Below are 58,585 nucleotides of genomic sequence, written 5' to 3'. Positions count from 1 at the left end.
GCATGGCCAGCCAGGCAAGGGAGGGGATTGTCCTGCTGTGCTCTGCACTGGGGCAGCCTCACCTCGAGTGCTGGGGGCAGCTCTGGGTGCCACAGTGTAAGGGAGACATTCTGCTATTTGAGAGCATCCAAAGGAGGGCAGTGAGGATGGTGAAGGGCCTTGAGGGGAAGCTGTATGAGTGACTGAGGTCACTTTGCTTTGTCACTTGTGATGAAGGAACCTTTTGAGTTTTGGAAGACCAGAGAGTAGTTTCAGTGATAAGTAGAGAGCTAGATCCACTTGATTGCATGTAAGGGGCATGATCTTAGAAAACTGAAAACAGAACTCGGGGCGGTGGTCTTAAGTTATTGAACAACAATTTTTAGAACTTCTGGTTGCAAGCACACATATAATTCCTATAATGCTAGATAGTTGGTTCTTTGTGGTCTTCATAAATGCACGCACATCTTTGAATAGATCCACAATTTGAGAAACCGTGTAGGAATGCATATGAAATTGAAGTTGACTTTTTAGGATTGCAGAAGTGTTTTTTGGTATTGAAAGACTTTATCAGCTAGAAGAAGGTAGAGTGCTAGTATAGAGCTGTTTCCTTATGTAGAGAGGCTAAAACCAAGGATATATATAAGGAATAACTCATGTGAGAGAGGAAAGGAGAAAATTATCAGACCAGGAGGCAATGAAAAAAGTGGAGCTGATGAAGGTAGTATTTCTTCTGTTATCTACTCCTAGATGTACAGGAATAAAAAGTACAAAGTAAACCTTCATTGGACTCCATTTTTATACTTTAAAAATGTGGTTGGTATATGAGGGTTCAGAAGGAAGTAGGAAGATGGTGATCATGTCCTTTGAACCTTGAGCTACAGGAAATCCCAGCATTTGAAACTAACTTTATATTGTTTTTAAACATCCATCATCAGCACAGAAATGAGCTTGTCATTCTGAAAGGTGTAAAAATATCCATGGCAGAGAGACCTTTTGTGGTGCAGGAAGAATCAGTGTATAGAACAGCTCAAAGAGCAAAAGGATAATTTATTTCTATCTGTATTCCTATATAGAGAACTGTGTGGGGGGTTTGATGCTTTGAGAAACATTGATGGTTTTTAAGTAGGATATTCCCACCAGTTTTATGACGGTACAACTTTCTGTCAGAAAATGCATCTGTTTAAAAAACAAGAATATTATAATTGACAGTTGTAAAGATCTCTCTAAAAATAATTTTTCCTTGCAAGTTGTTTGCTACACTGTACAATCAGTCAGTTCCTCTGGTTATTTATGGTGGTATGCCTTCTCTCCTGACAACTCCTTAGTCAATGTGTCTAATTGTCTTTCGTGTGCATCAGGCACCTATATCACTCTGCCATTCATTCATTAAAAAACTCACCCTGCTTTATACTCAGTTTCCTCTCATTTTGTAATTCATCTTTCCCTCCTCTGCCATATTCGTTAGAGTCCTTTTCCCTTTATTCTGTCAAATCTTATCACAAGAGCTTCAGTTCTTCACTGAAAGACCTATATGAGGCTGTATTAGATTAAAAGATACGTATATCTTTCACAAGGTCTTCAAGCTTATTATCAATTCTTCAACATTGCCTGCTTCCCAAATATGCAAAGAATGCCTCACTGTCTTGCTAAGAAATTGCTGGAATGATTGATATTTATTGAACCCAAGGTGTTACTTGTCCTTCCATAGCTGTTCATGTTCCTGGGCCTGAAACTCAAAATGGTGATGGGAGACTGATGTTGACCAGTGAGATCCAGGGTATCGAAGCGAAGTGTGAAGGACTGTTCAGGGCACTGTCTTATCTTGGGCTGTGGCTGAGGTAACATAGTGGGTGGGCACAGTGTAGCTTATACATTCTTACGTTGCTCTGTAGGAATTTTATACTGAAACAGCCTGATAAGCTAAAAGGCAATACAGTGTGAATAAAAATGACACAGGAGTATATCTGTAACTGCAACAACTGACATTGTTGCTTTGGGGTCTTTCCTTGTTTTCTTATAAGTTAGTGAAAATATTTACATTATATTGAGTATGGTTTGGGTCAGAGCATTTCCAGCATTATATAATGAGACTATTCAATCAGTTTAGTGCACAGAATGGGCATTGATCCAGTTGTAACAGCAGGATCTGTTTCTGGGGAAAATATAAATAAATTCTTGGTGAATATATATTTATGTACTGAAACTGAAAAATGAAGTTCAGCTTCTACTGTTTTATAGACTTACTTTGTGCAGAATGTCATCTGATGAGGAGAAAGGAACAAGTCCAGTTTTCCCAAATGACTTTGTTCAGGACAGTTCTGTTTCTTCAGATCCTCAGGTAGGACAGAGGCAATATAATTTGATTTACTGTCATGGCATTTTATTTGGTAGAGGATAACTGTGAGGAAATCTAACTAAATGTTCATCTTTTTTCTATTTTACGTACATAGGAAAATAATAAAAATATTAGTGAAAAGAAACAAAGTAGAGTGCAAAAAATACTGATACTAAAATATGTTCAGTTAGATTCCATTTCTGTGCATTTCACAAGAACTTTATGTAAAAATTCTTACCTAAACTTTAGACTTCAATCTGCTGCAAGTAAAATAGGTAATTTTCTCAGCTTTTTTTCCTAGTGTTATTCTTTATTTGTGTTAAGTCTTATCAAGAAGCCAGAATTTGACACAGTGGGATAGAAACCCATGACTTTTGAGAGATGAAGAGTAACTATATTTTAGGCTTTCCCCATGATTCAGTTTTGTAAAAACTGAATTTTTTAAAATGGATTTATTTTCCTTGGAGTAGTATTATGGCCCAGTTAATCACAGAAAGTAAATTATTGCTTTTTGGTTTGTTTTTTTTTACTTGCTGCATCAAGTACATTAGGACATTCTGTAACTATAATACTGGGGGTTGCCTTTTCTGTGCTCGTCATGCTTTCAAGAGGATGCAATGATACTGGATAAAGTCGTTGTACCATTCTTTTGAAAGCAGCAGATTTTCATAATTTAATAATTGTTTATTCCTATTAGCATAGTAGATTGTGTGATTTTTTTACCTTCGGTAGGATACAGTCCAAACCAGGACGGTTTTGGCAAGAACATATTTTGCTAGTTGCCCTGTAGAAGTGCATCTCCACATTTTTCACGTAGTGAAATGGGCATATACAGTAGCAACACTGTTTAATTAAGGGGTTTTCTTCTTTCTTTTTTTACAATTTGGATTGACTTGTACCTTTAAAACAACTTTCTATGGGGCAATTAATTTCTGCAGTTCATGTACATCTCTATTTGTGCTTGTATCTCATGGATAAGTTTTCATAATCTTTGTTTAGGAATAGTAATGCATGAGTGTTTCCAATGTTTTTTGTAGTCAGAGAACAAGATAAAAGCATCATGCTACAAATTTTGAAGGACCAGAAATTTCTGTTATGACCTGGTTATGATTATCAAGGAGGCTCTAAGGCCACCTGGTAGATAACAATAAACTTATACTGATGAGTGACTGTTTTGTGAATGAGAATATGTCTAGAGAAGAATAGCACAGCTGGAAGTGTTCCATATCAATTGTTGGCCAAACTGCCTGACCATTTTGTGGCTGAGCAAAAGTTAATGCATGTCATTATAGGGCATTGTGCAAATGCCTCTTAAACAGCGACAGGCTCCTGGCATCCAACACTCTCCCTTGAGGGGAAGCCCATTCCAGTGTTTGATTGCCCTCTCTGTAAAGAAATGCTTCCTAATGTCAAATCTGATCCTCCCCAACACAATTTTGAACTATTCCCACTCATTCCATCACTGGGTCCTAGGGAGATGAGATGGGATCGTCTCCCAGGGAATCTCTTCTCACTTCCCCTGCTCAGGAAGCTGAACAGAGCAACAAGGCCCCTTAGCCTCCTTTTCTCCAAACTAGACAAGCCCAAAGATACCCCTGGTAGGAGTTGGTTACTGTTGGAAAAGAACAGCACTGAGGTCACAGCTGATGAATAGGAATGTTGACAGGGAACTACAATACTCCATTTAGATAATTTTGGAAGGTCTGTTCTGTTTTGCTTGTTTGGGCCTTTTTGATAACATGTTGCTTTTAAATAGAGGCCAGCTTATTACTTTTTCATGACAAAGAAATCCACTGGCTCTTAGAGAATGTCCATTACTTATAATTGTTATGCAAGACTTTATCCATTCAATCTGTTCTTGTCATATTGTCTAGTAACCTTGACTCCAATCCTTTGCAGTATCTGTAGATTTTAATTTACAAAATAGAAAAAAATTATCAAAAAACATCTGGTTGGGTTTTTTGTGCCATTTGTTCATTGCATCACTACATCTTCTACAAAATCAAGGCATTAAATAGTCGAAACTCCACAGACCTTCAGTCATAGAATTACATTCCTGTAGTTTTATACATTAACAGAATTACTTGCAGTTGACAGAACGGCTTGAAAGTTCTGTTAAAAGCAGAACCACAATAATAAACCAAAGATATGTTTTTAAGTTTATTATGGTTTTATTTTAAATGTACTGGTCAATATTGCATTCCAGTTGCAGCATACTTGTTATGGAGCATTTAAGACTGAGGTAATACACTTAATCACTCAGTGTTTCCATACATATTCCCACTGCTGTCTCCAGGATTCTTTTTTGTGTGTCATAAGTTTCTGATTACAACTGGGATACTGTGCTTTCTTTAATATTTGCCTTTCAGCTTCATTTCAATAGTGTTGTAATATTGTAATTTATAAACATTTATTTCCAGATTTGTCACTGGATGCTGTTTATTGACACTTTCTGTTGGCGCGTAAGAGTGCGTATTCCTGTACAGATTGGATTCTTTGAGTATTAATAAAAGAATTAGAACTTGAAAAAAATCTCCTGACATAACTTGATACCCATATTTTGAATGCTAAGCATGTCTATAGTAGGACATATTGTGTGACAGTGAATAAATTGGGTGACTCAACATGAGACACCCACTTGCATCTGACATCTACTAGGTCCTTTGAATTGATCATGGAAGCAGCTGGATCAGCTCTGTCTGAGAACTATCTTGTTTGTTGGGAAGAATTAGTTTTATGTTGCTATTTGGTTGCATGATCTCTTAGAAGAAGACAGAGGTGTGATCTAACATCTGCAGAATCATTTCATTTTTATTAGTTAAGTCTTTATTGTCTTTTTTACTCAGATGAGATTTTGCTGCAGGGAGTTTTGTATGGTTCCATGCAGTTCCTGATTGAGTAACAGATCTAAAGATATCTGTTTTCTTCTTTTGATATCTTATAAAATTTAAACTGTACACATTTAGAAAGATGTCTGTAGAAAAATTAGTAACTTGTTGATTTGCAGCTAATTATACCTTTTACATAGATTGTGACACACTTACGTGTCCAAAAGATATATCATGTATTTGTAATTCTGTAGCTTTGTATACATTTATTTAGGCTTCTACTTTGAACGTGATAGATTAGAAGATGGGAAATGGACATTTAAATGGAAACTAGAATGCAGATTAAATGTACCAACCCTAGCTTCTTAAATTCTCTAATTAGTTGAAACAGAAAAATATAGAAGTTACACTGAGAGTTTTGAAGTATTATCCTTTTCAGTTGTTAGATTCAAAAACATATTGCATGTAATTGACACCTTTCATTGATTGTTTTCCCTCTAACTTCCCCCACGTTTAAGAGGAAATTAATTTTTGAATTCACACTTGGTTTTTGAGGTTTGACCTCATTAGGAGTCTAATGTGATATAACAGAACTAATAACAGAACTAATGTGATAATACTAAGTGAAGTAAAAATAACTGCTAGTGACCTGGTAAAGTGTTTTCCAATGGGTATTGTTTTCCAAAGCTTTAATTAGTAGATTTATTGTAGTAAGTAACTAGTAGTGGTACTTGTTTAATTAATTACTAGATTGCATGTTTAAGTTATAATACAGATTGTTTACAGTTTCACAATGAACACCGAATACCATCATCCTGAAAATCTCTTTCATTAGGAGGTTTCAAAAAAATATTAATTGGCTTACTTAGGTGTATAGCATAATGCCACATACCAGTTAGATAGGTTTTTAGCTTCTTAATAGGAAAGCTTCTTTCTAAGTTATATATACACATTCCATATACCTGTATAATTTTAAAAATAAATAAGGTGAGAATAATTATATCCTCTCTAAAAAAACTTGTGTATAATCAAATCACTTTTGATGATTGGCTTTACAACTTCCACCAGAGAAATTGCAATGTTACAGAGTGTGAAGTGTGACTGTGTTCAGTAGCATCTTTGTCATGGCTATAAAAATACATGTTTTTCTTTGAAGCACTACTAGTAGTCATTAGAAATAATAAGGGCCAATTAATAACTTAGATGATCTGGGACTGGAGTTTTTTTCCAGTTCTTGTTTTAGATGCCTATTGTAGTATCCAATGCTGGAATCTCATAGAGTCTTTCTGTGCAGCTATTGCAGTGCATTTAGTTGTAATCAGAAGGAATGTGAACATTAAACAAATGAAAGTTAAATTATTATAGTCATTGTGGGAAAACAACTCACTTTTGCAGCTTTAGGGGAAATCCTCTCTGTTTACACCATAGTAATTAAAAAGAAACCTCTCAAAATTATAGAAAACAATATGGACTTCTTTTTACATATGCCTAATTTTTAAAAATGTAATTATAGTTTTATAATTCTTTGTCACCACTTTGCAACAGGATGAATATGAAGAGCTGTTTCGTTATACTGTAGTGACTCCGAAGTTTGAGCAGTGTGTCTCAAAGTTCCCTGAACCTGCCTCAGAAAAGAGACCATCTGAAAGAATTTACAGGTTAACAGGTTATGCCATTCACCATAATACTCCAGGTAGTATGCCCAAGGCTATGTGTTGAGCTTACAAGAACAATGATACAACTTTGGTGACTTATATTTTTTAATAGCTTTAGTTTGAAAAATACATGTATGTCATTTGTAGTACATTTGCATTTTGCACAACAAGAAATGTAGGAAGGCATATTCCCTGAAGGGTTCTCTCTCTGGCATCACTTTCAGATGACAGTGTTGATGTGTTGGCAGTTCTTTGTGTTTTGTGGGGCTGATGTTTAAAGATGGTTGGTGTAATAAGAGAAAAAGGATACCCTTACTTACAGTATACTTGATTGACATTTGATGTGTCACAGCTGGTTTTGCTCAAGCTGGTAGGGCTGTGATAGAGAAATTTAGAAACATATAGAAACAACGATTCAATGAAAGCGAGGATTACCTTAAAAGGGCTTTGTGTAATGACTAATCATGTCACTGCATGAATGTCATTCTTACTTTTTTAATTCAATCCTGTTATTCTAATTCAATTCAATTTATTCTAATTCAATTCAATTTATTTCTTGGTATTTTATTTATCCATGTTACTAATGCATCACAAGACACTAAACTTGGGGTATTGTGATGCATTAATAACATGGATATTTTTAATTGTCTTGTTTGCTTCTGTCACTAGCATTTAGATTGAGAATTTTGCTTTGCTGTTAATTTTGCTTCAGAAGAAATTGTAAACAAATACACCTGCATTATTTATTTTCTTGGAAGCTAAGCATAATCAGGCAAAACTGACTTTAAACTAACTTCTATTCTTTATCATTCTATTTAATTTTTAAAATATTTAGCTATCTTTTTGTTTTCACTTTGATAACCCTTGTGGATGGCTTTGTCTGCTGTTTAGAGGAACAAGTGACATACTTGTACCTTCCAACTTGGAAGTTTGGTCAATACTATTTCTTTAGGTTTTTAGATTCTAAAGCAGCTGCTAGACAATCTGTGTGGAAGGATTAAGGCTGCAGGAGATAGAGAGTGGTAGGTGATGACAGCTGCATAATGACCTTTAGCCCTTCTGTCCAGCATATCTTGCCTAGACCTCATGGCACACTCCTAGGATACACCAGGCCTTAGCATGAGCTGTGAGTTAGCCAAAGTCTGAGCAGGACTTAGGTGAACATTACAGCAAAATGTCAAACCACAGAATGTCTGCAGTACACAGATCGCAGTGCAGCTGTGACTCCTGCTGCCAGTCTCTGTTTAGGAACTGTCATGAACTATCACGGCACAACCTGTCCCCACCTGCTGCGACAGTGTGTGTGGGTTAAGGCCAGCTCAAGTCTGTTGCTATGTTGAAAGTTCATTTTGCTGTTTGCTTTTTTTAATGCTGTGTGCTGGGTCAAGCCATGCTTCTCTGGGTAGCACAGAAATGCCTTCCGCGTTCACGCTTAGCTAAGGCCACTTATACAACCAGTTGATTCCCTCAAATGGTGCAGCCTTTTGTGAGAAACAAAGGCCACCCAGAGCCCCTTCCTGTGCTGAGATTACTTCAGCTTCCTTTAAAGCAGCTGTGGTCATTCCCTGTATTCTTTCCAGAGCTCCATGAGCAGTGTACTTATCTCCTCTGGATGTTCTTCCATTGTTGATCAGTCACATTATAAGTCACAGATTGTCAGGATTCGAGTACACTTGCAAAACTCTTGATTTGTAGAGCAGTTAATGTCAGCTGCTGGAACTGTTTCTCAGCCTGAGTTGATGCTCTTAAAACAGTAGAAAATTTCAAACCCAGCTATGTGGAACTATAATATGGAGCAAATTTTAATTTGGATATTGTCCTCAGTGCTCTCTGCTTAGAGTTTTGTCTCCCAGTTTGAGTGGAATATTGTCTTGTAAGGGATTTTTTTGTGATGTGTAATACTGCTGTTCATAAGAAAGAATATCAGAATCAAAGACTCTTGCGCTTTTTTGGTACATGACTTTATACTCTATCTTTTATCGTATTTGTCTGAAAATTGTAGCCAGCCACCCAAAAGAGTCTCCTGTCTCCCTGTAACTCTGCTCTTACTTTTTATTTTTTTTTTCTGGGCTGCATTGGGTTTGCATGGCCAAACTTTAGTAGTGGGGGTTCTACAGGGGTGGCTTCTGTGAGAAGCTGCCAGAAGCCTCCTCCATGTCCACCAGAGCTCTGGAAGCTCCAAAGGATGGGAGTGCAGCTGGCCAAGGCTGAGGCAATTTGAAATGGTGGTAATGCCTCTGTGATAAGAGATTTGAGAAGAAAAAGAAGTTTTGCATCATTGTAATAGTGACCACAGAAGAGTGAGTGAGAATATGTGAGAGGAACAGCTCTGTACACACCAAGGTCACTGGAGAAGCTGGGACAGGGGGTGCTCCAGGCCCTGCAGCCCATGGTGAGACAGCTGTGCCTCTGCAGCCCATGGAGGTCAGGGGGTGCAGGGATGCACCTGCAGCCCATGGAGGAAACAGACCTGTGCTGGAGCAGGTGGATGTCTGAGAGGGGCCTGTGACCTCATGGGAGGCCCACACTGGAGCAGGGAGCTGCAGACCTGTGGAGAGAGGAGCCCATGCTGCAGCAGGTTTCCTGGTAGGACTTGTGACACCGTGGGGGACCCACACTGGAGCAGCCTGTCCTTGCAGGACTGCACCCCATGGAAGAGTGACACACACTGCAGCAGTTCACAGATCTGTTTCCATTCACAGAATGGAAAAAAGTGATTAAAGACAGTAAAAAAGATGCTTCTGAACTTCCCAGAGAACACAAGAGACAGGAATAATATTTACACAGATTCATCCTGCTTCTATCAATTAAAATGCTATAAACAAGTTTCCTTTGCTTTGCTACTTTATCAAAATATGTGTTTGCTGTTCAAAATATCACTGTGTCTTCTCGTCTGTTAGAGAGATGGGTCATACCTCCTAGAGAAAGAGCTGGAAACAATCTAGTTGTAAAAAGGTTATTTCAGCTTTGAGGAGAAGATCTGATCAAAATCTTGAACTCTTCTATATAATCACTACTATTGATTGATGGTGATTATGTATTGAAGTAATGCTGGCCACAGTGTTAATGCCCTCAGAATATCTTCTTTTTTTCATGATGGTAATAACGTGACTTTGAATGAACAATGAGAAAACTTTAAGTTTAATAGTATACCTCTAATGCTTAAATTCAAGCTTAATACTCTACCTCTAATGCTGATCAGGTGGGATTGTTTACCAGGTTTTTTTCTGAAGGATAGTTAATTTTTTTGTTAAACTTCATTCTTTTGGCACTGCTTGCTTGTTCATACTAAAAATCAGGCTTTTTGACATTTGGCTCTAATGCTGCTACTGTGTTTAAATAACAAAATCATAAATTAATAGGTTAGTGTTCTATAACTGTGAAACAAAATGAATTAATGTGTTGAGGATGGAGTTAAAATCTGAAAGTTTGCCCTTCTGCAGAGCTCCTCAAGTTTACAATGTATTTTACCCTTCTCCATGTGATGGTATTGGAACCGACAGAGTTTCCAATGCCATGTGATGCCTTCTGAAATGAAGTTCTGGTTATAAAGTATTCTTTGGTCTGGATGCTACCATTATGGTGGTAGAACTCTGATTACTGGTAATCTCTATTTGTTGCAGAAAATTTAAGTATACATGGTATCTTCCCTAACAGCTTTCAGTCAGATAAGAGAAGTAATTGGAATAAACATGCTGTACTATTCAATTCAGTTCAATGTCCAAATGTTTTTAAACTTTGAAACATAAAACTTCATTTCCTGTTCTTGTTATCAGTTTAGTTGATTAAATTTGAAAATTACTAAGACTGGAACAGTAAATTATTTGTTGCAGAGATGTGCAATGATGACTCATACCCAAAGAGTGGAAAAAATCATTCTCTTCAAGCCTTCTAGTCCTCAGTATATATCCATTAAACTTCTTAGAACATTTTAGCAAATTGCTGTGCTCAGCTTATGCCACTAATAGCATCTAATGTGTGAGAACAGTGTCAGAGCTTATTTACTTAATAAAAGCAGAAAAACTCAGATACTAGAACAACACAGAAAAGCTCAACTGTAGTAACAGACATCTGGATAAACAGCTAATTTCATTACCTCTGTCTAGAGATTTGTTGCAGTAAATGGGTGTGGAGATTATTAAATAAAGTGCATTTCTATACTTATCATATCCAAATGGTTCCAGTATCCTTGGTACCTTAGTGCGCTGTAACTGAGTGACATCATATAACTCTATGGAGGGAGAAGAGGTGACAGAAGGAGAGCATTAGAAATAAGAATTAAATTAATGTGTGTACAACTGTAGAAAATTATGGCAATGCTGGAAGGCTAAGATGAATTTCATAAGATGATGTTATAAACATGTAACAGATACATTTGGTGGATTCAGTGAAGATATTATACATCCTATGGTAAATGAGAGAAATGAAAGCTGTGTTAGGATAATCTGTTCCTAGGGAGAATTAAGGGGGAAGGTAGTGATGAACTAGTAATATTGTGATTCTCAGACTGTGGCAGTTCTTAGCCTATTTTAATATCCTGTTTTGATTGGTTACATTTTATTCTGTTGGGTTTTTTAAGGTATCTTACAAACTGTTCTGTGTAATCTAACCAAGTAGTAGAAGTTTAAAAATAAAAACAAAGCTTCATGCATTTCATGTTACAGCTGAAGGAAGGAGTGACATACAGGAATGGGGAAAAGTGGTGAAGGACAGAACTGTGAATGTTTGACAATGGTAACAGTGCCAGATAATTTTATTGTCATATGCCAGCCAGATTCTTCATCACAGAAATTAGATGTATTTCAAGTAATCTGGATCATCTGTCTGGCATGTCATGTACTTTGGGCATTTTTAAAAGCAACAAGTATTCAAATTCTGCCACTACTTTAGCAATACTTCTGTCATTTTCAGGAGAAACAATGACAAAAAGCTAAAGCCTGATTTTAATTTACTCTGTCACGGGGAATAGTCTCTTTATGGTCTTTTGCTTTTGCCATAGGGGAGAACATTTAATCTATAGAAATGGTGTGTTAGATGGCACTCCTTTAGCTCAAGCTGGTGTTAATTTTATGATGTGTGGTTGTGTATTGGGAGAAATATCAAAAAGCAGTTGTAACTGCTTCTGCATCTCAGTTCTTCCTTGTTTCCCTTTTGTTTTGGAGCATGAGTGTAGTCGTTTTGTGGCAGAGTATTAGCTCTTCTCATTTCCTTAGGAAAGGAGACCTAACAGTAAAAATAACTGTAAAAGAATATCAGCCATCAGGCTCTGCCTTAAATAAATTCAAAACACACTTTTCTAATGTTCACTGAAGATACTGCTTTGTGACAGATAAGCTTAATTCTTCTTGATTGAATCAAAAAATAGTACCCATCAGACATTACTTGTTTTCAGAAGTGAAGACTAAAATGTTGGAGGTTTTCTGTTTATGAAAAAAGAGAGTATTTTTTTGAAGTTGTTGTGTTTGTTGTTATTAGCAGGAATCTGCTAATATCTCTTCTAATTTTCTTTTATTCAGTTGTCAACTCTAATAACAAATTTTCTGTAAGGAATAACTAAATATAAAACAATATTTTACTTCCCAAGTTTACTTAAATATTAACTTTATTATCAGCTCAAATGCATGCAAACTAGCTTTAGTGGTACCACAGCTCCTTAAAGTGAGGAATTGTTGTATAAGGCATTATATAAATTAATGGTAGATATGTCCTTTCTCAAATTGCTTGAATGCTAATTAGATGAACAAATTTAAGGGTTTAAGAAAAATGCATGCAGGTATGTATTAACATCAAAATATATCCACAGGCTACTTTGTGAATTTGTAAAGGAACAGCACAGACCTCAGGTGTTTACAGGCTCATTGAGAAAGAAGGCAGAAGTTAGTAGATTGTTTACCTGAGATGTTAATTGCCAAGAAGCCTTCACTTAGAGATGGTATTTCTGGCTGTATTTTTAGTGGTTGCTGTGATCATTCTCTTTCAAATTAACGTGTATTAAGGTACTGTATTTTAAGGGAGCTCTACTTTTGAATTTACTTATGTTACAATTGGATTGTCAGCTTAAATATATGTGTCCAGAAAGCATGTATTAGAATTGGATTGGTTTTTCTTATGTGGGTAAAGGACATTTCTGGTGTTATAAATATTTTATTTCCTTTTTGCAATTGTCTGTCTTCTGACTTCCATCCAAAGTGTGGACCAGTCAGCCTTTCCAGAGTGTCAGTTCTTACTTTCTTGTTTCATTTTTAGTCTCAACATCAGTGAAGCAGGCCGATATGGAACAACCTGCTCTTCCAGAAACAACTTCTTCCACACATGGTCCAGGAGAAGTCAGCAAAACCACAACAACTGAATTAACTTCACCAGATGGAAAAGTCACTCAAATAGAAAATATAGTTGATCTCTGGAGTGGAAGTCTTAAGGTATTTATATTGTATGGAATCCTTAAAAATCATTCACAGATATCATTGTATTGTAGAGTTAATGCAGGAGAAGTTTCAGTGTGATTGCTGAGAGAATGGTATTTTTTGTTGTTGCATATTGCACATAAGCATGTGTAGCACAGAATATCTTTTTTCAAAAAACTTTGGAATAACAGTCTCCATTAGGGATGTTCTGATATCATGATTCAATAGCTCATTTTATCTCATAATACAGCTGTACACAGCCTGTGTAATGAAAGTATCACTGCAAATATTTGTGTCTTCTTAATTGCTAAGTGTTTTAATATGAAAATTGTAGAGAGGAAATAAACTCATTGCATTACTGTCATCCTTTTAACTTTTCAGACCAATATTCTGACTGAACTGAAAACTTGGGAACTTAATTTGATTCAACAACACAAGCTTCAAATGAGACAAGAGAAAGAGAAACATGACACACAAGTGAAACAACTGCAGAATGAGATGGAAAACCTGAAAGAGTTACTTCGTACTTATGAAATCTCTATTAGCAGGAAAGATGAGGTAGTAACTCAATTTCATATTTTAACAGTTCCTCTCTGTTTAAAAATATCTACACTAAATTTTTTGGTCCATCTCTTTGAACAGCATTTTTTTTTAAGTAAATAACATAGAGAAGTAAATAATACATTCAGACTGTATAGTAGAAAAATAATCATGGTTGCTAATAGAGTTGTCTATACTAACAATGAAAGCACATCATATGTGTTATGTTTTGCACTGTTTGTTTCTTAAATCTAGAGTCTAGTCGTGTTTCTCATGTATTTCATGAAGAAGTCACACAGGTGTAGGTGAGTTTATTAGCTCTTATATTTCAAAAGCCTCTAAATTTTCAATTATTAGATTGGTTTTCCTCAGTTTTAAATGTTGAGGAGCCTCTATTTTAAGATTCTTAGGAATTCGACATTTGTACATATTCTTAAGATTGGACATTTGGAGTCTCTGGTTTACACTTTCCTGCTGGCAACAGTGCAAACAACTTGAAAATTAACTAGAAGCGTGAAAATGGATATAAAATCTTGGCAGTTTTGCAATCACCCAACATAAATGAGTTTTCTTTCTGCTACCCTGAACATATTACCTAGTACTTGAGAACACTTAATAGAGTTTGGGTTTCTAATTCCTACTTAAATTTTCAAAAAACATACATTACAAGAGTTAAAATGTGAATGAAGATAGTGTTCTATGTTCGTCTAGAAAACACACTAATCTTAAAGACCAAGCAAATATAAATGTTGTAACATTGCAATAACTGGATTAGTCTTATACCATGTAACTAGTACCTTGTGCATGGCTATTTCAGCCTATACCTTTCAAACATCTAATTCTATTGGCTGTCATTGTATGTCAGTCATATTTAATGTGCCATAATTCTCAGTGATACTTTGAAAGCTCTATTTCATTATCTGCTGCCAAAGAAATTGTTTCTTCAGCCAGTTTTAAAGTTCTGATTCTAAGGAAAAAACCCCAAACATTTGAATAGAAAATTACTATTGCTACCACCTGAATGGAAGGTGGCAGTGCTTCCATGCTTCTGCATATCATTCCATAATTATGAAATCTCCTGTATCCTCATATGGACATAAACCAGAGTCCATCAGCCCCACAAACAAGTATTAGATTCTTATTACACATTGTAAAGCATTTAAGATTTACAATGTGTAATAAGAATCTAATTTATTTGCAAAAATATGCTGATTAACAAAAATAGACTTAGGCTAAGACTTCTAATGTGTAGCAGTATGTATGCAGCATTGAAAATTGATTTTTATGATACTTTTTCAACAAAAGTAATTAATATATCAATTTAATTTGTTTTCTATTTTAATTTTAGTTATCATTCATTTAATTAGTGTATATTCAATAATTATTACTTGTAACAAATGGAATATAATGTTAACATATGCTAGCATGTATTGTCATAAAATCTTGTTCTCAACAATGTTTATGCAGTAGTTAAAATAACTTTGCATTATTCCCCTGAGTCCCACTGTTGACCATTAGAGTTGCTCATATATGACTGATGGCAGAATCTAGCTTAAGAAGTTCAGCAGAAGTAGGGAGTAATATTCAGATTTGGTCTACCAAATTTGCATCATACCTGGCTTAATTTTTAGTTGGGGAACCTCAGCTCTTCATGTGTAGTCATTAAATTTAGAGATTGCTGGGTTGCAGTCTCTGTCCAGTATGACATCTTGCCTCTCAAACATTTTAATTGCTTGAAGCTTATATAGTATCTTTCATGAGATCTTCTAAAGAGAGTAACAATTTCTAATAAGGTTTTTCTGGTTTATAGCAACAACTTAGCTTGTTTATTCTGTTCAGACAAGTGAAACAAACTTCTAATATAAATGTTTCTGATTTATTAAAAGTCTGTTTGAAATAAGACATTCTTCTGATGTTATGCTGTGGTAACATTTAATTAGGAGAAAGTAGTTCAGAAACAACCAAATGTAGGAGGAAATAACTCAGTTGAACTTTTCCTAAAACTACAACATGGAAGTACCACAATCTGAGTGTCAAAGCCACAGGAATTTTACTTCTCATTTGAACTTTGATCCTTGTTTCTTATTTGATTAGAGTAAGGGGAAATTTCAGTAGAAAGCATCTGTTAAAAGCAAGTGCTTTAAGTGAAAAATAAGTGAGACATAAAGTACATTATCTTTGATCTTACGGTGATCATAGATAATGAAATAGTGTTAATGAATATTTTTGCAGGTAATTACTAACTTGACTCAAGCATTAGAAAAGCAAAAGGAGAGAGTAGCATTGATGAGAAAGTTTGCACTGTGGCGGATTCAGCATGTTAAAGCCAAACAAGAGGTATGTGCACAAAATCAAAATGCTGTGAAAATTAAACCTCTGAACTCAAAAGAGTCAGAGCTGCTGCACTTCTTTTTACAGTTTGAAGAAATCATGGTGTTTCTATTTTGATGTGTTTGACAAATAACAGTTTGAAAAGATCAGTTCTAAAAGGAATGTTGCTGTCAGAATACTCTCTGGAATGGGAAAAAATCTGTTGCCTGCTGACTATTTTGAAATAGAGTAGAATAATAGAGTTGTTTTAAAGTAGTTTTTAAACAATCCTGAAGTTTAAATTTATTCAAAATGTAAGTTTTATGATAACTACCTGCAGTCTTTGTGACTGCAGGTTTTATATGATTCCTACAGTGAATCCAAATGTGCCACATACCCAACAAATGGCTTCATATGTCTGTTTACACAGTGTATGTGAGGTTGTTGTTTGGGTGTCATTAAACTAAGAGTAAGACCACTGTTGTGTGTAGCCTAGGAGCTCACAAACACGGTTTCTCATGGTGAGGAGAGTAACATGCATTGGCACATGTGCAGAGGCAACACTGAGCAGCTGATGCTGCTTGTGTAACACTTCACTGCAGGACCTGTAACTCAGTTAAGGGGCTCCTACTGTGGTCTGTGTAATAAGCTGTAAAACAAGCATCCACAGTAATATACTGAGCTTTTTATCAACCCAGAACTTTTTTATTATGTGTTTGTATTTACTTCCTAAGGAATATGCAATTAGAATGGCAGATAAACATTTCCAGACAGCTTTGATGAAGAAAGTGTGGGCTGCATGGCGCTCTGTTAGTGAAGAAAAATGGAAAGACAAAGTAGCAAGAGCCTGTCAGTTAAAGGCAGAAGATGTATGTGTTCAGCTAACCAATGATTTTGAAGCAAAAATTGCAGAGGTAAAATCAATTTTTTTTTCTTCTTTTGCTCCTTGACTCCCAACCCCTGTTCCTCCAAAGGATGTCTTTCTCAGCAAACCTAACAAACATGAGTATTTTCCAGTAGAACAGAGCTCCCAAGTATGCAAGAAGATATGAATGGATTTAAGATCTTTGTAATGTTTTTAGACGTGCCTTTTTTTCCTGCATCCGATATAAAATGTTGCCAATCTGCATACAGAGATTAAATAAGTTGTGCCTTCCTGAAATAAGGCAAATCTCTGTTTGCCTACTAATGGGAATGCCATTTGTTTTCTAACAGCATTCTGTTAGTATGAGCTATGCATTTTGAGGTCTTAATGAAGGAGACAATGCAAATAGAAGACCATTATTACTTTGAATGATCATGATGAGTACAATATTTTTTTTCTGTAATAGCTATTCTGTTAAAGGCTGAAATTAAGTTTGATTTTTCTTTAGCTTGCTGATTAAGTTGTTAAGGAATTTTCAGAGCTTAAGGTGAAATTTTCAACCTGTGCATTGGTGCACGCTAAATAATCAGTTTTAAAATGTCACTTTCAAGAAGTTTGTATTTCAGCAAGAAATTAAACCTAGAATTTTAAGAACAGGCTTACCAAATGTGTCTTAACAGGACAAAAACTGTAAGTAGCAACTTGATCTGATCTTTTCTCAGTATTTTAGTTTTTTACAGTATGTAGAGAAGAGACACTGGTGATGAAAATTTACCCTTATACTTAAATCATTGTCAGAGAAGACATGCTCTTCTGTTGAATGAACCCATATTTAATCTGCAGAGATCTGGGTTGTGCCAGATGCCAACTTCTAAAAGACAAAAGCTTGCAAAGATATATTTCTGCTTAGGTAGAGTCTGACAGTCCTATATCTTTTGAATAGTCTTCTCCTTAATATGCTATATTATTAATATTGTGCTGTACTACAAAGAAATTACAGTGAGCTGTTAATCTCTGGTGAAGCAGAGGTTTTCAAGTGAAAACCTCTGTCTTTGTAAATATAGTAAATTATTTTTAAAATTAATTGATTAATATGTTTGTAGTTTGCATTCAGAAGTAAGAGAGACTTGTTTCCTTAATCTGTTTTGTAGTTAACTGCTGCTTTGGAACTGACAAGATCTGAGCTTCTGCAACTGCATAGTGAAAGAGATCAGTATGAGGACACGATGAAGAAGGCCTTTATGCGTGGTGTATGTGCTTTGAATCTGGAAGCAATGACCATGTTTCAAAGCAAGGACAGTAGGCCAGATCCTGGTTAGTATGACTAGCAGGTTTAATCTGGTAGCATGTGTGCATTTTTGTTGGATTTGTTTGGGATTTTTGGTTTGTTTGTTTTAATGGAGTTCCTTTTCTCTTTTTTTTTTTTAATTTGAGAATTTTTGGCAATACAGAGTTTAATTAACTTTTATTGCTTTAAAATGTCCTGTTGAATATTTTGAGAAGTACTCTGAGGCTGGACTTCATACAGGTGTAGCTGAAAGAAGGAACATGTTCTCTCCATCTCACATTGCTGGGAAAGTGGTAAATTCCAGCTGAAGGCAGGAAAGGAAGTCAAAGGTGGCAAACTTCTTAAAATGCGAGGTTATGGAGCATTTAGACAAAATCCTGAAAATTCCTTTTTACTCTGGAATCTCAGTGTGCTATGAATCAGCTTTTCCCAGACAGCTCTCCCTTCTTTCTTAATCCTGCTTTTGAGTGTAAAAAGGGCAAGCAAATCTCTTGGGTTCTGTATTTAGATGTAACTCCATGCCAGAACAGGAAACACCAGTCTGTTTTTATCAGCAGCATACCTGTAAAACCTGTGCAGCTACACAGGAAAGTGCTGCACATGCTTACAGGTACAATGAAATCACTCTCTCAGACTGAGACAACCCATAGCAGTGGGAACCAAATTGTGCTGGTGGAGCCTTAGGTTAAAGAGAAAATAGCTGTGCCAGCAGGAGTGCCACAGCTATATGAGTGGCTCAACAGCTATCTGTACTGGCAGTGGTTAATAGCCTTAGACAAGTAACTTCAGTTGCTAAATTTAACAATCTTATACAGAAGTTTCTGAACTACTTTAGAGAAATTCTTCACCAAAATTATAGATAGAGAAAATAACCTGAAGAGGATGTAAGAAGATACTTAACCTGAGCAGCTGTCTAAGCCTGTTAACTATAAATGGTATTTGTGCAGTTGCTTAAGAAATTAACATGCCGTTAGCAAAGTGTAGCTGTGTGCTAGTAAAAGTTTAGGATCAGTATAGGTAGAAGGTTAAGAATGAATGATTTATTGAAGATACTGGGTTTGGGAATAAAATTACAGGGCATTTCCCAAGTACTTTGTTTTTCACGGTGTTATTAATTAAGAATTATTCTATCTTGAAGCATTATCTTTTATTTGTTTGTCTGTTGTTTTAAAAAAACATGCAACAGACACCAGGTCTCCCTAATAATGAAGGTTTATTGACTGGTGTGAAAGCATTGTTTCTGTAGACCTATAAAAATGAGAGTAAGTAGTAAGGAAATAAAGAAAACTGAGCTCTATAATAGTTGTGACCAATCCTTTATTTTCATGGACCCAAAATTTTGCTTGATTTTTCCTAAGAAGCTGGAACTGATACTCTACACCAGCGCAACACCTAAAGATTTTGTTGTGCTGCATGTTAGGGTACCCATAACTCATTTATTTGTGTATCCACTATTATGCTTTTTAATCAGGCTTCATAACATTTCACAGACTCTTTTGTCCTCGGTCCTGAGCAGATCATCAGCTTCCACCACCTCTGGTACCACCTTCTCTCCTGCCCCAGGCATCATACTATGTTTTGCTTACAGCCAGATGGTGGTTTTAATGTAGTTAGTTACATAATTATTTAATATGGTTGAACAACTGTTGATCTGCATTCTTAATCAGGTAGAACAGTGATCAGGACACTGGAGGACTGCAAACATCAGAGAAGATTATTGTGATTTGTTTCTAGTCTTTTGATCTGTGGACATCAAAACTTCCATGTGCCAGAACCAGTCAGCAATTATAAATGTATATGAACACTGCAGTGCCACCTACTGTCACTGGACATAAAATGCAGAATTTCACCCCTTTACAAATTTATTATTTGGTTATTTTAATATACATTTAATATACACAAAATCTACAGATAAAATACACATCATATATCATTACAGTGTGTTTGTTAATAGTGTGCATGTGTCACAAACTTGATGGCTTCATAATATTTAGTGTCAGTGTTGATGGTGTTAAAGTTACCTGCCTAATTACTTAGTAGTATATTAAGATTATTTTAAACTCTTCATGAATTTAAAGGAACACTGACACCACAGGAATTCATAAGTTTTTGCTTATAAAAGTCCTAATACTGTTTTCCTCCAGTAAAATAGATCAGATCTTACTGATCTATAACTGTGCATTTGTCCTGTCTGTGCTTAAGCTTAAAGTGTGTGTACACACATGGATATGTACAAAATGCACAGTCTAGTACCCTTTTACTCTTGACATCTACAAGTATTGCACAGATTTGAAGCACCTTCCTTTTATTTTTCCTTCTTATTTCAGCTAATTTAAAAAACCAAACACAACTACCACATGGTGTCACTCTAGTTCCTGGAATGAGCAAATGACCTTTGTGTTTTACTACCTAGACTGGATTTTCTCTCTTGGGGATAAGAGCACCACTTGCACACTGATACTAGTTTTGGCAAGCAGTAGGATGAACCTCAGTTCTTTGCACTACAAGTAGGTGACATGTGCCACAGAGATGTTGAGACATAGAGAAACAAGCCCCTTGAAAAACATTTATAAGCATCTCAAAAGAGGGCAAAATACAGGAATGTTTGTTTATATCTGTCTACCGACCTCTATAAAGAACAGCCTGCTCTTTTTTATTAGATTATACAGAAATCCCAAAGAAATATTAAAATTTTCGTTCTAACTTATCTTCCCCCATATCTCCACCTCTTAGGGTTAGCTAGATTATGTGCTTATCCCATTACTTTGTGTTTCTAATAATAGATACAGGAAGCAGGAGAAATGATCATGCAACCACTGGTGCAGGAAGGCCACCTCCTTCACAATATAATCAACCCTCACCACCACCTCCACCAGCAGCTGCTGTTCAGGTGGAAAACATGGTAAGCATGTTGCTGGAACAGAACTGTATTTCCTAGTGACAAAAGAGAAATACCTTGATTGGCGCTTTTTTGAAGAGAGTTCACATGTGTTCAGACTGCACTGTGAATCGGGCACAGCTGCTGTGGCTTGCTGTACTTTCATTCAGCTCTTTTTTATTTTAGTGAAAATGCATTAAACTAACAAAGACAAGGTCACTACAATAAGTATAATTTGCTCTCTAAGGTTCTCTCTGGAAAAAAAGCTGTTAAGAGGCATTTTTTTTATAAACTTGAATTTAGTATATTCTCAAAACATGAAAAGCTGGCTTGACTTCAGACTCCTTTTTTAGGAGGGTAACACCTACAGACATTAAGGGAACTCAGCTTATTGTCCTGTCATACCAACTTAGCCTGATCATCATCTAGTAGCATGGTTGGTTTGGACCTGCCCTGGAGTCATCCTCAAAACTTTGCCACTGTAAAACAGCATCATGCTAGAGAGTAGGTTAGAACAGAGATGATGTGCATGCCTGTCTCCTTACTTTTCATTCTAATAGTGACAAATGTTATTCACACCATTTCTATAAATTTTAGACAAGTAATTTTATATTAGACAATAAACAGTAACACTAGAGGTAAAATATCTGCGAAGACATTGCAATTGAAAGGGTAATTGCGATGGTGAGAAAACTGGCTATCTAAGGAGTAAAACCGTATTTTCTAGAAAGCAGTACTCATTCTGTATAAACTGGTTTCTTTTCAGTTTTGTTGCCACCTGGCTCATGCAAGCACTCCTGAGACCAGGCTAGATTCTGATTCTCCAGTTATCATCACTAGCACAACATCAGGATCTGGTGTGACATCAACGCAAAAACTGGTAACATGCTAAAGTTAACTTTTTTTCTTCTTTTAGGATATAATCATAACAAATATTAGTTTGGGTATTGTTATTTGTGCATTTCTCAGAGCAACACAGGTATGTAATTGAGGACACTGCCATAGAGTTTATATGGCAGTATGAAGACACTAGGTTGAAAATGCTCATTTATGTTACATAAACTCATTTATGCTAGGAGCAGTTTTAAATTCTGTTTTTAGGTAGGGCAGTGTGGGAAAGTGAAGAATAGAAGAGTGCACTCAGGTATAGTGCAACAGCAAAAATTGGTGTTTGACTTTTGTCATGGAAAGTGCTCATATCCTTGTCTCATTATCCTGCACTTTGAAATTTCTCCCTCATTCCCTTTTCTGTGCTTTGCGCTAAACTGCCCTCCTTTCTTTTCCATATTTGACAGAGTTTGCTATCAGCTGTCAGAGAAAGATGCATTTTTGTATGCATGGGAGCTTTTTTTGTTATCTGCTCTGTCATTGCTAGAAAGGTTTTCCACAATGATGGAAGTACCTTCAGCTGTCACTCAAGCATGCAGTCAGCCAGCAAAGCTAAACTATCCATGCTTCTTGATTTTTGTCAAATTAGTCTTATTTCCCTCAGAACAGAAGTCATTTACTTGAAATGCTATCGCACAAGTAGAAAAAATGGAGTAATCCTGGTTGCAGCCAGGTGGAGCAAATTCAGTCCTGTGTAATGTAATTGGACTACCTGCAACATCACATGTTCCATTTAGGCATGTGGTAGATAAAACTGAGCAGAAACACCTAGCATTGTAAATATTATGTTTAGAATTTTTTTACTAATTAATATTTAATTTTTTTTATAGTCCATGCCAAAAGTAATAACATCTGCACAACAGAAAGCAGGACGAACAATCACTGCTCGAATCACAGGCCGAGCTGATATGGGACAAAAATCCAGAGCTTCTGGGAGTTTAGCAGTGATGGGAGTTGCTCCACCCATGAGTTCAGTTATTGTTGAGAAGCATCATCCAGTCACTCAGGTAAATCAGATTGTGTATTTATGTTCTTAAAGTATTTTTATTACAACACATCTGGTAATAGTTTGAAGAAAATTACCTTGTGAAGAGGTATTAGACAAAGCTAGACAAATTAGACTTTAGGCCTGTTGAAAACAGCAAACAGTACTTTGTGTCTTTGTGTAGAAGGCACTGGTGAGGAGATGTCATGGTTTAACCCCAGGCAGCAGCCAAGCCCCACACAGCCACTCAATCACTCCCCCACCAGAGAGTTTGGGAAGAGAATCAGAAGGGTGAAAGCAGGACAACTCATGGGCTGAGAAAAAGACAGTGTAATAGGGAAAGCAAAGGCTGTGCACACAAGCAAAGCAAACCAGGGAATTAATTCAGTGCTTCCCATGCACTGGCAGGTGTTCACCCATCTACAGGAGAGCCAGGCCCCATCATGCAAAATGGCTACTTGGGAAGACAAATGACATCACCACAAATGTCCCTCCCTTTTCTGCTTCTTTCCCCCACTTTGTACACTGAGCTTGGTGCCACATGGTCTGGAATATCCCTTTGGTCAGTTTGGGTCACCTGTCCTGGCTCTGTCTCCTCCCAACTCCCCAAACACCCTCAATCTCCTCACCATCGCGGTAGTACCAAAAGCAGAAAAGGCCCCCATCTCCTCCTGTGACTCACAGCCATGTGGCTTGCTGCACACAGAAGAATTCAAGAATTTGGGTTCCTAAGCAGAAATTAATGTTTAAATTTTATGTTCTTAGGAGTTTAGAGATTCAGTGTGGTAATTATTTCATTAAGAACAATTTCTGGATTCAGATTTTGTGACTAGTGTGACAAGGAAAGCACCTGAACTACTGTTTGCAAAAGCTAACCTGCAAAAATGTAATAACTGTGACAGGCCTGCAGAAACATTCTGTGTACCAGTTCTGCAATTAAAAATCTTAAGTGTTGGTCTTGAGTTAATTTGAGAAGGAAGAGAATTTACCTTCATAAAAAGCAGAATGAATATGGTTTATTACACTAAGGTAGCTAGTTTTATAGGCAGAAAATTACTTCTTGATAAAATTGCAAACCTTTTATTTTCAAAGATCTTTCAGGGACTGCCTTTTGAAGTAACAAATACTTCAAAAGGAAAATTGGCGCTACAGGGGAAAATTGTGAACAGTATGGTAAAATACTAAAACAAGCCAACCTTGAAATAAGACTGAGATGATAAAAGCTTAAAATACTTAGTTAACTGGAAGTTTAGCACTTTGTATTCTAAAAAGTGTTTTACAGATAAGAAAGGAAAAAATCTTACTCTTTCTATTAAATGACCATTTATTTTTTTCTTTCATGAAAAGTGTATTTCAGTTTGTTAGGTTGCAGGTCTTTCTTTTTAAACTACAGCTCGCCTAGAGCTATTTTAATGTGAATTTTTTGTGTCATTAAGTGTTTTGATGTATCTTATTACTTTTCAGCAAACCATATCACAAGCCACGGCTGCTAAGTATCCTCGAACTGTGCTTCACTCTTCTGGCTCTACCTTTGCGAGACCTGCAGGACAAGCTGGGCGAGTGCTTCAGAGCCAAACTCATACCAGTGTTCAGTCAATAAAAGTTGTTGACTGACTAACTATCTTTCTCACCAGTAGGGCTTTTTAATCAAGGTACCACTTCCCCGTCCTTTCAGATTTGATGCAGTAAGGCCTAAAGTACATATCATCTTTTTTCCCTTCTCTAAAAAAGGAAGGTTTTTAAAGTGAAAGTGCTTTTATAATAAAACCTGGAGGAGGGGAAAAAGAGCTTGAGCTTGTTGTTCTACCTCTAAACTTTTTATTATTAAGAAAAACACTTTTTATTTAAGGAATCTTTAGCACACTTTTTAAATAAAGGATACAATGTCATTTTTGTCTGAATCTCTTGTTTAATCCCAATGATACCAACATCTATGTTCAAGAGAAAATGATTTTTTTTTTTCTTACAAACATTTTACTTGCTTATGCATGTAAGTATAGCTGACCTGCGCTTTAATTATATCCTGCAACAGTGTATATAAATGGAGAACAGCAGGGTGGCATCCTCCACAGCCAGGGTCCAGTTTAGGCTAGGTGAGCTACAGTCCATCAAATTCTTAAACATTTTCATTTTGCAAGCTAATGTTTCAGAACTTGATGAATCCAAGCATCTGTACTTTAGGTCCCTAATTCCAAAACTTTATGATTTACTGGTCTCTTCTTCATATTCCTGGGACACTCTGCAGCAGAGTCAAAGAAGATTGCAAACAGGAGGACAGTTTGGACTAAGACTTCAGGCTAAGATCAGATCACTTTTTTAGTACAAACAATAGGATTCAGCACAAAATAATGCTAGCTATATGCAAACAGACAAGGCAATTCAATTCCTCCATTACCTGATAAAACTATTGCTATGTTATAAAGAAGATCACTAAAATAGACATTTACATAGTTTTTCAGATATTAAATGTATTCAGTAATAAGAAAACCTTTAAACACAGTCAGCAAATATTAATTCAAGATATAAACAAGAAATAACTAAATAATTGCTAGATGTGTGAAGTATTAAGTATCAAATGCTCTTTTGAGGGTATGTATGCAGTGTTATGCCATGATAGAAAATTCTGCAGCCACATGTGGTGTTTACACATAACATTTTTGTGTTTCTTCACTACATAAATCAAACGACGCAGTAGAAAGATTTTTCATAATCCTAGCAAGAATTTATAAAAACCTGAATCCCAAATGAGGCCAGATGCCAAGTTATTTGCCAGTGTTAATTGATTTGTACACATAACTTTCACTTACTAAATTTAATTTTTTTCATGTAGAAAACCTCTTATTTACATTTCACATCAAACACAAAGTAGCTTAATTTGCATTTCCAATACAGAATTACTTTATCAGTGTTAGGTCAGATGTAGAAATTGTAAGTGGTGAATCTTGCTTAGCAATTATAAGCTACCAGTCAGCCATTCATTCTTAAATGTTTTACATTTCTATTTAGCAAGCATTTGAGAAAAAAGTAACAACTTCAGGAGTGCAAGTTCTTCTAGGGTGGAAAAATTTGTGCAACTTCAAAATATATTTTTTGTTTCCCTAAAAGATATTTGAAAGCCACTTTCCTTCTGGCATGTAATTCCATCATATATGCCATGTTTTGTTGATGAACTCATGAAATGATACATTTTCTGGAGTCCATGCCAATGCTAACTGAAGCTCTGATCTTCTCTGTAAAGTAAGAGAAAACACTTGATTGGTGTGCTCTGCTTTGCACAAGTTCAGGCTAACTGAAGGATGGCCAGTCACAATTTAACTGTGTGTGCAGGAGATGAGGCAAGCAAGGTTTGCACATGTCTGCCTTTAGAAACCTTAAGTCTGACGTAAATGCTTTTTCTCAAACAGCCTCAGCCCTCAGGAAGGGCAGTCCCAACAAGAAGAAAGTGTCCTCCACCCCTGCCCTGGCCACAGCTCCCAGCCCCAGCAGGGAGTTCAGCATGGCACTGCACTCTCACAGAGGACACTGTAATGTGCTCTGTATCAACTTACCAGCTAAAGGCTGAAGTCCTGCTTCCACCAGATCTTCATACAGATGTTTAACAGGATTCTGATGAGCCAGCAATGTACCGTGTAACCAGATGAGCAACACTCTGTTCCCATGTTCCTTGTAACTTTTTTTCCCTATACGATACACAAAATATTTGTTCAATATGCTGGAAAGAGTGTATTTTGTGCTTTTGCACTTTAAAAGTTCCAAGAGGTTTTAAACTTACTCCCTTACTCTTATTACATTTCTCATCCAGCACAAAAATGCAGAGTGAAGCTTACAAAAGTTAAAAAAAAATCTTAGTTTTTATGTCTTCACAGTAGCAATAAGATAAAACAAGATTTAATACATCTTAAAATGGAATTTTACTTTAATTTTTCCCCAAGCTGTGGAAATATACCCTGGAGTAGTAGCAACAAGTACAATATGTGCTGCAGAAGCACTGTCTCCCCAGCACTTGAGAGGCCCGAAGCCAGAAACTCCTGTTTAATGGCAGCTGTGCAGACAGAATGTGAGCAAAATTGCTCTGTGTCATGAGGTTCCCCAGTCCTCACTTGCAGCATGACCCCCAAGAATCTTCCACGATGCTCATGGCTCCTAGTTTTGATCTCCAAAGAGGAAGGTTCCTTCAGGCCAAGAGGGAGAGCAGAGTGTGCTGTACTGCTACAGCACTGCTTCCCAGGAACGAGGGACAAGGCTGGTACCCCTTCACTATGGGATACTCACATAGTTTAGAAAGCAACACTGCCTTGTGGGGTTTTTTTATCCTATATATGGTCTGGCCATTCAGATATTGTTACCTGTCCATTGTTCTTCAATAGCTTTAATTTGTTCATCTGTGAACTTCCAGAACACAGCCAGTTTTTTCCATTCACGGGGCTTTAACTGGTTGTATGCTAGATTCCAAAGGGAGGAGCGGATTTGCTTGGTCTGTATGCTGTGATCCTGTTTGAAGGACACGCTGAAGTCTGACCCATTACCACTATGAGCTAGATGTGTCTGAAAAGAAAGCAGGTGATAAATTGTGTAACAGAGCTGGGAATCTTTGCTCAGTGAGGCCCTGTACAGATGTAGTTGCTGACAGATTATTTACTCTGTGCCTGAAAAGGAACTCTATATTGCTCATAGAAACAGAACTGAAACAAAGAGTTTCAGTGTTTGTTGCTATGTATTTGTAAGTTAATTGCCAAATAAGCCCCGTTGGTACTTGATACACAAAAGCAAAGTAACAGCAACTGTTGTGTCAGCAGTGCTGTGTTGATTGGTTCTGTCTATGTCATGTTTAGAACACAGCTGGGTTTCAGGCACACTTCTTAAATTTTCCTCTTGCTTCTCAAAGCACTAATCTTTCCCTGGGGAGAGGGTAGGCACCATGGGCACAGTGCCTCTCAACCTGTTCCTGCCTCTGCCCTGTCAGCTTCACTGGGCTGCTGTGTGGACTTCCAGATCCTTTGCTGGTACCATCAGCCATTAGGTTTATCACAGGGACTCCTAAACACCAATGTGCACCTGTGTGTTGAGCATGGATCTAGTTTCATTCCTGCAAAAGTAAAATCAGACAGAAATCAAAACCACATGGATTTTACCCTCTCAATTAAAAGTGATGCTCTTACTGTATGCATGGCTCACCTGGAACAGGAGTGATGGAGTTACCTCTTGTTTGGGCACCTTTTGGGCAAAAACCACGTCAATCAGTGATTTCAGTCCTAGCTAAGCTGTGTCCAGGAACATTCCTAGGTAGGTATGCTCCAGCTATTTCTGTATTTCATTACGTTTATGTACTAGTCCCATTTCAAGTAAATCTTCAAGGGGAAAAATTCTTTATGAATTTGATAGAGGATGACAAAGCAGATACTAAGCAAAAAAGGAAATGGCAAATGGAAATACTAAGCATAAAATGCTTCATTCCAAATTAAATTCAGAAAACTACAGCAGGGTTATTTCCTAACCTCACAAGAGACTTACAGAGAAAAAAAGTCACCGTTCAGTAACCAAGCATTGTCATGTATTTTTGGTTCCATTCATCTGATGCAGACTTTATTTCATGCTTCTTAACATATGCAAGGTAAAGTTTAGGACATTCTACAGGACAGCTTCAGGGTCTCTCTGGTTAGATCATTTGCTTATGATGTTTAATTTAAAAAAAAAAAAGCCACAGGAAAAAAATCTCAAGCAAACAAAGAAAACCCCTTTGCAGCGGCACAGCTTCCCTTTGCTGCTAAGGGTGTTTTGAGGCAACAGCAAGGTGGAATAGTAACAGCTGCCCTCAAATCCAGTTAAACCCAGCCTAGACAACGACTGGGAAGGGTTGTGTAGAAGTGATAAATAGAGAAAAGGGCAAACAGAGAGATGACAGTCACACTTTAGTATCATGTGCCCTTCCTCTCAGCTACATGACACTTCCTTTTGTAACTAACGCTTTGTCACAAATGACAAGTCAGCTGAATGTAACAAAAATGCAGTCCTTAAAATAATGGTTCTAAATGCCGTAGTTCCAGTATGGTAACTCCACCAGCATCACATTCCATAGCCATAAGATTTAAGCTGTTCCAAAGGCTGTGTTCTCAGCTTCAGGCAACAGGATACAAACACTTACATTTGTATTTCCCAACATCACTGGTGCTTCTGCAGAAAAGCATCTGCTTAACACCTTTTCTTCTCTTCAGAAAATTCAGTGAACAATGCTAAAAGGTTGAGAATATTATGGGCTTACTGCTGTCAGACTTGTCATGTCTTCTGTGGCAACAGACTACTTCTAATTTCTCTTTAGACCGAAAGAAACAATTAATGTACCTGACAATTCCAGCTGAACTGGTGCAAATCAAATGCACAATACAGAGTGTTCATGGAGGCTTTTTTTGCAGTAATGAATCTAGATCTGTGATTTACCAGCCCTGTAACATTAGTGTCATGGATCTGGCCATTCAGGGCAGGAGTGGGGTGGTAAGACCAGCTAATCCCTGTATCTGCTCTGGGACAGGATCAGTATGCTTATACACTTGGCTAACTCAGCAGGAAGCAGGAGTGAGAATGAAATCACAAATTGATATGGCAGTTACTTGTAGCCCTTTAGAGAAGCCCATCACTATGCAGTGTTCATTTAATTAACAACTAGGGAAAGAAGGTGAGAAGTTCAGACAACCTAAGCCATGTCATTCACACTTGTTGTGAAATTCTTTTCCTTCTCATTGATTTAATCTTATAATTAACACACAAGGGAAAGGAGGGAGCTTCTGTTGAAGTAGCTGAGCTCTTGCTAGCAAAGGAATCACAGACATCTCCACTCTGCTATTTTTCAAGCATAGATTTTACTGTACCAAAGGATCCAGAAATCAACATGGATCCATGATATCCCAGCCATGGTACTGATGGCACAGTTTGGATTTGGCCTAGAATCTCTCTCCATCCCTTTATGTGTAGAGCACAAGGCAGGAAAGTGCTAAGATCTGCTTACAGTTTTACAGCTAGTCAGCAATAAAGCCTGGATGGGCTACAGACTTTCCCATTCCCAATCCTAACTTTTGTTTATCAAGGCCAGTCTTACTGCCTGCCAAAAGGAACCACCTCAGCTGAAAGACACCTCAAAATCAGAACTGGCTTTTCCCTTAGCTTAGGTATATTGTGTTTAATGAAAGGTGCCTCTTACCTGTTTCATGGCAAAATACCTTTCTGCTTTAATGATCATATCTACAATGAGGGCATGATGGCTCCTTGATGCTGTGGCTAGTGCAGTTTTCCCATGCTGAAAGCAGGACAGTGAGTCAGAACATAATCTTGGGTAAGTGTGTCATAGAAGAAAAACACAGGGACTGTTTACAGACCCCATCCCTTTTTTATGGCTTTTGGGTAGCTACAATCAAAGCCCTATGCTCTGCATAAGCTTTATCACCTCAGCCCAGAGGTGGTCAGTTTTCTCACACACTAAACACCCCAGTAAAAATTCTGGTGAGGCACTGCTGCTTTCAGAAACCTGCACTCAGACCTGCATACTTCATACCGGCTTGCACGCTCCAGTCACTGCATCCACATTCAAACTACCACAAATACAGCTGATTCCCATGCTATGGTTAAACTGGCATTTCAGATGGATAGGCTGGCAAAGTTGGAAATATCCAGCTTAAAGGGCAAATCTGTCCCTTGTTTTAGATGGTAAGAGAAGGTGACTCACAGAATAAAAAGAAAATTACTTTCTTATTAGAGCTGGAAGGAGCACAACTGCAGGCTGATGCTTCATGGGTATAGAAGGAGTCACAGTTATTCAAAGCCATTGCTGCAACACCAGCTGCAGAGGTTTGCTCAGTCTACCTGAACCCATCTCTCCTATCAGCACTTCACTGTGATGCAGACATCACGGTGGCTCTAAAGGGATTTCTCTGGAATTGTCTATTTTCAGCAGATCTGCACTGAGTGCAACTGCCTGGGATTTAAATATTATGATTAATCTCCACATAACAAGTGCTAGGCATTTCTAGAAAAATAGATCTAAAAGAAGCCAATCCCTTAATTAGGAGGTTCATTAATTAAATTATAAGTTATTTCAGTTCCCCACATAGATTAAAGTTCCCTAATATGCACCTTTTGAGTTCTAGCTCCTGGTGGTGCTCAAGATCATTCTAATTAACCTGTTTTTAGAAGAGCATCACATTGGAAGCCAATGAACATACATTTCATTAAATCTTTTAGGCATAGGCATATTTTATATGTGAAGAGTCCAAAGACCACAAGAACTCCTTGGGCTTAGCTCTGGAGAGGTGCTTTGCATTTCACAGAGGGAGGCAGTGGATAAGGGGGGTATTTCTGCACCCCTGTGCTGGTGTGGACACTGCTGGCATCCTGCACGCACATGCAGCACAGCACTGCACATGGGGAGCTCTCTGCCCTCACAACCAAAGACAGAGTGCATTTCCTGACCTCTGACAGGAGCAGATGCATGGCATTCTCTGGAGAATGAGTACTGCTGCCAGGGCGCGGAGGCCAGAAAAATACTGTGCAATCAAAGCAGGCTCCCCATCTTCCTGACTACTGTTCAGAAAGCACAGTAACATTTTTGGCATCTCAGCACCAATTCAGTTCAAAGGGCACTGTACTTGCATATGTTCCCAGCAGTGGCATGGTCTCAGGGGTCATCCAGCAAACAGGCAAGGAAAAAGCTACTCCAAGAAATGAAACAGAATCCAGAAAGGTGACTTGTACCAGAACTTGTAGTGGCTCAGAGCCAAATTCTCACAACAACCTCTAACAGTGTTGCTGTAATACAAGAGCGCTGCCTTGCTCAAAGTCTTGCAGGTGCTAAAGGTCGTAGGCAATAAGTAATTTTTGTGTCTGCCTTTGGAATACAAATACGTTGAAAAAAATTCCCAATGGCTAAGGTGCTGTTGAAAGTGGACAAGATTTCATTCTGGATTGATCCCTACAAGAACTGCAGCCCTTTGGCAAGTGTAGGCATGATTCTAAATGGAAAGGCTTAACCACAATGCAGCACCTTACCTCAGCATCCCAAAACATACCAACCATGCAACCCCCACACAAAGCCCCAGGCCTCGTATCAGCCCAGGGCAAAACAAGACAATTCTAATCCATAAAGATTCATTTCTCATCAGGACACTTTTCTGCAGGGAAGCTACTTTTTCAGGTTACAAAAGGGCAAGATTTTTCTCATAATAAACATCAAATCCTTCAACTCAGTCGTAGAGAATTTTAAGAAAAGCGGTAACAGTGTAAAAGGGAACACTTAATCTTGCAGTGATTTATTTAAAATATTTAAATACTGGGTTTGGTACTCTGTCCTTTCAAAAGCACTTCTCCAGCAACTTTTCTTTGGTACTTCTTCCAGCCATTACCATTTTTGTTTCTATCTTTCAGGCAGAACATCATCTCAGGGTTTAAGTACCCATCTGAATGGATCTGGAATGTCACCATGATTCTCAGATGACCTGGAGTGCTAAAGGGCAAACTCTCCATCGCTGCCCCTGGTAAAGCTATGTTTCTCCTGGCACTGGGCCCAGCTGCAGAAGCACAGTTACAAGGAGCCACAGGCCATTTGCCCCTCTGCAAGCCTAGACCATATTTTCCTTGAAAGGTTTCTGGAAGCAGTGTTTATCCTTCAAACCACAGAATTTGGGAGCTTTACAGCTCTTCACCAAAACCATCAGATCTCTGAGTTATAACAATATTAAAAGTAGACTTCCTTTGTAGTTAGCTTTACTTAGCAAACACAACCGACAACATGTGCTTTATGCATCTCTGTAAGGAAGATTATAGAACAAAAAATCATGTAATCCTTACATGTGTGAGGAATGCAATTTACCTTATCCATGGTCTTGAGATTGCAGCCTGACTTCAGCAGCACTTCCACCAACTCCACATTGCCAAGATCAGCTGCCAGATGTAGAGGGGTTTCCTGCCTCTGGAATTGAAGACACCAAATAAATGCATGGAGTCAAACTTAGAAGCAGCATGCTCACAGGCTGAATCTAAAACAGATTCACAACAAGAGGTGACCTTGGTGAGAAAATACTGAACAGAGGGAAATCATTTAACTTCCGAACAGAGGGAAATCATTTAACTTCTGTGTGATCTGCCAGTTTTGTATCAGGCAGACAAGACAGCATATGGCATCTCTGCAGGAAAACCAGGCAGAAGTTCCAGCTGGCTCAGGAAAAGGTCGCTGTTATGCCCCTCTAATGTACTGTAAGCTAACAAGCTCAGTCTCTCTCTTCCCTCTTGAAGCAAGATGCTTTGGACAGAGGGCTTCATGTGTCTGGCAATCCACACCCATATTATTCTCTCAAGTAACCTTTTCCCTGCTGAAATTCATGCCAAGACAACTGGATATCCACAGTTTTCAACAGTACATTACGCCACATCCACAATGGAACTTTTTAGTTGGCCCTACCACAAAATCATGATGCACAGCAGAAGTCTACCTGCTCCATAATGGGTTCAGTGGACCTTAAACAACATACATACAAAAAAACCCAAAACAAAATCATTAAACAAGGCCAAACCATTAACAAGAAATACAGCTAAAATGGCATTCACCTTCAAGTAAATCTTTGAGTCTGAAAGGAGGGTTGTATAGTCTCTACATAGCTACATATACCCAAATATGTATTCATTTATTTTTTACAGAAATTAGAGTAAGAAAATCCAGACATCTGTGGGTGAAATGCAGCAGCAAATAATGGAGTAATTGTGGAAGCCCTGCATATATCGGAATGTTCCTTAGTATGTTTCTTGGGACACATTACCCTTCTAAGATGAATGTTTTGTGCCTGTGCTTCTCCGACATTGCAAGTTTACATTCTGTAAGTCTGGTTAGAGAACTTCTTTGGCCTTTATATCTTAATTATAGTTTGCACACTAAGAAACACCAGGCTCAGGGTTCCACATTAAAAGTCTCATTAAGTTAATTTTACAGTTTACATTATGATCACAAAATTTCATGTATTCACCTTACTTTTTTATTCCCATAAATAAAAAGGGGTTTTTTTTATTCATACACCCTACTTTCTTTCCTGCAGAAATTTAGGGATACATAAGTACCTACTGTAGGCAATTTCCAGGATGCTAAAGACAGAGTGTAAAATATTTCCAAAAGATCTGTTGAAGAAATGTAAAAAATTCTCTGTTTTATGTGACCAGAAAGTCTTGTCCTTATACTTTACTCCACCCACAAATGACAGCCTCTGTCTTCCACAAAAAATATGTATGAATTAATCTTTAGCAATAAAATGAACAATGGGAAGAGGTGAACCACAGATTTCTCGAGACTCATCCTTGTTGCTATTGTGGGGAGCACCTCTGCATGTCATGAGGGAGACCAGGCTGCATTTCCCCAGCAGTGAGCCACAGTGCCCCAAATGGGACTCGACAGGTCTGCTGAGACAGTCTTTCCACTGAGATGGATGGCTGAGATGTAGGGCTGATGGGGAGGGGAAAGAGGGATTCTCCTTGAAGTGCCACAGGTGGCAGGCCTGTGTGTACACAGCTGGGCCATGGAGTCTCTGATGGCCAGGAGCCAGTGTATGTGAGCTCTGTACAATCTTCTGCCATATGGACCATAGGCACTGGATGTCCTCTGATGGAGGACATCATAGGACATCTCCTAGATGGAGACCTAGTTGTTGTCAGGTCACTGTAGTCCACTCTGCTACCACTTCCTCAGAGATATTGGATACCTTCTGGTATTTGTTTACTTGCCTTGCTGGTTTGCAGTATCTTCTCTGAGGAGACACTTTGCATTCATGCTCAGTAAGAGCCATCTCCAGAGACATGGGAGTGACTTCTTCTGTTATGATCACTTTGTCAATCCCTTAGTCCCTAGAGGTGGACTCCCTGAGCTTCCCTACCTTCCCAACACTGGAACAGCCAGGTAGCCATGTGTTTATCTTGCTGCCTACCTAAGAGGTCATTCAGAGATGGACACCAGGTAGTTTTGCTTCTGTTGTCATTCTTGTATTTTCCCTTTCCTGTCCTGCTACAGGCCAGGTTGCCTATTTTGAATCTTCCCCCTTTTGCCCCTCAGCAGGAGCTGCTGTTTCTCTTTCTAAGGAAATCAACATCTACTTCTATCATCTCTCCTTGAGTTCAGGCACAATCATTATATTTGAGGGCTGGGTCTCTGGTTAAGCAAAGGTGTGACACCTCCAACTAAGGGAATTTTCATTTATGGTGGCTTCAGAGCTTCTCAGTCCCTTTGCATGCTCCTTGATCAGGAAACCCTTGTTCTCTTTCCAGGGCAGTGGATGGCAGCTCTGTAGGCAAGGGCCAGACCCAACACAGCATTGGAAATCCCTGGGCTTCATCAGGGCAGGCAAGGCTCCCCTCCTTCAGATGGTGTATGAATTACTTGGGACTACATTCCTGCCAAGGCATGAAATCCCAAACACTGGGAAGCAGTAAGAGCCTCAGGCACATGTCCAATTCCTTTCACACATGATGATCCTGAGAATTGACTGCCTCTGGGCAAATCCCTGTGTGGCATTCCCAATTAGTTGTTAATTGTTACTCACAATAATCGAAGCCATACAATAGTATAAAAAGTGTGATTATGCGAGGAAATTCAAGGAACTGAGTAGTGTTACAAGCAGGTGGGAGAGACCTGTCCTGAGGGAGAAGAAGAATGCCATTCTTTCCTCTCTCAACAAAGTGCCTCTCCAAGGAGGGAAATGAAAAGGTGCAACTGTTGATTTTCTCCATGAGAAGGTCACCTGAGTACACTTCAATGGCACTGTAAGGCCCAAAAACACCAGATCAGGCACAAGCCAGTGCTTCTATCACCACTCTACCAGGCAAAGCAACACAAAGTGATACGCAGCATAGTAAAATGCAGAAATGGACATTAACAATCACAGGAGGTTTTGTACAGCAAAGAAGGCATCAAGCATGACAGCACCAAAGTAATTGTGGTACACATCAGTGGTGTATATGATCTACAGTGAACTGATCTGATCTACAGTGAACTGGCCAACAACTAACCAGGCCTCCAAAGACCACTGACACCAAGCAGGGTAGACGAATCCTGGTGTAGCTGTCTGTGGATGGGCTCAAAGCAGCATCCTTTCAGTTAACAGCTGCTCACTGATTGCATCACAGAGACGTGTGACCTTGTCATTTGGTGTTGCTGTGTTGCTCAGCTCTGCTCAGCTCTGCCCCCTCCCAGCTCCCTGAGCACCCCAGTTGATTAAGGTGGAGGCAGAGTGTGAAACAGAGAAGGCCTTGGTGCTGTGCAAGCATTGTTCAGCAACAGCTTTAACAGCGCTGTCTTAACAGCCCTGTTTTGGTCACAGATCTAAAACACTGGACCTGGTGGGTTGCTTTAAGGAAAAATTAACTTCTTTCCTGCCAAATGACATTCTGCACTGGCTTCCCTCTGAAGCCAATACCATTAGACATTTCTGTCATTTATTACATGAACCATAAGACTTGAACAATACATTACCCAATCATTTTCTGAGTATACAGCATTGTGCTATCCTTATCTTGCTCAAACAATATTAGCACAGCATGTACCAGTGACTAATACATATGTACACACACAAAACGATTAGGAGGGAACTGCCTCTTCCTTCCTATTTTTTGTACCCTGTTCTCATAAGGAAAAAAAATTCAAGCAAAATCCATGTAATCTCCCCTTTACCAATAAAGCTGTGTAAATTCCCAGCTTTTCTTACGTGATTTAAGGAGTTTATGTCGTGATTGGCATCCAAAAGGCTTTTTACTACCAGTAGATTATTACTGAGGACTGCTAAATGGAGAGGGGAATTCTTCTGCTGTGGAGGGAAAATAACAAAATGTTATATTTAGGAATATTGTTACAAGCTCAGGCAAACAACAAAGAGGTTCTAATTGAAGCCCACCACTTGCAAAGGTGACATGCTCTAGCAGAGGCTGAACACTGCAGAAAACACACCTGGATGTGTGGAGTTACACCAGAGGTGGTAGCCTGCTCCCACCTGGAAGTGTGTATTCAAATACAGCTGAGAAGACTGGAAATGCTGAGTGCATGGGGTGTGCATCAGTGTGCCACCACCTAGGAATGCAGCAAGGCACTCCTCCTAAGTGTTCCTGCCTGGGATGTGCTGCTATCCTGACAGCAGAGAGATCAGGGTAATGTTCCTGCTTCCTCAGAGAAGGGGATTTGCCCTTTGTTGAATGGCTTAGAGACAGACTCATTCTGTATTTGGTAAACTGATGTCGAAATCTTCTTTCCAGGAACAAACCCTTGTCATGTGTTGCTGCTGGAAATGCTCTTCATACTAAAGTCACTTACTGTCATATTTATAAAACATGACAAATTAAAATTAGTAAGACAGAGGTTTTATTTGAGTGATTATGTAATAAAATAACCAGGGCATAGAATCAAGACCAGTCAAAATCCACATTAGGTTGGTAAGATCACTTTGTATATCGAACCTGTGATGGATCAGTTTCTTGTGAAATACAACTAAAAAATAATTCCATACCAGTACCATTTATGGTACCAGGCACCAGTTCAGTGTTCTTATAAAACACAGCCATTTCTTCCGAGCTACAGAAAAATAAAGCAAGCTCTTATGCAACATTATGATGGAATTTGCAAAATGTACTTTTTTTGAAATTTGGAAACTTTTTTGAAATTTGTAATTTTTTTGGAAATTTTTGGAACTCAAAAATTTTTTGAGTTGCTTCTGCTGCAGAAAGCTAAGGAGAACAAGCAGCACAACTGCCTGACCTTTAAATCATTTCAAGCACAACATAAATTGTTATTCCTTGATAGCTTTCTGCAAGAGGCCAGTGATCATGGTGTAAGTCATGAAGCCCCGATTCTATTTTCATCCTGTACTGCAGAAATGGAAAATAATTTCCTACTCATAGAAAATCTCAAATATCTGTAATATCTAATCTGAGGGAGCATTTAGGTAATATAAATACCTCTTTCTTTTTAAATCACAAAGAATGTTGGCATGCAGATTTTGAAGGCACTGAGGGTGCATTTACCTGCAGAGGGTGAAAGCACTGAAGTGTTTATTTACATTTTAGTTATCTTTATTCAAAATCATGTTGACTCTTTGCCCATGTCATTACTACTGCTAAGTTCAAGCAGGGCACTTGGCTCTCCTTCTCCAAATGCCTGGCCCTTGGTGCAGCCTGGCCATGCCTACTCCCGCTGCTCCAGCCTCACTGGGCTGGCAACTGGATCTTGCCTCTACTGGTCTGTGTGTGTGGCTAAACCAACATCTAGAAACCAAATAATAGTGTGTTTGGGAAAAAATTCAAGGAACTATTCAATCTCATTCAGATTGAGATTGAATCTGAATTCCCCTGGAAAGACAGGACAGGCTGAGGAGCAGCAAAGGAGTTATACTGATAAACACTCACCTCAGGTTTAGGAACCAGGTCAATATTCTTATCAATAAGAAAAGTAACCAAGGATAGATGTCCATTCTGAATTGCAACCTGCAAAGCACTGCTATTGTTCTGAAAGGAATTTGATAGACAGAAAAATTACACTTTCTTGGTGGAAAAATACAGTATTAAAGAGAGGTATAAATATCGGGAAATCTTGCATTTAAATTTGTCTTAGTATCCCCTCCACCAATAAAACTTTTTGACAAAATGATACAAAATGAAGCACATCAGCAGCTGGCATGATGTTTTTGTCAACAGTGAAGGAAATTCCCAATTTTACTATATCACAACAAACATACTAAAGAACACATATATCCTATGGCCCCATTCAACTTCTCTTAAAAGAGACAGATCAGCATCATCGTCTATACTGTGCCATGGACAACAACAATGCCAACATATCTCCTATTCTGTTAGTGTGTTAGACCCTTACCAAGCAAGTATGGTCATATCAACCAGCAAATCCATAGGACAGTTAATAAATCAATAGAAAAATTAATTAATACAAAATAAATTTTAAAAATTAATTTTTACAAAATAGTTCTGCTTAAACAAACAAGTTCTCATTCTGCTGGAATCATAAACTTCTTGCAGCAGGCTAGCCAAGCCATTCAGCAGATATGAGTTGGACTGCTGTTCAGGAATCACATGTAGAGAACAAGTTTGTCATCAGATCAGTCACATACACTGCCAAAAAGGAGGATTTTCAGTTATCCTTGTTGGTCACATTTTCTAGTCACATGTTGTACTAGTGGGCATACAGGAAATGAAAAGCTCCACCACAATATTCCATCAAATAAAGCTAATGTTATTTTACATCCACACTGGTTTTATTCTGTTAGCACCCTCTACATTCCCCATTCTATTTTTAAACTGGTTTCATTAAAAAAAAAAAACAAAACAAAACAAAAAAAAACCCACCAAAAAAAACCCAGAGCAAATATCCTTTGCTATTAAGGTCTTTTTCACAGTCCAGTATGCCCCACTAGGAGGGATGCTGTGTACATACCTGAGTTGAAACATTGATGTCACTCCCTGCCTCCAGTAAGAGTTCAGCACATTTTTCATGACCTCCCTCAACAGCCAAGTAAAATGGAGTTTCTCCATTCTAGACCAAAAGAGACAAAATATCTGTTCCAATTTAAGAGATGTGACTACAACACTAAGACACAAAACACCCCCAGTAGGCTCCATCAGAACCATCCAACTCTTGAGTGACACGGCTACTCACCAGCAGTTAAGTGAAAGATGATGTTTATCTGGACAGATGTATAGCAAAGTTTACAATACAGAAAATTATTCTAAAAATATTAATCATGCTCTTTTTGGTGGGCAGGAAACACCACTATTGTTGCCATTCAACACCAGGAAACATCACTATTATGCTAGTATGAACAGTAATTCCAATTTCTGTCAGTGCAATGTCATGGATTTCTGACAAATTCACAACCCCAAGTGCTAGCTATAAGGAGAACTTTAGGCAGAAGTAACCCTGTTTCATATTTATTTCAAATCTTTTCACAATGAAGGAGTCTCCACGTCTCCACACAAGTCTATAAAAAGGGATACATCAACTACACAATTATCTAACTCCTGCTTAACATCTAAAATACACAAAGGTTTAATGAAAGTTACTCTGGTGTTTCAACAATCACAAAAGAATCAATAAATCCTAATTTTTCTTTGCTTAAAATCTTGATGTTATTCTGGTAAACAATACATGTCAGTACTTTGCTCATGCTATGGGAAGAGAGATCTGTTCATACGCGGATCACAGCATCTCCATCTGGATGGGAAGGTCACACCATTAGCCATGCCAAGACAGGGGCACAAGCAGCACAAGCTCTGTGTGCAGCAGCAACATTCCTAGACAAGCCTTGGAAACAGGAGGGCTCCACATTTCAAAGAGGCTCATGAGCTTTACAACAGGCACAGCTGAAAAGAGCAGCCAAGTTGGATAAGAGGGAACTTCTCAACTCATCAGTCTGTCACTGACAAACCAAGACGAGGGCCTTGGGTAGGAGTTACTCATTTTGCCCCCTGGCCCAGCAGAACAAATGATCAGCCACATGGCAGGTTCCCACAGTGGGCATTCCAGCCCTCAACAAAGGAAATTACCTTGCCCAGGTTGTTTCAGCTGCCCCATAGAAGAAAGAGACACAAACCCTTTACAAAGCAAGAATGCTGAGAGGAGCAGTTAGTGTGCATTTCCTTCCTCCACTCCTTGTTTAAGCTTTAAGATAAACTGAAGAGTGCATTAACTCAGGGGTATAATCTTCCCAGCTAATACACAATTGATGAATATGCTGGCTGAGCTCACCAACACTAAACCAGGAAAATGTCTGCAGCCACTTTTGTGCAACTGAGGACAGATGGACAAGATACAAATTACCTCTGCTGAGGTGCCTGTGATGGAATGTGCTTCGTATGCAAATCCAACTGGCTCAATGAATAATAATAAAAAGCACCAGAAGTGCTTAAAAGTGAGATGTTAAAAGGAATGGGATCACAAGGCTAAAAATGCTGGATGACAGAAAGCAAGGAGGTCAAGGCCTTCCTCTGTTCTCCTCTGCCAGTAGTTATGCAACAGATTGCCAAATGCAGGGGAGGATGTGTGTAAGGGATAGAGCACAGAGGAAGGCACTGAAGGAGAGATACTTTAGGGAGGTTAATTTATTGGACAAGGAACAAGGAAACAGGATGCAAAGTTACTAGGAAACCAGCAAGAAGCCTCCTCAGTGCCACATCTCTTCCTTTCAAATTTGAATTTTTAGAAAAATTTTCAAATTTCTAACTTTATTTCTTTCAATAGCTTAGATGTACTTACCTGATTGAGGTCATTTATTTCCTCCCATTGTTCAAGCAGAATTTCTACAACTTCACTGTGACCATTTTTGGCTGCTAAATGCAATGCTGTGTTTCCCTCCTTGAAATTAAAATATTAAATAATATATTTTAAAATCCAGAATAAAGACATTAACTAAAACCAACAAATGTCTTTGGACTTTTACATACAAGTCTTTCCTACATACTAGGAGAGGGAGGCAACTGCACACAGCATGCACCAAGATTCAATCTAATCCTGATGTAGTCTGGTCTAGCTGGTTGTCTGAAAACTTCAGGGTATACCGGAAAAAAGAGCCGAAATTCTAACTCCAAATAAATGAACCAGAAGAAAACTTCAGGTACTGGTTCCCACAAGGGTGGGTACTTCACTTAGCCCCCAAGACCATTGATTTAAAGAGTAAAAAAGCCTGGGTCACAGCATAGAAATTTGTCATGGCTTTGATGTCAACATCACAATCTTTGATCTCTGCCACCATCAGTGCAATTTCTTTCCAGGAAGTTAAGAAACACAAAACAGAAACAAAACCAAAACTAAAACACCACACCACCAAGCAAAAAAAAGCAACTAACAACTTCAGGCAGAGCAGCAGCTTTTGAACTAAAAGAAAATGCAAGCATACAAAATAGTATAAAAATGGCGAAAAAATTCAGAAGAATGCTAACTCTCAGAAAAATGAGAGTCCAGAACAGTTTTTCATTCACAGCATTGAGTGGGAAGATGTGGGAATCCTTTTTACCATTGATGGTTAGAGTGTGATTTGGTTTGGTGACCCAGGAGATGAGTCTCTGTCCTGGCTTCTTACCTAATTTGCAGGACACAGCATTTACCTCCTGGTGCTGTCAACACCTTTAACCAGCGAGATATCTGGGACAACACCACCTGTCAACCTCTCTTGATAAACTGCTTAGTACAGCAGAGCTCTGGGTGGCACTGCAGCTTTTAAACTATTACCAGAAAACCAAAAAATCCAACATCACTTCCTGAGTGCTTACTTATGTGGTTCTGTAAATGCAGCATCTGATATATTCACAATTTTTACTGTATTTGTCTTACAATGCCTCAGATGCAGAGAAATACTAACTTGCTTATTCTAGAAATAGTAAAGCAAGGAAAAAAATTAAGCGCCGACTTTGAAAATTATGAAGATACCTTAAAATATAGTGTCAAAGCAAACTCAATCAGATTGAAGTGCTAAGGTACTGCTGAAAAAGAATTTATAGGTGTTTATTTTCATCCTGAAACTTTTAAACACCTTTGAAAAATTGATCACATAGTCACACACAGACACAGACAGAGTGAAATACTGAGAAATACGATCTCCCAGAAGAGGCTGACACCTTTATCACCAGGCTTCCCCACTTCTCTCAGCAGACAGCATATGCTAATCTTGCTTTGCATAAATTATGAATGTGTACGGAAAAGTCTCCTGCCAATCATCCCACTGCCTTCCCTTTATCACTAAAAATCATCATATGTTTGTTGGTCCCTTATTTCACTGTAACTTCTGTGCAGCACACTCAGATATTTGATTGTATAATAATCACAGTGAAACAAAATAATTTTTCATAAGCACATTTGTAGTTGGACTTCTGTGGAAAAGAAACATTTACCTCATCTTTTTCAGATGTAAATAGCTTCAGAGCAATCAATTTTTTTATCATGTCAACATGGCCTTTTTCAGAGGCCAGAAGAAATGGCTTTTTACCTTTCTAGAAAACAATTACGGAAAGAAACATAGTGTTACAGCAAGTAGAAATACTTCTAGTTACTAGATATATGGCATGCACATGTATATGTGTATCCTACATAAAAATTTATATATCATATGACTAAGGAGATTAACACAATAGTAGAAGATTCATAGAAGAGCAGTAATTAAAATTACACTAAGTGTATACAAACAGATCATACATCTTTCATATCCTGAATAAAATATATAAAAGCTGTTTAGAAATATTAAAAAAGTGTAAAAGACACTCAAAATATTTTAATCCTGTTTTTTTATCAGTATGAAAATATTAATTGAAATAATTGTGTCATTAAAAGTCTGAGAATGCTCAGAAACAGGCAGCAAAGAAACCGCAAAATTTATTTCCATGGGTGAGTTTGATACAAATTCTGGAAACAGAGACCAAAACTGACGTATCTCAGAAGTTTCATCCAGGAGGCCTGAATTTAGCACTGAACATTGTAGGGGGTTTTGGTAGTGTTAAAACAAACAAAAACTTTTCAAAACATTTACAAACTCAACTGCAGAAAGTTATCTTGACACAAAACCATACCACTGTTCAAGACAGTAAGGCATATAACCAGCTAGGTAAAATGGCTTCACATCATGCCTGGTAGTGCCTACAGAAATGTCTAGAAAAAAAAAATGTATGCACCTAGCAGAGAATCATGATGCAACCTCAACAGGTGGTTGAGAAGGTCCTTCCTCAGCTTTCCATTCCCAGGGCCTAAACCTTCAAAGGAATGTTTTGTTAAATTAACTCTGTTTTGTCAGACTTTTCATTTGTGAAAAGAATTCAGAATTTTGGACCCTTGAGTCCATATAAAATTCAAGAAACTCAGAAGGAAAAAAGGGGAGATTTGTTCTTTAGGTGTCAGGAATAAGTTTTCCTCATGTAAAGCTAAAATATCTGACTTATCTACATAGCATTTCAAAACAAGATCCCAAATCTTCTGTGGAAATTAAAACCACAGAAAACCTGATGAGGACAAGGCACCTGTTGAGAGTCAGTGCACCTCTGTAGGATGGCTGCACAAAGTTCTGTGTTCTAATTGATGAAACATGGCCATGTTGGCCATAACTGGCATGTTTTGGTAGGGACAGGGGTCTGTGAAGATGCACTGTGTGGGAAATGTCAGAGGCCTGTCAGACATTTCCAGCTGACTCCACAGTGGACCCAACTGCCCCACAATGTGCCAACACTTAACTCACCATAATGAACCAAATGATGCCTATGTGGAAATGTATGTAAGAGTGGCTGGGCACTGCTGTGGGAAGGATGCACAAGGAGAGATACAGCAACAAACACAGAAGATGCAAGGGAGGAGACACAGGGGAAGGTACAGTCACCCATAGGTGACTGCAATCCATTCAAGAAGCTTTCTGGAGCAGAGGAAACTAGTGAGAGGCAAATGCAATAGAAAAAAGGAATTGACTGGGGACTGAACCCAACCTCCTCTTTCCACGACTAAGCATCACATGCAGCAGAAGCAAGGACAGCAGAGGGTGTCTGCAGTCCACCTGGAATGGGCAAAGAGGGAGGAAGGGTGCTGCCCCTAAGGGCTTGTCTGGCTGTTTCTTTTATCTATTTCTCAGTATGCAAGTCAGTAATTAAAAGTATATGCAACTATCAATAATCTAAAATTCATTTAAATTCCCCAAATCAAGATTGTTTCCCCCAAAACAAAAGCCTCATAACATCAAAGAAATAGACAGAACACACTGTACCCCATCAGGTTTGTTCAAGTCATTCAGATGAAGATCTTGGAGGAAATAATCAACTATTTTAATGCTGTTGCTCTGAGCTGCAAAATGCAGTACATTCATTCCTTCCTGAAAAATGGTAAGTCAGTCTGTAAGTATGTTTGATTTTTTCCCAACATAAACATATTTAGGGTTGGTAAAAATTTTTCATCAACAAACCTCATTCTCAGCCTTTTGATCCGCACCTGCTTTAACTAATTTTTGCATTATATCCAGATTTCCAGTCCAGGCTGCAAGATGAATCACTGTCAGGCCGTGCTTCAAATAAAATGACAAAGGCAAAAATTACCACCAAAATACCTCAAGCCAAGTTTCTTTAAATCTTTTTGATTGATTCAGTGTATTAGTGGGTTCCAGTCTTTGGGTTTTAGAAAAGCAATATGAACACCTGACAGTGTGGGTGGGATTCATCTCACTTAAATTAAGCTAGATGCAATAGAGCAAGACCTAGATAAATGTTTGACTTCTTCACAGAAGGTCTGGCATCTTTAGAGAAGGACTGATCCCATTTTATGACAGAGGGATGTAATCCTACCTAGAAATTATTTTCTCTCTCCAGAAACCATGTAGATAGATAGTCCTGGGTGCAGTGGATGACATTTCAAGTGACAATATGCAATGAATATACTTCCATGAGTCACTATATTTTTCCATTTAGACCTCTTTGTAATGTTCTCACCTCTCAAATTCTCTAAAAACTTTTTCTCTTATAGGAAAAAACTAACCCTGTTTTGAACATCTTAAAAACAAAAGGACTAGCTCAATTCGGAGCTGCTGTGGCCTCATCTCAGGTACTGGGGGCAGTTTTGGCTGCCACAACACAAGCACATAAAGCTATTAAAGAGTGTCCAAAGGAGGAACACAAAGATGATGAAGGACCTTGAGGGGAAACCACATGAGAGGCAAATGAGGTCATTTGGTCTTTTCAGCCTGGAGCAGACAGAGTGGAGCCCTCACTGCAGTTACAACCTCCTTATGAGGGGAAGAGGAGAGGCAGGCACTGACCTGGCAGGACCAGAGAAAATGGCATGGAGCTGTGTAAGGGGAGGTTTAGGTGGGATATTAGGACACCCCTTCATATACCCTGTTCTACACTTCTGGCCAAGGGAGGTGCCTTGTGCTCACTCAAGTATTCAAGTTATCCAGTACTTTGGGCAATGTGTTTTTCCTCTAAAAATGCTTTTTTCATACAAATAGGTGCAGTTCTAAGACTGCACCTATTTGTAAGAAATAGAGTATTTGTATAAAACTGGAGTTTTTACTGCAAACTCTTAATTTTTGCACAATTGGGAGCATAAGAAAATTATCTGCTTTTACTCAAAGGAATTCCTATACATGTGAATCAAAACAAGTAAGCCAGCTTACCTGATCTGCCATGTCAAGTCTAGCTTTGTGATGAAGAAGAAAGTCCACCACGGACACATGGCCTCCCGCAACAGCGAAATGGAACGCTGTGCGCTTCAGCTGGAATAAGGAAAGCTTTGTTTGTCAGGTCTGCAATACAGTTCTTTCCCTGTGCAGGTGTTCAGGATTTTGGAATTCTCTGGTTGTTACCAAATGTACCTGTTAATATATACTATTTCATATTTCTCCTTCTATTTCTTTGGATAGCATTTAGATATTGATCTTAGAGAATTCTTGTAAAAACAGAATGACTTTGTTAGTCTACATAGTAATGTCCTTTCATTGAAATGTCAGAATGGGATTAAGTACTCAAACACTGCATAGGGGGGGTGCATGCAGTACAAGAAGCATCCTTATTTTTTATTTTATTGCAAGGTATAGTTTGTATAGCTCAGGTCCATATGTACACAGTTAGACTTTCTTTTGGTATCCTCCTTGCTTTTGACTAAACCTGTCAATGCAAGCCAAGATTTTTCCTTCAGTCAGTGTTAGTCACCTTCCCATACTGAGTCATCATCTACGTAAATGAAAGCTACCACCGTGCAAACAGTGAGTAATTTTAATAGAGGTGAATGGGCTCAGTGCTTCTCAAGAAGACTTCCATAAAGTAATTTGTGGTATATATTTAAAAGAAATTTGTTAAATTGAATCAAATTTTATTGGAGAGTTTTGCTTTCAGCTAAAGTGGGCATAACTGGGTTTAACATTAGTGACTAATAGTTTCCATACAAAGATGTCTAAGACATTTAATCAATTAATTTTAAAAGTCAGTTTGGATTTGTTTTCTTAGCTTCTCTGAAGCTCACTAGACTTGTATAAATTTAAATTTACAATCATATGCATCAAAAGGAATAAAAAGGTGGGATTTAGGACGTATATTTATGGCAGAAAAAAGCCTCTTATACTATAGAAAGAGTACTATCAAAAAGCTCATCATCTGATACCCTTTCTTATTTGGCTTGAGAGCACAGGGGCAGGAATCATCAACATTAACAAAACAAATGGCTTTGCCAGCATAAGCTACCTCCCTACTAGGACAATCAATCAAAGCACAACACCTCTGCAGCTATACTAGTAACTCTCTCATATTATAGATCTAATTTAAGGATGACATAGAAAAGTTTCAAACTACTGAACTGAAAATGTATTTAGTTTAACTTCCTGAACTCTGCAAAGCAAGGAGGAAGAAAGAACTATTTTAAAGTGACCTTTTAGAGTGTAATGCAATTGATACTCTCAGTATTCAAGAGAAGTGTACTCAGAGGAAATGTTTGTCTCCTTGTCTGTTTCATAAACAAATCAAAGAGGGCACTATAATATCTTCTATATTCCCCAGTGAGTGAAAATACATGTGGGCATGGGAGGTAAAATTTTTCAGAACCCAGAATAAATAACAATAAATAAATAAATAAACTCAAGGATAGATTATTTATATGTAGCCATTGAGAGGACACTGTTACACAAAACTCCCAGATTTATATCATGACTGCTTGGTTGCTGTTGAACTACCTCTCATGTGAAACACAGCTTTACTTAGCTACTGTGAAGTATACATCTCACATTTTAGGCCTGATGTTGCAGTCAGCATAGGAAATGCATTTTTGTATATCTAAGGTAAACCTGGACCCTGAGCTCAGGCTGGAGCCAGAGGACATTGTAGAATGCTCCACAGTTCCATGCAAACCAAGAGTAATACTTCTTTCTAGAAATTTGTAATGCTAGCAGCATGAATCCATTCTTAAAGTGACTGTGAGGTAAAGTCTTCCCACTCAGAAAGATGGAGAACTTGGGAAATGTCACCAAAGAGCTGTGAGGAAACACTAGAGTAGGGGCAGAATTGAGGAGTCCTTAGCTCCCAATGTGATATACTGACAATGAAACCCGAGAGTTCAGCTGTACAACTCCCAGTGTCCATAATGGCCACATGAAATTATTTCTTCACCAGGTCCTAGAGGGCCCTTGTGCAGCCTGTCTCCTGCAGCTGAGGGGGCATGCAGGCATTCCCCCATGCAGCCCCAAGGAATCACCCTTCACAGCAGGCATCTGTCAGGCACCTTATACTCACAGTATCTACAGCATTTATGTTAACATTCTTTTTAAACAGCTTTTCCATGGTATCCAAATTGTTCATTTTAGCAGCATGTTGAAATTCTCTCTCATCTGGCAGTACTGTGGGAAAACATGATAAAAACCCCCATATTATTAAAAAAGTAGCCATAACCAACTAAAGGGATAATATTGTTTATACTTTCTGTTCTTTGTAGAGATTTAATGTTATGAGAATCACTTGCTTCTCGTCATCAAAGCATTTAATGACTAGGCTTTTCTCCTTTAGAGACATCTGGCTGATATTTCTAGTTTCAACTTTGAAGTGCAACTAAAGAGAGACTTTTCACAACACAGATTACCAGAGCTGGCACTCACAGGAACAGTTTGTTTATGAAGCTCTTACTACCTAACTGCATCTCAAATTACAGCATAGGCATAGCAGTAACTTCAACTACAAACTTCAGCATTTATTTCCTATTCTTTGAGAAATTTTCTGTTTTAAAACACACTACCAAAACACAAGCTATGTAAAGCAGTAACCAAACAGACATGACTGGAAAAACAAACCAAAACAAACAAAATCCACTTTTAATTTGAGACCTTCCTTTAATGTCTCAATCCAAAAATTAACATCTGTTTGGTCAGCTGAGGTAGCAAGATATATTCAGTAACTCTGAAAAGTAAAATTCCAGTGTCTGACCCTCTTTAGCTGGAGGTCAGAATATTTTTCATGTTTATACTGTAATATTTCATTAATCACTTAAAAGAAAACAGTGTAGCAGTTACACCAGTTGCAAAAATGTTAGTACATACTTTTAATCCAATAGCATGTTACACTTAAAATCCAATTAGTTAGATGTCTTCTGTCTAGACTATTTTGGGCTGAAGGCCTCTTGTCCAATGATATCATCAAGGAGGCACCAGTCTGTTGGACCAGGAACTACAGGAATTATCTATTCCTTAGAGCCCTCTCAGGCAAGTTTATCGTACCACATTATGTCTAAGTTCATCAATGCCTAATCAGGATGCAGCCTGAGGCACTATGACTGCAGAGCATGCTAAGGAAAATCAGTATAGCATTCACTTAATTTCATTTATATATTCCCTGTGGCTATCATCTCAGGGAGAATAATCACATTTTTACTGTAGAAAATGAATTAGAAATTAAACTGGATACTTGCAAAGGTGTTTCCAGTTTCCCTAAGAAATTATCCAAGTGCCTCAAATAAAAGAATCATCCTTCCAAACTTCTCTGGGAATCACAGTCTATGTGTTATTCATATTACAACATGCAGGCACAAGGAAGGAAAATAAAAAGAAAAAAAAGCATTTGCAAATAAAGATGCTCTCCTGGCATTTGTGACAAGGACCATGGCTAATAGCAAATCATTATTATGAACAGTGATCTTTAAAGAATAAATGCCTCAGTCCCAGTTTTCATAGTCATTACCTTAGGAAGTATCCAACAGAGCTTTCTACTAACTTGATTTCAAGCTCAGGTAAACCAATGGTCAAAGGATACCTTGCTCAAGGCAAATTTACATCAAATATAGAAAAAACTATACAGCACTAATTTGCAATTAATTACAATAAGGCCACAGTCATTCCTGCTGACTGCTGTCTTACATGAGGATGCAAAGATAGAAGCAGGACAATCAGGAACAACCCCAAGACTTTACTCAGCACTGCCTTCAAAAACAAGGTAAAACTATGTTTCTTTACTGTATATGCATCAGCAAGGACAATTTTGCAGTTCTAACAAAAATTAAATGTTCTTTTCTCTCCTGTCCAGAAGCAATGTATTGGCCATGTGCTGCAAAAAAGACCTTTTCCTCTGTACATTATATTTCTTCAAAATCTCTCTCTTCGCACTTAGTAATTCAGGAGTTGAGAACCATCACAATGTAGACACACAATGACTCTGATTTGTTGCCCAAACTTTTGCTGCTTCTGCAAATATTTTTGTTTTCATGTATGGAATTACAGGAGTACAGAGCCGTCAGACTAAGCTTTATGGAAGCCTTCTATCCAAGCAGGGGGCTCCAAGATTTAGCACTGCTCCTGTAACTAGGAATTACTCTATTTTCAAGTAACAGCAGTAATCAATTATCTATGTGTGACTGCCAGGTTTTTTAGGGGGTATTTTCTTTGGCACCATACAAAAAGTCTGGCTTATATAATAAATACATATATATTTATATTGGACAATTTATTAGTTATATCCCATTTTTCTTTTGAGCTAACTGGAATTAGTACTTTTATTTCCTCTTCTGTTGTGATGTCCACAAGATGAAATCCACAACTATCTTAAAAAACACATGGCAAAACAACTCCTGAATTTGAATTGATTAAAGAGGTCCAAGGAGGTAAAATTTAAAAAATATCAACAATATTTGGATTCAAATGCCAATAAAAGTACTTTTACCCTATTATTTCTAAAAATGAAATAATCTATTTAATGATCTGGCAACATTTTCAAAGTTTTCTCTGGGTTTTCTTTTTACTGGAAGTAAAATTACTAGAGCAATGTTGGGATCTTGCTAAGTCACTAAGATATTTTTTCTAAAATAGTAATTTTCCATTTCAAAGAAATCATGGGAAAAACTACTTATTGAGTCCAATGGCGGTATTTCATTGGTTCTTTTCTTTTTCTGCACTCTTTACCAGCCTGGGAGCAAGAACCAGAGCCCAAGATGATAGCTCCCGGCTGTCACACTGTGATCACAGAACTGTGGTGAAGCAGGGTTTGGCAAGTACCACTTAGTTTCCACAAATCACCAGTTTTCACTACCCATAGCTCACGCCAGAGCAGTCTGTTCTTTCACAGAATGGTGTGCAGGCTGAAGGCTGGAGACCCCATTGCTGGGTTGTGTTTCTGAGTGCAAGATCCTCTGATTTCTGTGTGCCTCCCAAAACTGGGTGATTGGCTGTGAAACTGGCGGCAGATGCTCAGTTCCAGGGACGTGACTAATATCAGCGAACCCTCTCAGAGCCGTTCAAAGGGGAAGTTAAAGCACGGGAGTGGGCGATTTGTAGGACTTGCCCCTGGGACCACCACATGCCAAAGCCCAGCTCCCAGTCCCACATCCACACATTTGCTGATGTCTTTTACTACATGTACAACAGCTCATGTTAATCTTTGTCCTTTCCAACCCCCACCGCTCATTTTGTTCTCCCATCAAGGCAAAAAGCAGGTTTGGGTGGGTCCCAGCAGCCCTAAGAGAGGGAGGGCCTGGCTCGCTGCCTCCAGGGAAGGCAGGCAACGCTGGCGGTCCGGCCGCAGTGCTGCGCTGGGCTGGGCTCTGCTGTACAGTGCCGTGCTGGGCTGGGCCGTGCAGTGCTGTGCTGTGCTGCGCTATGCTGTGCAGCGCTGCCCCCCGGACCGCCTGGCCTGCAACCCCCGCGGACTCACGGCCCTCATGGCTCGCCGCCACGGCTCCCAGCGCGGCATCCTCCCCGGCGCGGAGCAGGCGGCTCAGGCCCTTCATTGCTGCCCGGAGCTCCTCTTCCTCCTCAGCCAAGGGAAGGGCCCCAGGCCGATGTGCCGAGGGAGGCGTCCTGCGTGAGAGGGCCCCGACAAACCGGTTCCCGGGAGGCCAGCGCACGCAGCCGGGCAAACACCGCCCTGCAGGCACACCTGCACAGCACCCCGCTGGGGCCAGGACACCGCCAAGCCAAGGGGCAGAGTTGTGGAGCAGCTTTAGGAGTTTGTTCTAAGAGAGATCAAGCACTCAATATACTGCATTTCTTGACAGCGGCTAAGCACCGAATGGGATCATCCTTTCCCCACCCAGTCCCCCTCACGCCTTCCCTAGTGGATAGCCTTATGTGCCAGGAGCAATCAGCACCCTCAAGCGCTCACATCAGACAAAAGGCAGTCCTGTTGCGCCAGACAACTTCTGAAAAGCCGTGTCATATGCACACGTGTACAGACACACAGAAGTGTCACAGCTTGGATGGGATGCCTGGAGCCAAGTGGATTTATTACTAACTACTTGGTAGTCATGGACCTCTCTATGCAGGTTGAAGGCCATTTTTGGGTGTTATTCTCATAATTGTAACCAGTCTTCACTGGACAGGGGAGGGTGACCATCCCTGCACTCCCGCATGCTTCATACAACCTTAGGATGTGAGAGACTGAAGTGCTTCTGACATTAATTGGTGCATAATTATGCACATGTGGTAGCAGTTTTCATCCAATCACAAGACCCTTCAGGTAAATTTCAGGTAAAAACTGTTTGCATTTGCTTTTGTCAAAGTCCTGTCAAAATCAAAACACACATGCCCACAGGTTCAGATTTTGTGACCTGATATACTGAGATTCATCTAACCTACCTATTTCTCAACTTATCTTGATGTCCATTATGACTTTGGTCTTTGGTATTTCCCTTTTGTGATTTTTCCACAACAGGGCATTATTTTTTTTTAAAGTGACTACCTTGAATTTTACTTTAAAAACAGCCTTTGATATTGCTATTTCAAATAAATACAGGAAAAGTAGTTCCAAGAAAGCAGAACCACCAGTATTCAGCCTCACACAATTGTAGACACATTGGAGTTCCTTTGCCGTAATTTTTTTTCTAAAATTACACAATCACATTAATTTCCAAGATGTCTAACACCATATCTTTCCATAATAAAATTAATCTAAAAGACTCAAGAGTTTGTAAATTTAATGAATTTGGATACAAAAACTATTTGCTCAGACTCTGCTTACCATAAATAAATAGATTTCACAGTTCTTATCTCCTTTAAACATTTCTGGTATAGAGAGGCTGTGATGTAAAAAAATCTTTACAATTGATACACTTCAGTCTGATAAGACAATTTCACCAACTGTACTTCCAGTAGGTGAATGTAACTCAGCTGAAAGAAAAAACAACCCTGGGAAAGTAAGTTCAGTGAGAAGAACAAGCCATAACTGATTTAGCCATAACTGAATCATGGAGGTTTCCTGTGAGTCAAATGTTCCAGCAATCTCTTAGAAGGAAGAAAGGTAGGTCTGTATTACTTATGGTAATACAGACTGTTTTCACTGTTAATGCTCCTTTTCAAAATGAGTGACAACAGACAACTATGGAGTGATTAGGTTAGCCTACAAAGCTGGCACCAAAGTATGCTCATACAGAGCATCAGTTACAGTAAAATCATAATTTTCAGTCATGAAACACCAGCTGCTAATTTTCAGTTCTAATTACTAATGCACAATACTATTTCACAGCGTATACTGTGCTTAAATGTTATGTGTAGCAAGTTTAGCACATTCTCTAACCACTTCCTACAATCTTGACTCTTTCAGATGGCCTCCATAGACTGCAGACAGACTGACACAGAAACTTACAGAGCTGAAAAATCCAAAACAAAGTGCAGAGCGAGGAAGTACCGTAACATATTCCTCACTTGCCTTCACAGAGCTCTCACTCTGACATGAAATCTGAGCACTTTCTTTAATACTTAAGATAACAAGAGTAATACATACAGAAATGATTAGAGCCAATATAAAATTAAAATGTAAGGTAAGACCAAGCATTGTTGAATGTATAGACTGTCTAAATTCCTCTCTTCAGAAATGGCAGAGAGAGTAACATTAAGGTCACAGAATCACTATCCTTTGTTACTCAGCTAAAGGAGGAATTCAAGATTAAGTACTTACATGCACACCTTAAATAAGGAGGTACTTACATCACACAAGAAGCTGCATCTGGTGCTAACCTATGCACATGCTTCAGAACTATGGATATAGTAAGTGTGGAATGGCTGACATATGCGAAATCATTTAAAATTAATTAAAGACAGCTAAAAAGAAACTGTCACATATTAATAAAAACAGATTTTAATTTAAGATCAATTGAATAACACACAGAGTCACTGAGGAAAATGCAAAACAAAGACATTGGGTTATACAGTCTTCTCCACAAGAAACAAGAAGAAAAATTCTATCACAGAAATTGTCGACAATGCTTAATCATGAACTGAAGGTCCGCTTCAGATAAAAACAGTAATAAGTATGGTATCAAAAACTGTAAGAAGTATGGGAAAAAAGTACTTTTAAACCAGTAAACACATACAACTTTGTATTTGGTTTGCATAATCAAACTTTGGTAGCACGGGTGTTACAGGGGTGGCTTCTGTGAGAAGCTGCCAGAAGCCTCCTCCATATCCAGTAAAGGCAATTCCAGCCAGCTCTAGATAGACCCGCTGCTGGCCACGACTGAGCCAAGCAGAAACAGTGGTAAGGTATCTCTGATAAGAGATTTGAGACAAAAAACGATTATTGCAAAATTGTAATAGTGACCACAGAAGAGTGAGTGAGAATATGTGAGAGGAACAGCTCTGTACACACCAAGGTCACTGGAGAAGCTGGGACAGGGGGTGCTCCAGGCCCTGCAGCCCATGGTGAGACAGCTGTGCCTCTGCAGCCCATGGAGGTCAGGGGGTGCAGGGATGCACCTGCAGCCCATGGAGGAAACAGACCTGTGCTGGAGCAGGTGGATGTCTGAGAGGGGCCTGTGACCTCATGGGAGGCCCACACTGGAGCAGGGAGCTGCAGACCTGTGGAGAGAGGAGCCCATGCTGCAGCAGGTTTCCTGGTAGGACTTGTGACACCGTGGGGGACCCACACTGGAGCAGCCTGTCCTTGCAGGACTGCACCCCATGGAAGAGTGACACACACTGCAGCAGTTCACAGATCTGTTGCTCAAGCGATGGACTCATGTTGGAGAAGTTCATGGAGAACTGTCTCCCATAGGAGGGACGCCCTATGTTGGAGCAGGGGAAAGATTCCTCCCTGTGAGCAGGAACAACATGTGAGGAGCTGACCACAACCTCCATTCCCTGTCTCTGTGTGCCACTGGGGGAGGAGGTAGAGCTGGGAAGGAGAGACGATGTGGAAAAGGTGTTTTTAAGGTTTTACTTTTCTTCTCATTCTGCTCTCATTTTTTTAGTGATAAATTCAATTAATATCTCTAATGAGAGCCTGCTTGGCCCATGATGGTATTTGATGAGTGATCTCTCCTGCTCTCTGTCTCAACCCGTGAACCCTTCACTGTATTTTCTCTCCCCTGTCCAGCTGCAGAGGTGAGTGAAAGAGCAGCTTTGATGTCGGCCTGGCATCCAGTCAGGGTCAATGCACAATGGCACTGTAATAAATAATTTACAGTAACACACTGAGTTTCATTTTTACATTAATACTGACACATCCACAACCTTTTCATGACCACTAGGATAAGTCTATGACACTTCCCTTTTAAACAGATGGCAAGGCAACTTTTGAGGTTTAGACAACTAACTTATTTTTTTCAAGCACCTAAGAGTAGCTTACTTTTTGCTATGTAATGCTATGTAAAAATAGACGTTTTAAAGATATACACACTATGACAAGGTAATACTTAGATTCTACACTTTATTGAATCAGAGATACAAACTAAAAAAGGGATAGGTGTTCACTTTCTAAACAGCAGTTGGCAGACTTATGTTCCCTCAGTTGCTTTTATGTCTTTCCTACGAGAAGTTTCCATGCCTGTTAACAGAATAGCTCATGCTGAGTGCTCACTTACCCAGTTTGAAAAAGCTGACTGAGTCAATTTAAAGTTTGAACTAGTCCAGCTGATTTGGTCCAAAGAAGGTAAGGGAGCACTGACATGAATTCAAATGACTGAGCTGTGGGTACAGTGGCATCTGACAAACAGATAAGCAGGTAGAGATGGTGTAATCATTCCAGCAATTCTGGAAACAGGAAAGCATATTCTGAACTGAGCTTGAGCATCTAACACATAGCATGTATACATTTGTTTGATTAAAAAGCAAGGAAATCTCAATACAGTTGAACAGCAAAATAGATGCTTCTGCAGCAGCCACTTCTTTAAAAGACCTTGCAGTTAAAAAAGCAATTTATATTTCCTACAGGGCTTGGCAATGTTTGTATAACTTCTAAGAAATATGTTATAATAAATTATTTGTCTGATAAATATTTAATTATAATAAAATGTCTTTAAACAATTTGGTGTGAACAGAAAAAAAATCTAAACAGAGCATTTTAAATATTTGCACTTACATTCCTTTTTCCACATATGCACTCACAGAATACACTTTATTCAGCAATACAAAATAATTTAAAAGAGAAAGATAGCTAAACAATAAGAAAGTTCATTATCTTGTATTTGCATGTAATTCATTATTATTGCACCATGAAACCTTTTATTTAGAGGAAATTTAGTGCTACTCACTGGTAACAATTTCAAACTGTAAAAAAGTTTTCAGTCCCTTTGGAAAGGCCAAAGATGAAACAGCATTTGTCTGAGTATCCTGGACGAATCCTCTCACTTAATAGATTTTTAAACATTTTTCAAATAAGTGAAGTCATTGCATATCACACCATGACAAATCCTTCAGATCTGGTCAATCAACTCTTACTGAAGTAATCTTCAGTAACAATGAGAGCTTGATAGTGCTCTAAGTTCTTGTTCTTATTCTGTGTAACTGGGAGACTAACACATTTTTGTATCCCCTACGAAGACAAACATTAGCTGAAATTGAGCAACTCAACTCCTCTTTGTTATCATGCAGTTAATCTCACACTTTCATTTTTACAATAGGGAAGACGGAAGTTCAGATGTGGGAAGAGGGCCTTCAGTAAGTACAGTGGAGCACCCTAGCTAATGATTCCTATGTATTCTAGGGAGCTAAATCAAAGTGCTACCAAATTCTGATTCTTGGAAACAAGTGAAAATGAAAGTATTATTCTCCAAAGAAAAGAAAAAAAAAAGAAAAATCCCCTTCGTTTTACCTCTTCTTCTATCTCAGATATCATGTTCTTATTACATAGATATGGAATGGTTCCAAAATGACAGGCACCTGAATCCAGCCTACTGCCAATGCTAAATTAACTTGCAGTCATAAAACTCTATTAAATGCTTCATACAGAACACGTTGCTACACAATCATTTAAAAAACATTTTGATTGTATGGTTGGAATTGCTTGCCTTGGGTTTTTTAGATACTGACTGTGAAGCTGTTAGTCCAGACCTAGAGTTAAACAAAGGGAGGGAAAAAAAAACAAACAGTAAGTGGTTAAAATATACAATGCATACCAACACAGATTTTACAACACTGAATATTTTTCTAGACTTCATTATTTTCAAACAAGTTGCATATTCAAACTTCCAAAAAACATTTACCTTTTCGTTCCTTGTGAAGGATTTGTGTATTGCTGTCCTTTGCTTAAACCTCCTTAAAAATAATTGAAAACAACCAAAATGAGTTACATAAAGAAAGAATGCTTACATACATGGAATAGCTTTTTAAAAAATTTAATCTGTCTCAAGAAGCAGAAAATATTATCTGCAACTTGAATACTGTAGTTTATATTACCATTTTTCAAAGAGAAAACCTTTGAATATTATTGAATTATAAGGGATTACTTTGAACCTTGTAATAGTTTTCAGAAATACTTCAGCATAACGTAGTTGATTTTCAAGGTGGTAGTTAAAAAACATGGTTTTAATTTTTTTATCCTGCAGGGGACAAAAAAGAAACTTCACCTAAAGTAAGTCTTCCATTTAAATTAAAACATGTTTGCACATGTAATAGCAGTACCACTATGAAATTTTTCTTGTAAAATATTCTTATTTTAAGTCTTAATTGTATTCTGAACATCCTAACACACTAGCCTTTTAATTTCCTTTTATAAGGTTCCCAAAATAGATAAGGGACTACTTTAGGCAGATACTTTACTACCTGCACTTGCACTCTAATCTGGCCAAAAATGAACTCTTTGTCAAAAAGAGAAACTACTTCAGAAAACATGAATGATACTGCTGTGGCATGTTACAGATGAAGTTACATGATATATTTTTTTAGCTGTAAAACAGAATTGAAAGTTTCTTCCTTTAAGCTTTAGTTCTCATCTCTCTATTTTTGTCAGCATATGACATAATGGAGCCTCCCTGTTAACTGAATCTGAAACAATACACGTTGAAGATGTTTTCATTGATCTTCACTTTAATATCAGTGGCCTCACAAACACCTTTCTGAATATGGTCAGGTTTTTCAATTTCCAAAAATGAGCAGTAATTCCTGTGTCACCTTTGTGGCAAATGGTGGGGCACTGACAAACTAACATCACATTTATAAATCTACTTTGTCATGAAAATAAATTTGACATTTTTTAAATAAAAATGTTCACTCCTATATAGGCCTTACTTAAATAAGCTTGTTGAGAAAAATTTCTAATGACCAAAAAGTTCAAAGTACACTACTGTTGAAGTATCTTAATTGCAAAAGCAGACAATTTGAATAATTAAATATATACTAATGCATATACTTACCAGAGAAAATTCTGTTTGAGTTTTCCATATTATAAGTCATATTATAAGTCTTAGTTGCAAAATCCTGTTT

General features: G+C 38.3%; 3 protein-coding genes across 4 annotated transcripts in view; 1 reads left to right on the top strand and 2 right to left on the bottom strand.

The window, feature by feature from the left end:
- Positions 1-2,236: 2,236 nt before the first annotated feature.
- On the top strand, positions 2,237-24,788 carry POC5 (POC5 centriolar protein). Of its 2 annotated transcripts, XM_054282595.1 has the most exons (11): positions 2,237-2,320; positions 6,691-6,838; positions 13,047-13,219; positions 13,586-13,762; positions 15,977-16,081; positions 16,789-16,968; positions 18,071-18,233; positions 20,991-21,109; positions 21,852-21,965; positions 22,804-22,980; positions 24,423-24,788. In XM_054282595.1, exons 1-11 carry the CDS (start codon positions 2,237-2,239, stop codon positions 24,570-24,572), a joined length of 1,590 nt encoding a protein of 529 aa, XP_054138570.1. In that variant the 3' UTR covers positions 24,573-24,788. The 2 variants fall into 2 exon arrangements, with proteins under 2 accessions (XP_054138570.1, XP_054138562.1); XM_054282587.1 differs by lacking the exon at positions 6,691-6,838 and having other exon boundaries at positions 2,246-2,320; positions 24,423-24,787.
- Positions 24,789-24,792: 4 nt separating this feature from the next.
- On the bottom strand, positions 24,793-30,448 carry ANKDD1B (ankyrin repeat and death domain containing 1B). The gene is made up of 4 exons (XM_054282611.1): positions 30,151-30,448; positions 27,305-27,503; positions 26,507-26,638; positions 24,793-25,197 (listed from the first exon to the last, which is right to left on the bottom strand). Exons 1-4 carry the CDS (start codon positions 30,187-30,189, stop codon positions 25,136-25,138), a joined length of 432 nt encoding a protein of 143 aa, XP_054138586.1. The 5' UTR covers positions 30,190-30,448; the 3' UTR covers positions 24,793-25,135.
- A 25,127-nt stretch (positions 30,449-55,575) lies between these two features.
- Positions 55,576-58,585, bottom strand: part of POLK (DNA polymerase kappa) — a 24,500-nt gene continuing 21,490 nt past the window's right edge. Inside the window, exons 12-14 of the mRNA XM_054282625.1 lie at positions 58,516-58,585; positions 57,367-57,418; positions 55,576-57,214 (exon numbers count right to left, since the gene is read on the bottom strand). The exon at positions 58,516-58,585 is cut by the window's right edge and continues 905 nt beyond it. Of these exons, the coding sequence (XP_054138600.1) occupies positions 57,130-57,214; positions 57,367-57,418; positions 58,516-58,585 (207 nt within the window). The 3' untranslated portion in view covers positions 55,576-57,129. The remainder of the gene's footprint in view (positions 57,215-57,366; positions 57,419-58,515) is intronic.

The sequence above is a fragment of the Melozone crissalis genome, unplaced genomic scaffold (assembly GCF_028551555.1).
Source record: "Melozone crissalis strain CALT ecotype California unplaced genomic scaffold, PUWL_Pcris_2 ptg000005l_1, whole genome shotgun sequence".
NCBI lineage: Eukaryota > Metazoa > Chordata > Aves > Passeriformes > Passerellidae > Melozone > Melozone crissalis.
The sequence above is the reverse complement of the archived record's forward strand: the minus strand, read 5'-3'. Positions and strand labels throughout refer to the sequence as shown.

Excerpts from the sequence above, each read along its gene's own strand:
- POC5 (XM_054282595.1), top strand. The coding sequence starts at position 2,237 with ATGTCATCTGATGAGGAGAAAGGAACAAGTCCAGTTTTCCCAAATGAC. Across the intron at positions 16,082-16,788 it reads ATGTTAAAGCCAAACAAGAG|GAATATGCAATTAGAATGGC; the intron begins GTATGTGCACAA and ends TTACTTCCTAAG. Across the intron at positions 22,981-24,422 it reads AGCATCATCCAGTCACTCAG|CAAACCATATCACAAGCCAC; the intron begins GTAAATCAGATT and ends ATTACTTTTCAG.
- ANKDD1B (XM_054282611.1), bottom strand. The coding sequence starts at position 30,189 with ATGATCATTAAAGCAGAAAGGTATTTTGCCATGAAACAG. Across the intron at positions 27,504-30,150 it reads GGTATTTTGCCATGAAACAG|ACACATCTAGCTCATAGTGG; the intron begins GTAAGAGGCACC and ends CTTTCTTTTCAG. Across the intron at positions 25,198-26,506 it reads AGGACTTCAGCCTTTAGCTG|AGTGTCCCAGGAATATGAAG; the intron begins GTAAGTTGATAC and ends ACTCTGCTGCAG.